General features: G+C 43.0%; 1 long non-coding RNA gene across 1 annotated transcript; it reads left to right on the top strand.

Annotated features, from left to right (window-relative positions):
- On the top strand, positions 18040–65828 carry LOC106504246. The gene is made up of 3 exons (XR_001299329.2): positions 18040–19176; positions 53344–53450; positions 65344–65828. It is a non-coding gene; the product is annotated as an uncharacterized LOC106504246 (long non-coding RNA).

The following is a 72089-nucleotide window of genomic DNA, read 5'->3' as shown; positions in this document are numbered from 1 at the left end:
TGATAAAGAAATGAAACAGCTCTTAAAATCATGCACTTAAGCATGTTCGGTAAGTTACATGGCTACATCTCCCAGAGACAAAAGAAAAGAAAAACCTAACCAGCAGAAAGGAAGAAAAGGCGTCACCACAGAGGCATTCATTCTCCCTAATCAGAATTTTCTGCTCTGGAAAGTCACTGGCCCAACCAAGTAAATGAAACAATCAAAAAACAAAACAAAACAAATAGGACAAAACTTCCTGACCGCAGCTCAAAACTCTTTTAAATGAGCTCTTTTTGATGCGTTAAGCCTCTGGTCCATCTCAAACAGCAGTATTTTGCCAGTTGAGGCTTATGTGACTCTGTCCCTCCCTCACCTGGGAGCAGTCCAGCCGTGAGCACACCATTCTGAGGACTACCTGTGTGCCTCATGCAGTAACTGGGGTTGAGGGCTGGACATCAGAGAAGTGAAGCTTAACTCCTCATAGTGTAACCGACCAGTGCCCTATGGGGCTCCTGGGCACAAAAGCCTTTCTGTGTCCCCCATTTCTTGTTTTTAGAAAATGGGCCACATCCAGCCTCCACAGCCTTCCCTGAGTTCCCAGGGACAGGTTTAGACAGTTGCTGATGAGGGAAGGAAGGGGATGCAAAGACAAGGGAGGAACAGTTAAGAAACAATAGTACAGCCTTGGGACAGGATCCTGGTCCCTTCTCAAGGGATACACATCACGATGGAAGCCTCTTATACAGCCTAGAGAAAAGTTATGTTCCTTATGCTTCTTTTAGAAAGGAATCCTTTAAAATGGAACAGCTTAGAGTCCTTCCTTGTCCTCCTCCTTGCCTTAACTGTACCCTAAACACAATCGCCCAAAAGCTAAAGATTAGACATCCTGGGCACAACCGGCTGTGGGTTAAAGACTATTAGCACATGACGGTTTTCAGGAGCTTTCCTAGTTTGTTCTAATCTCTGATCAATCTGCGCTTTCCACAAGCACTGTCATCCTAGGCAATAAGCCAGAAGACCACCGTCATGATCAGGCCGAGATCTCCTGATGCCAGGAGACTGATGACTAAGATTCCCCTCCTTAGAAGAATGCATACTTGCCCTCAACCCTGATTCTTATCCAGAATCCTGTTTTTCCCCCTTTTACTATAAAACTCCCCACAGTACTTCCCAATGGAGGGCACAGTCTTTAAGGCATTAGCCTGCTGTGGCCTCCTTTGCCTGGCAAAGCAATAAAAACTATCTTTTTCTCCTTCACCCAAAACTCAGTCTCTGAGTTTCTATTTGGCACCAGTGGACAGAGGCCGAGTTTCAGCAACAACAGAGAGTCTGTAATCTGGTTTGGAAGATGTGACATAATTAGGCCTGTAATCTGGCTTGGAAGATGTGACATAATTAAGGCACTAAGCCAGAGCAAACACAAGAAGGTGTGGAAGGGTGACGATGGTCAGTGCTATGAAGTCCGTCAGGGATGCTTTTGCTGCGGCTCAGGCTCCTCAGGACGCAGACGGAGGGGGAGATCAGGGCACAGGAAGACCTTGGGGCGTCTCGGGGGCACACCTGTAGGGGAATGGGAGGACTCAGCCTGGGCAGACAGAGACACTGGGCCCTCAGATGTTCCCACCCGTCACTGGGCGAGGGAGGTACAGGTGAGGAGCAAGGTGCCTTTTCCCAGGGCGTGCTGAAGGCTGGGGGGTCCCAGCAGCTGGAAACAGGTTCCTCAACCGTCACGGCACAGCATCCACAGGAGGGTGGCTCCAGGTCACGACAAGTCCCCTGCTCTAGGAAAGATCTCCCCCCCCCCCACCAGGAAAGGCCCCACTGGCCCCAGCTTCCTCACCTGCCTCCACCTGGCTGCAGCATCTAAGTCACTGACTCAAGCTTAAACATTCCAGTTTCTCCTGGGACTTGAAACTCAGCATTGATTCCAGAAGGAGCAGTTATGGAAGCTGAGACAGTGCCCTACAAAAGCTAAACATTTCTGCTGCTGAGATCCCTGGAGAGTCAGCCTTCCTGCCCCTGGAAGCCAGGGTTTCAGCTCTCCTTCAGTTCAGTGAGGCACCTAAGGACCTTCCCAAGAAATCCATGTCATGGCTTGATTCCAGAACTAGGTCTTCTGGTTGAAAAAAAAAAAAAAAAATTACCCCGATTAATAAATAAGGATTATAAAGAGGGCTGGAAGGATCTATTATGGTGTGACTTTTGTGTGTATAACATCCAAACTCTCAGGCTATGAAAGTGAGGTACAAATCTGCCTTATTTACTGTGGGATTCCCACTTAGAGCCTGGCGACTGGCATAGCATGAGCATGGAACAAACATTTGTTCAGTGAATGAATGAATGAATGAATGAATGAAAATACAGGACTTCCATGTAGGCTGGGATCATCAAACGGCTTCATGAAGGAGATAAAACTTAATCTCAGCTTTACATGGAAGGATTTAGCTGAACAGAAAAAGAGACCCTGCCAGGAAGAAAAGAGACATGAATGCACAGGCGAAGGAGGCCAGCTGCTTGGAGCAGAGGTTATGGATTACAGGATTAGGCCAGATTGTGCAGACTGTTGAAACCCAGGGGGGAGTGGGGTAAACTTAGTGCAGAGGGCAGTCAGAAGACACCGCTAGAGCCCGTGCAAAGGATAACTGGATTCCTCATCAGCTTCCTTCCTCTCTAGTGAAAACTCACACTGCGAGACAATCTCATGCCAAAACCTGTTAGAAATTTCCATCCACTGTTATTGCCAATGGAGCTGGGTTGAGAAAAATCTAACCAGAGCCAGACTGAAAAAAGCAATAAGACATGTTATACCTCCCTGGGATTCTACTTCCTGTCTCAGAGACTGAGCGTCTGTGGCTACCAAAAAAAAAAAATAATGAGCTGTAAGGCAGGCAGGGTAGGATGCCTCTGCGCACCCTGTCTCTCTGCCAAAAAACTCAGGGCAAGAGAGAAGAGAGGATTGCAGCGGTGCACTGCACCCTGGGAGGCAGGACCCCGTAAGTAAAATGTGATAGGCCGAGTCAGAGAAGAGAAGAATCTAGGGGGCAGTTCACAGGGACTGCAATCTACCCTGAGGGTGTGGTCCACCCTGCCAACTGCAGTGGTCCCCGAGTCCCCAGAGGTTCAAAGACAAATCAAGAGGGTGCAGGAAGGCCTCATTCCTGAGGACCTCAAGAGGCCCAGGAGATGAATTTCTCTGGGGACAAAGGCAGGGGGCTGAGCAGATCAATCTGCCTCCAGCTCTGGGTCTAAGAAGGGGAAGTACAGAGAGAGAGAGAGGGAGGAGAGCCAAGGACAATCAACAGCAATTAAAGGTCTGAGAGCAAACATCAAGTGTGAATAGACCTCTCTCTCTCTTGTTTGAAGTTCAGAAGAGGGGGGGAGGAGGGTGGAAACCGTGAGGTCTGTGAAATCACGCTTAGACACAGGAAAGAGGAAAAAAGCCCAGAATGGTCACAGAAAACGCCTACAACTGAAAAAGGATCCTATGCAGGATCCAGGAAAGAAATTAGGAAATGGTTTGGTTAAATTAAATCCTTAATACGACGAAGGCAAGAAGATGCATGGGATAATTTGTAAAAGTAATAAAGACCATAAAGAGAAAACAGCTTGAAAAGAAGGCAAAAGTATTCATTACATTAACACTTTCCTTGCACACATACACACACACACACACACACAATCACACAAAGAGGTAAAAATAAAAGCAAAAATTTTAAAAAGAGAAGGGATGTATTGCAATAGGGGGAGGTTTACAAACCCTTTGGGCAAGAAGGAATAGAGCAGGGGCCTGACAGTGTCTGAATTCTCTCTGCCCCGCTCCCTCGCCACAGTGGATGTGATTAATAGCCTTCATTTCTGTCCCCATGACAGGAGAAACAATACTATCTCATTTTAATATGCATTTCTTTGATTATTAGGGAAGTTGAGCATGTTTTCATGTTTATCAATATTTCCCTTCAGCCTGAACAGGGCTGTTGTGAGGAATGAGATGACAGAACAGAAAAAAAAAAAAAAAAATTGAGAACAAATGAAGGCTGCTGTGCTGCTCTACTCATGTTTAAAAAAAAAAATGAACAGTGGTTTATATTGAATACATATTTCAAATAAAATCTGAAGTTCATCAGGTTTCTATTAAAGAAGAGTAATACATATGTGTACAAAGGCCATTTTAGGTGATGGAATTGCACCCAAGAAAATAAGCCCTTGATGGTTACATATGATAAAGGCCTGTCATTTAGCTCTAAAGCAAACCCCCAAAAAGGGAGAAGAAGGGAAAAAAAGGTAAACCTACAAGAAATTTCCTGTAACAGGTCATCTTTCTAGACTGTCACTGGTTGATTTTTGTGGGACTGCGTCTTCTACAGAGAAAGAACGTGTGTCTGTTCACTTAGCTCTCATTATAAGGTATTGTCCTCGAGCTTTAACCCAAGAAAATCAGAGTAACTACTAAGAATTACTTGAACCTGTTTTCAGAGTTAGTTTTCTCATGTAGAGGGTTGGTCAACAGAAAAAAAAGGGAGGAGTTCTCTTGCGGAGCAGCGGGTTAGGGATCTGGCACTGCAGTGGCTTGGGTCGCTGCTGTGGCACAGATTCAATCCCTGGCCAAAAAATAAAAATAAAAAGAGAGCGGGAGGGATGGAGGGAGAGGGACAGGGAGGGAGGAAGGAAGGAAAGGGACGGGAAGCGAGAAAGAGACAAATGCCTTTTCAAGGTTAGCTTCTCAATAACACTAACCGCTGTCCCTCCTACTGTAAAGACACGACTCTAAAGAAACGCCATCTTCGAAAAAAATATTCTTGCAATTAGGCACTGTTTTTAGAGTACTCTCTTACATGTGTTTTCCCCAGTGAAACTATGCTTCATTGTAAAACAGCACACTACGTGTTATCAGCCCTGAATGTAACAGAGAGAGAAAGAGAGTGAGATTCTTCCCAAGGAACCTCTGACTTCCAAGGGGACAGAGCAGTTCCCCGGGCCCCCAGCACCCCAGGGGAAAGGGATAATTCCAACTGGACCAAAGGATCCACCTTGCGAGAGTGAGTCAAAGGCCATTAGCATTTCCAAAAACTCTGCCAAATGGTTCATTATAATCAGAAAGAAATGTTCTTTACTAATTAACAGAGGATGGAGCACCCTACCTCCCACTGGGAGAACCTGTATATATATGCAAACGAACACCCAACCAAATAGCTATAAACCCTAAGGTCTGCTTTTACTTTTTTCCATCCAGCTTCACTTCCTAACTCTCCACCCAAAAGTATAACAAAGCCAATGGCGCTAGAGATATTTTCACCTAGTTCCTCAAGGACCATTTATTTGATCCACAAAAGATACTCCAAAATATGCAAAGCAAATCTGATCACTGTTGAAATAGATCCTTTTTAAAAAGAATGTATTTTCCTGACGCAAAATAAGAGAAACAGGATATCTTACTCTGGTTCCCCAATTTTTTTGGGAGAAATCTTTTCTTGCTACCGATAGAACAATAAAGGCAGCCAAGGAGAATTCTTACACTTCTTCCTCTTAGCCTGGGGACCCTTTTCCACATGAAGGATCGGTTTCTGATTGATTGATTGATTGATTTTTGCTTTTTTTTTTTTTTTTTTAAGGCCGCACCCGCAGCACATGGCTAGGGTCTAATCGGAGCTACAGCTGCCAGCCTACACCACAACCACAGCAACACCAGATCTGAGCCGCGTCTGCGACCTACACCACAGTCACGGCAAAGGCAACGCCAGATCCTTAAATTTTTTTTTTTTTTTTTTTTTTTTTTTTTTTTTTTTTTTGCTCAGTTTCTGATTTAGAAGGCCCTAGATACAAAAACTCCCAAGGCCAAATATCCAAAAGCAAGGCTCAACATCAAACAAGTCTACAACAGTGACATGACTTTTCAGGGGATCTCCGGTGGGAATCCTTCAGTCATCTATGTACCATTTGAAGGAAAAAAGCCCATTAAAGGGGAGAGACTAAGAATGAGCAAACCATTGCTCATTTCCAGAAATCTTCCTGTTTTAAAAGCTTGAAAACAGGAAGTTCCCTTGGGGCCAAGTGGGTTAAGGATCCAGCATTGCCTCATCTGTAGCACAGGTCACAGCTGTGGTGCAGGTTCAATCCCTGGCCTGGGAACTTCCACATGCAATGGGCGCAGTCAAAAATAAACCTTTTTGGTTTGTTTTTGTTTTTGCTTTTTAGGGCCGAGCCTGAGGCACATGTAAGTTCTCAGGCTAGGGGTCGAATTGGAGCTGTAGCTGCCAACTTACACCACAGCCACAGCAATTCAGGATCCTTAACCCACTGAGTGAGGCCAGGGATCAAACCCTCATCTTCATGGATCCTAGTCAGCTTAGTCACCACTGAGCCATGATGGGAACTCCATTGTTTAAAAAAAAAAAAAAAAAAAAACTTGAAACAGTCAGAATTCAACTTGCCAGAATGATGTGAATTTATATTTACTTCAAAGCAACTCAGCTAACCCTGGCAGTATTTCCTGAGGAGTCTTTGCATGCTCTGCAGCTCCTCTGACAGAATAGGAACTTCTCAGGGGTCCAGGGACCAGTCTTTAAAACTGCTCCTCTTGGATAAAGGAAAAGATGGTACCCAGTTTTGTAAGTAAGGTTATTTGTCTCCCCTTCCCGGTACGCCCCCCACCCCCACTCCCACCCCTGCTATCCCACTCACATCTTAGGATAGGATTATTCATTTCTATCTGTTGTTTGTTCCTTGAGGGAAGGGACAGTGTCCTGGACCTCTTTTCCCCTCCTTGTTCCCCAGCATCCAGTGACCAAGGCTCTCTCCTTGACTAAACTCTAAGCAGGCTCCACTAAGTCCTTTTTCAACGAGACCTCGATCCTGGGCTTCAGTGTCCATCCATGCTGCACATGCATTGCTCAGTTTTAGCAAGAATCTTGCTGATTTCAGTTTGCAGAGAATCCCATCCTCAACATGTGATCAAATTTCTTAACCCCCATCACCACCCGAGTCATATCTGATCACTGTGGCCTGCTCTCAACTACAAACCTGTTCAGTTTGTTTAACCAGAAACCCCTGCTACCCTTGATGTTTCCTCTTAATAATTTCTATCCACTGACATTCCCCCCACCCCGCCCCGCTCCTTGGCCATAAATCCCCACTTTTCCTTGTTGATTCAGAATCAAGGCCAAATCTATGCGGAAGTCTCTTTTTCCTAATGGCAACAGTTCCTGAATAAAATCTGTTTTTACAGCATTAGCTACAGTCCAGTCCTGGTTTCCTTTGATAATAATAGCACAGTACCTGGAATACTGTTTTCATTCAATTGCTGCATTCACTGAATGATAGAAGACAAATAAGTGAAACTTCAGCCCTCACCACCATCAGAGGGCAGGGCTTAGAAGCAGAAATGAAGGGTCACTAAGCACTAGTGCAGAATTGCTATCTCCAGCAAAAATCTGATGGCCTTAGAGGGAAGGGAGAAAAAAAATCCCATCCCCTACTCATCTTAACTTCTCTGGCTGGGGCCATGTAAACTGGACTCACAAAAGGCAGATTAAAAAGAGAAAAACATACAAATTTATTTCAGCTTTATCTAATACAGTACAACTCATAAACAAATAAGCTCGAGTATATGTGTGTGTGTGTGTGTGTGTGTGTGTGTGTGTGTGTGTGTGTATGCCTATTCTCTATGCAGCATATGTAAGTTTCCTGGCTAGGGGTCAAATCTGAGCTACAGCTGCCAGCCTAGGCTACAGTCACAGCAACTCAGAATCCCAGGCACATCTTCGACCTACACTGCAGCTCATGGCAACACCAAAACCTTAATCCACTGAGTGGGGCCAGGGATTGAACCCACATCCTCGTGGATGCTAGTCAGATTCTTAACCCACTGAGCCACAACAGGAATGCCTTGAGTATTTTGGGTTTTTTAGTTTTTTGGTTGCACCCAAGGCATGCAGAAGTTCCCAGGCCAGGGACTAAACCCGTGCCACAGCAGTGACCAGAGCCACAGCAGTGACAATACCGGATCCTTAACCCACCAAGCCAACCATCAGAGAACTCCAAGCCCGAGTATATTTATACTAGATTTGATGAAGAGTGGCAAGTCACAGAAAAATGTAATGTCCTATGTGGATATGAGATAAAGGTATTAAAGGGGGGAAAACCTAGCAAGACCTGTTCACTCAGATACCTCTCAGCATCTCTCTGTGAAGCGTCTACGAAGGTAAGGATGGTCTTCTCCTCTTGGTATAAGGAGGGCACCTCTCCCAGGAGGACCTCATGACTTGCTTCCAGGAACAGAGAAGATGAGAGGCTCCACCCGCATCTGCTATCTCCCAAATTCCATCAGCCCCAAATGTTCAATATGTCAGACTGCGAGGTAGCATGTGTGGAACCCCGCTAGCCCTAAACCTAATAACAAGGAGATGGGAAGCAGGATGTGAAGAAATATCTGAGCTAAGAGCCTTGAGGAGTGGAGAGAAGAAGAAAAGGAAAAGGCGCAAGTGCAGCAGAGCAGACACCTCCCAGAAACTAAGAAAGACCATTAGGAGTTCCCATCGTGGCGCAGTGGTTAACGAATCCGACTAGGAACCATGAGGTTGCGGGTTCGGTCCCTGCCCTTGCTCAGTGGGTTAACGATCCGGCGTTGCCGAGAGCTGTGGTGTAGGTTGCAGACGCGGCTCGGATCCCGTGTTGCTGTGGCTCTGGCGTAGGCCGGTGGCTACAGTTCCGATTCGACCCCTAGCCTGGGAACCTCCATATGCCGCGGGAGCGGCCCAAGAAATAGCAACAACAAAAGACAAAAGACAAAAAAAAAAAAAAAAAAAAAAAGAAAGACCATTAGGCAGGTCTGCGGCCCGGCCTCGAGGGGAGGGTAGACATAAGCACCTGTGTGCTTTGCGGCCCACGAGCGGGATCTGATGACTCCAGAGGAGGGACAGGTACATGCCTCAGACATGGGGCTCCAGCAACTCAGTGGCACTAAAGAGGGGAGAGAGTCTCAAAATTGGGGCTTCAGAGTTCCCGCTGTGGCTCGGCAGGTTAAGAACCTGACTAGTATCCATGAGAACACAGGTTCGATCCCTGGCCTCTCTCAGTGGGTTAGGGATCTGGCGTTGCCGTGAGCTGTGGTGTAGGTCAGTCACAGACTCGGCTCGTATCTGGTGTTGCTCTGGCTGTTGTGTAGCCTGCAGCTGTAGTTCCGATTCGACCCCTAGCCTGGAAACTTCCATATGCTTTGGGTGCGGCCCCAAAAAAAGAAAAAAACGGGGGGCTTTATTGCGAAAATTAAATATTTCATTGTTTAATATATGTGCAATGTCATCATCTCTACAGGTTTGCTAAAAAATCTTTTATTATTTTTTTATCACTCAAATGAATTTATCGCATCACAATCCAATTTTATGGGCTTTCCATCCCACAACCCAAGCACATTCCCCCGCCCCCGACCCAAGGAGCTCATGAGATGTCACAGTAAAGTCACGGACTCTTGTGAGCAGCTCTGAAAACTGTCTCGTGATTTCCAGCTGCACATTGTATATTTGTAAGCACACGTGCAATTAAAGCCTGGCACTGTGTCCTTGTGTAATTAGCTCTGTGTGCATGTGCGTTTGTGTAAACGTCCGTAGAAGCATTTGTACGCAAGACGTGGCTAAGTCAAGGATCCCAAATGGTATCCTAATCTCAGAAACGAGACAGATTGAAACGATCTATAAAGGGAATAAGAAACAGAAAGGAAGTCGCGTCAAAAGAGGAAAAAGGCTAACATTTTACTGAAGAGGCACAAATGCTATAAATTGAAAATAGATGTACAGCTCCAGTTATAATTGTCTGCCATGTTGCTATGAGGTTTAAAAAATGACCAACTCCATAATGCCATTTAAATCAGTGTTTACCAACCTTGCATGGGTTTAGACATTCATCATTCATTCACACGTGAAAAGAAGTTTGGGTCAAGCTCAAGAAAAAATCTACTGAAGAACAGAAAGAGTTTCTAGTTTATAGACATAATTTGTGATATTTTCATCAACCTAAGCTACTAGAAAACAGTGCATTACATTAAGGAAAGAAGCAAAATCTCAGGGAAATGATTACCGATTTATCATTTCTGGTTAACAGAAAAAGTTCCCTTTTTGAAGAGAAGTACAGAAAACCTTTCATTTTGATTGACTTGGCCAATGTAAAAATGAAGAAGCAGAATGTGATGTTTTGAATCTCACAGACAAGTTTAGTATAAAATGTTACAAAGTGGAAGAGGTATGTAGATCTTAGCTGATTTCCCCCTGGAACCTGTTTTCTTGAAGGTTTAGGCATTTCACAAATCTCCCGCCTTTGTATAATGGTTTACCCTTTTTCAAAGGGCTTTTACATCTCTGATCCTCATTGATCCCCATAACAACTCTGCACAGTGGCTGAGTATTAAGTGTGAGCTACAGAGAGGTTGTGTGGTTTATTTGAGGTGTCACCATCTCTGACAGCCCCACTGCAAAGATGTAATTCCTATTCTACCAGTTATTACTGCCTCCCTAAAATAATACAAAGGGTATCTGCACATCCATTCCAAGAGCTGTAGAGACATCCATTGCACTGAGATTTCCTACCAGGCATTTCCTGCTGGGCAGGGGGCACAAAGGCTGCCCTCTTGGTGGTATGGGTTCGCTCTGACCATTTGGCACCCAGGCCACGATAACAATTTTCACATCATCTGTGATTCCACGCGTAAAGGAAAAGACCGTAGATGGAGGTCAGGAAAGCTGAGTTCTAGTCCTGGTTTTTATTACTGAGAATACTGCAGCCATCAGGGCTGACAGTGGGTGACACTATCACTAAGGCATCTTGCTAAGTATGCCACACAGACCATCTCTCGGTTCTCACAGCCACCCTCAGCAGGAGATAAGTTTACCTTCTACTTTATTGATAAGAAAACCCAGACCCACAGAAATGAAATTAGTCACCTAAGGAGATGAAGCTCATAGGCTGAGAAGCTAGGACCTGAACTAGGCAGTCAAATGACAGAACATGTGTTTTAGCCACTCACTGGTTGACTGATTCAGGCCATCTCTTAGTTTCCCTGGGTTCAGTTTGCTTGATTATTTAGTAAAAACGTTTCACTAAGCCCCTTCCAATCCCACATATTAAAAAATACAAATTAGAGAAGGAATGAAGCTGAAGTATAATTTCTCCCTGTTAATCAGTACGTAAACAGTGCTCTGAACCTAGCAGATGAAACTGAGGGGCTTCATACTGCCACCTGTTTCTACCATTGTGAACTTTGTGTATCATACTAGTTTATTTTCATTTACACTTTAGATATGTTCCCGGTATGTTACAGACGGAATTTTTTTTTTTTTGTTTTTTTGGTCTTTTTGCCTTTTCTAGGGCCACTCCTGAGGCATATGTAGGTTCCCAGGCTAGGGGTCCAATCGGAGCTGTAGCCACGGGCCTACGCCAGAGCCATGGCAACGTGGGATCCGAGCTGCATCTGCGACCTACCATAGCTCACGACAACGCGGGATCCTTAACCCACTGAGCAAGGCCAGGGATAGAACCCACAACCTCATGGTTCCCAGTCGGATTCATTAACCACTGTGCCATGACGGGAACTCCCAGACAGAATTTTAAATCTAAATGCTACGCTAAAATATTAAAATAAAAAGTAAAATAAAAAATTTTTAAATAATACATAAATGCTATGATAAATTTGCTGAATGATTAAACTCTTAAAAATTTTGATTGTGGCAAAGCAGTAAGGAACCCGACTAGTACCCACGAGGATGCAGGTTCAATCCCTGGCCTCGCTCAGTGAGTTAAGGATCTGGCGTTGCTGTGAACAGTGGTGTAGGTCACAGATGAGACTGGATCTGTGGTTGGCATTGCTGTGGATGTGGTGTAGGTTGGCAGATGCAGCTCCAATTAGATCCCTAACCTGGAAACTTCCATACACCACAGGAGCAGCCATAAAAAAGCAAAAAAAAAAAAAAAAAAAAATTCTATTGTGTAGAGTTCCATCGTGACTCAGTGCATTAAGGATCTGGCATTATCACAGCTGTGGCTCTGGTTACAGCTATGGCATAGGTCTGATCCCTGGCCTGGAACATCTGCATGTTTCAAGTACAGAAAAAAAAATTCAATTGTGAACCTTTGTGTTGTTCTTAATTTTATTTTATTATTTTTTAAACCACTTTATTGAGATATGATGCACACCTAAAAAGCTTTACAAGAGTTTCTGCTGTGGCACAGTAAGGATTGGGCATTGCTGAACCTGTGGTGCAGATCACGCTGCCGTTCAGATTCAGTCTCTGGCCCAGGAACTTCCATATGCCACAGGTACAGCCAAAAAAGGGGGAAAAAAAGCTGTACACATTTAATGTGCACAACTTGATGAGTCTGGAGATAAGCTCACACTCAAGAAACCATCATGACAATCTACATCGTAAACCTATCTATTACCTCTGAAGGTTTTTTCCTGACCTCTTATTTATCATTATTTTTATTACCATTATTGGTGATAAGAACACTTGACATAAGAGCTATCCTCTTCGCAAATTTTTAGGCATACAATACAGTACCAACTATATTGTGAATCATTTGCAAAATAAAGAATTATCCCTTGGAGTTCCCGTCGTGGCTCAGCAGTTAACGAATCTGACTAGCATCCATGAGGACACAGGTTTGATCCCTGGCCTTGCTCAGTGGATTAAGGATCCAGCATTGCCATGAGTTGTGGTGTAGGGTGCAGACATAGCTCAGATCTCAAGTTGCTATGGCTGAGTATAGGGCGGCAGCTGCAGCTCTGATTCAACCCCTAGCCTGGGAACTTCCATATGCCATGGGTGTGGCCCTTAAAAAAAAAAAAAGACCGAAAAAAGTTACCCTTTTAAAATTGCTGTTGTAAAACAGATTGTCTATGAAGTGCTTAATTAGAAGTGCTCCTGGGAGTTCCCACCATGGCACAATGTGTTAAGAACCCAACCGCAGCGCCTTAGGTTTCTGAGGAAATGCAGTTTCAATCCCCAGGCTAGCACAGTGGGTTAAACGATCTGGCATTGACACAGTAGCAGCACAGGTTACAACTGTGACTCAGATTCAGTCCCTGGCCGGGGAACTTCCACATGCCATGAGTGCAGCCATTAATTTTTTTTTAAAAAAGGGAAGGAAAAAAAAAAGTGTTCCTATAACTCAACAGGTCTTCACAAAGCTATTTGCTTTTGTGCCACAATCCTAAAAATGACTCCGAAGAGGTAGTTCAATCTGATCTTACAACAACTCCTTCTTTCTTTTTAAATAGACTCTTCATTGCCCTTGTTCTATGGAGGGAAGGCTCTGGTCTCTCTGATGGTTTTCATTAACACGTCAACAATTATTGTACTTCAGTGACATATTTTGTGGTGATAGGCCATCAAGAGATTAAGGAATCACTGCAATCGAACACAGTCCAATAAATAATCGGGACATTATGATTAATGGTTATATTTAATGAAAACCACCTGTTTGTTACATCAGCTTGCTTGCTTTCTTCATTTCGTTTCAGATTCCAATAAACTGTGAATGCCTTGAAGCATAGCTGAGCCAGGTGGAATAAACATAACTTTTTAGGAGATGGGCTGGTGGGAATGTAAATTGGTTCAGCCACTATGGAAAACAGTATGGAGGTTCCTTAAAAAATTAAAAATAGAGCTACCATATGATTCAGCAATCCCACAACTGGGCATATACCCAGAGAAAACTCTAACTCAAAAAGATTCATACACCTCAATGTTCACTGAAGCAGTATTTACAATAGCCAAGATATGGAAGCAGCCTAAGTATCTGTCAACCAATGAACAGATAAAGAAAATGTGGTGTGTGTGTGTATACATATATAAATATATATATACTACACGCAACAGAATACTACTTAGCCATAAAAAAAGAATAAAATACCATTTGCAACAACACAGATGGACCTAGAGATTATCATACTAAGTAAGTTAGACAAAGAAAATATAACACTTATATGTGGAATCTCAAAAATAATACAAATGAATCTATTTACAAAACAGAAAATCTCCCAGACACGGAAACCAAACTCATGTTACCAAAAGGGAAAGGGAAACTGGGGAAGGGATGAATTAGGAATATAAATTAACAGATACAAACTACCATACATAAACTAAACATTATATTTACTATATGACACAGGGAACAATCTTTAATATCTTATGATAACCTATAATGGAAAGTAATATGAAAATACATATATATATATAATTGAATCACTTTGCTATACACCTGAAACTCACAAAATATTACAAATCAACTATACTTTAATTAAAGAGAGAGTAAGATGGGGTAGGAGCTACTGTAGATGAAGGCTGTAGCAAATTGTAAGGAGAGGAGTTCCCAGTAGAACATTAGAACTAAATCTGACTAGGAACCACAGGGTTGTGGGCTCGATCCCTAGCCTCGTTCAGTGGGTTAAGGATCTGGCATTGCTGTGAGCTGTGGTGTTGGTTGCTGACAGGGCTCGGATCCTGCATTGCTGTGGCTGTGGCGTAGGCCCCTAGCCTGGGAACCTCCACATGCTGCAAGTGCGGCCCTATAAAGCAAAAAAAAAAAAAAATTGTAAGGGGTGTGGAGGATAAAAGAGGCATGGCTCAGAGTTCCTGCTGTGGTTCAGCAACTAGCAAACCCTATTAGCATCCATGAGGACTAGGGTTTGATCCCTGACCATGCTCAGTGGGTTAAAGACCCAGCGTTGCGGTGAACTGTGGTGTAGGGGGGCTAGGATCCCACCTTGTTGTGGCTCTGGCATAGGCCAGCAGCTACAGCTCCAACTGGACCCCTAGCCTGGGGACCTCCGTATGCCCAGGGTTCAGCCCTAAAAAGACAAAAAAAAAAAAAAAAAAGGAAGAGGTATGGTTCATTGAGATCGTGATTGTAATAATCTATAACACTGCCTTGGAGTCTACTTCTGGACACTCCAGTCTAACATGTACAATGCAGGTGTAGACACCTAGGGCAGCCACAGCCAGGCATCAGACATCCTAGTACCTCCAGAATGACCAGAGTACCATAGTGCCACATACAAAGCAAAAGCTCATAGCCTGGTAAATAAAGACAGTCTGGATGATAACTGAAAATTTCTTTACTTTTTGAGTTCAAAGGGAAGGATGTAATGAAGATGGGGTTCCCACAATGAGGCAGATGAGGCTTTAGACATCAAAATAGTATCTTTTATGAGTTCCCATTGTGGCTCAGAGGAAATGAACCTGACTAGTATCCATGAGGATGCAGGTTCTATCCCTGGCCTCACTCAGAGGGTTAAGGACCACAGCATTGCTGTGAGCTGTGGCATAGGCCGGCAGCTACAGCTTTCATTCAGTCCCTAGCCTGGAACTTCCATATCCTGCGGGTACGGCCCTAAAAAGACAAAAAAAAAAAAAAAAAAAAAAAGTATATTAGATTGTTTCTATTTTCTTTTTTGTTTGCTTTATAACCTTTTAAAATAGCCTCCTCCTTCCCTGGCATGTGGCCTGGGAAGCACAAGTGACTCTAATAAGCTTGATTTACTGGCTTTCTAACCCACAGCAGATTAAAAGAGCATCTAATGGAGGCAAGCAAAAGAACTACTGGTTCTCAGTTCTCTGACAAAAGCTAAAACGACCATAGAACGCCTCGCAGAAAGGAAGAGTCAGAAACACATAAAAAGCAAATTCAGTAATTCAACAAATCTTAGTATGCAGGGATAGAACCTCCTGTATCATATCCCAACCATATTTAATGAAGACCCCAGACATTTTTAATTATTTTCGGCATATTCAAGTAAAGAACACAGATGACCATGTATAATGGAACCTCACAAGAATGCAAAATTGCAAATTTGGGTATAACTTAATTAGTAATTGGCTCCAAGGGTAGAAGGAGAGGGATAAAGTGACCCCATGATCATTTGGGACATTTTCCCTGTGCATGGTCAGCAGTGTAGCATAATTTTCTTTTTTTTTTTTTTGGCTTTTTAGGGCCGCACCCGCAGCACATGGGGATTCCCAGGCTAGGGATCTAATTGGAGCTGGAGCTGCCGGCCTACGCCAGAGCCACAGCAACGCAGGATCCAAGCTGCGTCTGCAACCTATACCACAGCTCATGGCAACGCCAGATCCTTAACCCACTGAGCGAGACCAGGGATCGAACCCCCAACCTCATGGTTCCTAGTCGGATTTGTTTCCGCTGCACCACAACGGGAACTTCTAGCATAATTTTCTTATGTTGACATTTCAAGGGGTTACCTAACCCAGAAAATTCACTTTCATGAATCCTCCAATGATGCCAGACACATGAATTGTTACTGGTCTGTTTTCTGCCTCATTGGCACTTATTTCAAAAGAACTAATTTTTTTGCACTTATACCATACACTTCTGCAAGTTTCTTTTTATTCACAAATACTTTCTTAGTCAAAATGACAATCCTTAAGGCACAGATGTGTTTATTGCCTTTTTTTTTTTTTTTTTTTTTTTTTTTGGCTTTTTAGGGCCACACCTGCATATGGAGGGTCCCAGGCTAGGGGTCAAATAGGAACTACAGCTGCTGAACCTGCAACCTCAAGGTTCCAGATCAGATTCGTTTCTGCTGTGCCACAACTGGAATTCTTTTTTTTTTTTTTTTTTTTTTTAGGGCTGCACCTCATGGATACTAGTCAGGTTCATTACCACTGAGCCATGACGGGAATTCTATTGCCCATTTAAAGATGAAGCTATAAATGTTCAAGAAAGGCAAAGTAACCATAGACACTCAGCTGGTTAGAACTCATATATTTTAATACTAGTTATCACCCCTGTTAGAGGTCATGTTGAGTTCTAAGCCCATTTCCTGCGTGTATGGGGGAAGTTTCCCCACACCAAGGAAGAATTCTCTGACATCAACCAGGAGTCCTACACTTCAACAGTTGTGACCTAGATTCTGCAGGTTAAGGGTTCAAGGGTCGAAACCCCCACCCCTGTTGTCAAATAAGTCATGAATATTCTTCCCTTTTTTTTTTTTTTTTTTTTTTTTTTTTTTTTTTTGCTTTTTAGGGCCGCACCTGTGGCATATGGAAGTTCCCGGGCTAGGGGTGGAATAGGAGCTACAGCTGCCAGCCTTCACCACAGCCACAGCAATGCTGGATCCTTAACCCATTGAGCAAGGCCAGGGATGGAACCTCCATCCTCATGGATGCTAACCGATTCGTTTCCGCTGAGCCAAACAGGAACTCAATCCCCTCCCTTTTATCTCGACCCTCCAATACACAGGTGTCTCAACCCAAATCAGGTTGAGAAGTTGATTTGCAAACTAAGTTCCCGCTTCTCCACTGAATAAAGCTTGTGGGGTTCTAGCCTCAGTTCCATTATTGGCTATGCAAACCAGAGCAGAAAAAAACACCCCGACTGAGACAAGGGGTCTCATCCAGGCTAGGACCCTGGTAACGGTAGGAGGGCCAGACTCACGATACAGTCAACGTCCCATACTCCCAGGTGGGCAACCTATAACTGGAGAATAATTAAGTCACAGAGGTTCTCCCAAGGATGAGAGGTCTGAGCCCCACATTAGGCTCCTAAGCCTGGGTCCTGCACCACAAAGACGAGACCCCAGAGCATCTGGCTGGAAGGCCAGTGGGGCCTCCTTTTGAGACACCAGAGGCCTGTGGGAACTAGACTCCACTCTTAAAGAGCCCGCACAAAATCTCACACGCTCCGGGTCACAGGGCAGAAGAGTCACCTGAGAGCTGCCTGCGTCAGACCCACCTGCTGGTTTTGGAGTCTCCCGAGAGGCAGGCGGCAACTGCAGCTCATCCTGGGGATGCAGACACTGGCGGCAGCCTCCTCAAATGCAGGTGCCGGCAACCTACCATTGGGGAATCCTCACTCTAGCTTAACAGCTCCAGGTCCGAGCCCTGTTCCGGTCAAACAGCCTGTAGGTACCAGGACTGGGTAGCTTCATGCCAAGCAACAAACTGGACAGGACACAGTCTCAGCAGCAGTCAGGCAGCCCTAAGACCCGCTAACGCCAGGCCTGCCCACCAAAAGGGCCCAGGACCCAGCTCCACCCACCAGCGGCCAGGACTGGTCCCAGAATCCTCTGCGCCTGGCCCCGCCCCCAAGGAGCCTGCTCCAGCCTCGCACCTGCCTCGCACGCCAGGAGCCGACGCCAGACGGAATAAAACCACAGCCTGCTACCCAGCCTGCCCACCAGTACGTCAAATCCTGCCTCGCCAGCAGCGGGGCCTTGGTACTGCCCGCTAGCAGGCCACACACGTTCGAGACACCCCGGACCTGGTACCCAACCGTGTCAGGAATTGGCCGCCCCCACCCCCTCCGCCCAGGTATCCCACACCAGCCCTGGGACCGCTGGGCCCAGCAACTAGATTCCCGAACCTGGCTCTGCCCTCCAGTAAGCAGCTCTGACCCAGGGCCTGGCTTCCCCCAACAGCCCCGAGTCTCCTGGACCCTGACTCCACCCATGGGTGAGGCAGCACAGGCTCCGGGCCCCCTGAGATCCGCCCTCAGTGCTTTGTGACCTGCTCTGCCAACCAGCGGCTGCAGCCTCCACGCAAGACAGGGCCTGGCTACCAACCAAGCCTACCAGACGGCCCTCAGGATCCACACAGCCGTCTGAGGGGCCCCTAGAGCATACGCCTCCGGTGACAAGAGGGCGGTGCACTGCTGGGTCGTCTCCTACCAAAGGCCGCTTCTCCGAGATCCAGAAACAGAACCAACCTACCAGTTATATAAAAATACAAACAGCCATTTAGACAAAAACGAGGCGGCAGAGGAACACGTTCCAGACAAAAGAACAAGATAACACCCCAGAAGAACCTAGTGACGTGGAGGCAGGCAGTCTACCCGAGAATGGGTTCAGGGTGGTGGCGGTAAAGCTGACCCAAGAACTGGGGAGAAGAATGGATGCACAGTGCCAGCAATTAAAAGATACTAACAAAGAGAAAATACAAAGAACAAGCCAGGCTGAGTACAATATCTGAAATGAAAAATCCACCAGGAAACCCTGAAACACCCTGATAGGAGCAGTGGAAGCAAAGGTTCAGAATGCCTTTATGTTTATATTTAAACGTGTTAAAATTATCCTATACAAATGTGCTCAAAGGACATGGTACCCAGAAATGTGCCGCCTGGATATGTCCACTCATAGTCCACAAAACATGATGTGTCAAGAGTGTGGCTTCTCACCTACCAGCTGTGTGATCTTGGGTAAGTTACTTAACCCCTCTGAGCCTCACATTCCTTTACTGTTGAATGGGGATGGTAACCGTTGTAGTGAGCCTCTGTTATTTTGGCCTGAGCAGCCTCCATTCCTTTAGGGATTCACATCTTCCCCAAGTCATTTGTCTGCTCATAGTAATACTCAGTAAATGATCATTTTTATTATTACACCAGTAGCAGTAGAGGACATACCTAGGTCTCTGCAAAGGAAAGAAAATCTATAATATCATGCTAAATAGAGTCACTGACACATTTTCTCATAAATGCACCATGTAGATCCTGTCCTGGAGGGCCTGTGAGGGGAAATGCCTCTTACCTTGTCACATGGAACGTCCAGAGGCCCTGCAGCAAATGAATTCTGCTTTTCCTTTCCATGTGTCAGAGGTGTTCTTTTTGTCCTTTGTTTTCATCAAGCATTTCAGTAACCATTTGGGGTTCTCTCTAACTAGTAGCCCCTGTTGTGAGAGTGATTGTATCACACATAATGGCACGTCTGACTTGGGAGACTATGGGGATAATGTGGGTGGTGGTCACAGTTTAGCCAAAGTCTATATAAATTTCAATTACTACCTGCAGCTCTACCCTGCACAGACCCCTGTCCTGAGCGAGACGCCAACTGCTTTCCTTTGCCTTCAGCTGCGTAGGCACAACCTATAATCTTCCTCCATCTTTCTCCTGCCTTGTTTTTATTTTCATTCTTCTCTTTCCACAACTGCAGTATTCACAATTCAAAGGCTGCTTAGTGAAGCCTGTGACATTAACCATATGTGAGGACATCTTTTATCTTATGTGAACAGTATTGGTTCTTCCTCCTCCTGCTCATGCAAAAGTTACAGAACCAACAAGGACCTACTGTAGGTACAGGGAACTATCCTCAATATCTGTAATAACCTATAATGGAAAAGAATCTGAAAAACAATGTATATATACATATATATATTGAGAGTGTGTGCGTGTATATATATATATATATTTTAATCACTTTGCTGTACACATGGACCTAATACTACATTGTAAATCAACTACACTTCCATTTTAAAAAATGAACTTTAACAAAAATTTAAAGTCACAGAGTGGAAAACACAGGTATGAATTACACACCTGAGTCATTTTTAAGCCATCTACACCTAGGATTCAAGCATTTAAAAAAATCATTGGAGTTCCTGTCGTGGCGCAGTGGTTAACAAATCTGACTAGGAACCATGAGGTTGCGGGTTCGGTCCCTGCCCTTGCTCAGTGGGTTAACGTTCCGGCATTGCCGTGAGCTGTGGTGTAGGTTGCAGACGCAGCTCGGATCCAGCGTTGCTGTGGCTCTGGCATAGGCCAGTGGCTACAGCTCCGATTCGACCCCTAGCCTGGGAACCTCCATATGCCATGGGAGCGGCCCAAAGAAATAGCAAAAAGACAAAAAATTTTTAAAAAAATTTTTAAATTAAAAAATCATTAATACTCTTTTTTTTTTTTCAAAAGTGTATTAGCTGCTTTTTTATGTAGAAAGAGCTTTGGTAACCGTGGGCCTACACAAGTGCAATGGACAGAACAATTCAGGATGAACAGAAAAGGTCATTATAGGTTGTTTCTACTTTCCCAAAGAGATTTCACTTTCTCCAGTAGTGAAGTACTGCTGTCTTACTCTGTAGCAGCTAATTTCTGTGATGGTTCTGTTGCCATGGGTGGAAAAAAAAAAAAAAAAAGTGTTGCGATGTTTGTAGCAGAAGCCCTGTGTTTGGAGAGCCAGCTGGGGTCAAATCCTGTAGTTCTAGCTACCCTGTCCTCTTCTCCCAGGAGTCCCCTTTGGACAGCTTGGGGACATTTAAGTTTACCTGGCAGTCACTACTGGGTGAGAAAGGACATATTTTCCACCTGGGAGAAATCAAATCATAACTGCTAAAGGTGACTCTGAACACAGTTATCCTACAGATTTCCAGAAACTACATGCACAGCAGTTGGGCTGCAGGTGCATTTTTACGTTTTCAGTGCGCCATAAATTATTATTGAACAAAGAGCTCCTTGGTCATTCCAAAAATAATTTCTTGGAATTTCCTTGTGGCGCAGCAGGTTAAAGATCCAGTGTTGTCACTGTGGCAGCTCAGCCTGCTGCTGTGGCTAGAGTTTGATCCCTGGCCCAGGAACTTTCACATGCCATGGATGCGGCCAAAAGTAATCATTTCTTTTTCTCTTGGGCCAGATTTTTAAAGATAAAGAATATGGTCTCCAGGCAGGATGAGAATCCTTGCCTGCTATTTCCCGGGCCGGGGACCCTGGGCAAGTCACTTAATTCTGTACCTCAGTTTCCGTGTGTGTAAAACAGTGATATTAACACTGTTTAGCTCAGAAGCTTGTTGGGAACATATAAGCAAGATAAATATAGTGCCTGATATATAGCAACAGGTAAACATTTTCTAATGTATACTTTAAAAAAAAAAAACCTTGTAATTGGTCTTAATTAGGAGAATTAAGGTCTTGCAATTATTCTATATTATGGATTATAGCAACAAGATTATAAAGCCAGGGAATGGTCTAATGGTTAGGATTCAGCACTTTCATTGCTGTGACCTGGGTTCAATCCCTGGTCTGAGAACTGAGATGCCACATCAAGCTGCTGCATGCTACAGCCAAGAAAAGATTGCTAAGCTTTATTTAATGTGAGTGTTAGCTATTATTTTATTGTTAACATTATTCTCAGTTTGTTTCTATAAATTATCAATGTCTACCAGATCTCCCTTTCCCAAGTGGAGTCAGCATCCATGATCTTATTTGCTGTTTTGCCTAAAAATTTTCATTCTCCGTTTTCTTATGCTTTTGGGTTTTCATTTATGGCACACACCATCAAATCTTTTCAGAGAAAGCAGCGACAGTTAACTTACAGAATTCTAAGTATCATTCAAACTTTTTATTGTGAAGGGTTCCACACAGAGGAGTTCCCACTGTGTGAAGTGGGTTAAGAATCCTACTGCGGCCTCTCAGGTTGCTGCGGAGGTTGCAGGTTCATGTCTTCATGCACCTGTGTAAATTAGGGCATTTCTGTTTATGTATAACCACAATATTATCAGCTGAACAAACACAATTAATGTCATCTAATAGCCAGATCAAAATCAAATATCCTGATATGGCTCAAAATGGCATTTTATACTTCTATGTTCAAACCAAGATCCAAACGAGGCCCACACCTTCTATTAATTGTTGCATTTCTTCAGGCATAACAGTGTACTTAAGAGATATAACACTCTCAAAGTCTTTTTAATCAGTAACACAGACCTTAATTCTCCTTAAAGACCTATTATAAGTTTAAAAGGTGATTTTTTTCTCTTTTTATTAGTAAGCATTGAGAATGAATTCTTAATTGGATTATGCTCCTCAAGCACTAAAATAAAAAAGAAAAGGGGAGCAGCGGAGGGGAAGGAAAAAAACCAAAGGAAGGACATCTCACTTCTGTTTTCTCCTCATTGTTTTTGTAGCTTTTTAAAAAAATTATTATTTTATCTTTACTTTTTTGTCTTTTTAGGGCTACACCTGTGGCATATGGAGGTTCCCAGGCTAGGGGTCAAATCAGAGCTGTAACCACTGGGCTCTGCCACAGCAACTCCAGATCCTTAACCTGCTGATCAAGGCCAGGGATCAAACCTGTATCCTCATGGTTCCTAGTCAGATTGGTTTCCTCTGAACCAGCTTGGGAACTCCTGTTTTTGTAGCTTTTTATTCTACTATTTCTTCTCCTGGACACTATATTTTCTTATGTTTCTTTCTTTTTTTTTTTTTTTTTTTTTTTTTTTTGCCACAGCCATAGCACGCAGAAGTTCCCAAGCCAGGGATCAAACAGTGTCACCACAGCAACCCACCCACTGCAATTACAACACAGATCCTTTTTTTTTCTTCTTTTTTTATTATCAATGAATTTATTACATTTATAGTTGTACAGTGATCATCACAATCCAATTTTATAGGATTTCCATCCCACAACCCCAACATATCCCCCCACCCCCCGAACTGTCTCTTTTGGAAACTATGAATTTTTCAAAGTCTGTGAGTCAGATTCTGTTCTACAAAGTTCAGTCTGTCCATTTTTCAGATTCCACATGTCAGTGATAGCATTTTGATGTTGGTGTCTCATTGTCTGACTGACTTCCTTAGCATGATAATTTCTAGGTCCATCCATGTTGCTAAAAATGCTGGTATTTCATTCCTTTTAATGGCTGAGTAATATTCCATTGTGTATATGTACCACATCTTCTGGATCCACTCCTCTGTCGATGGACATTTAGGTTGTTTCCATGTCTTGGCTATTGCAAATAGTGCTGCAATGAACAATGAAGTACATGTGTCTTTGTGAGTCATGGTTTTCTCTGGCTAGATGCCCAGAAGTGAGATTGCTGGATCAAATGGGAGTTCTATTTTTAGTTTTCTGAAGAATCTCCATAATGTTTTCCACAGTGGTTGCACCACTTTACAGTCCCACCAACAGTGTAATAGCGTTCCTTTTTTTCGCACCCTCTCCAGCACTTATTGCTTATAGCCTTTTTTTTCTTTTCTCTTTTTGTCTTTTCTAGGGCCACACACCTCGACATATGGAGTTCCCACGCTAGGGGTCTAATCGGAGACGTAGCTGCCAGCCTACACCACAGCCATGGCAACTCAGGATCCGAGCCACCTCTGTGACCTACACCACAGCGTATGGCAATGCTGGATCCTTGACCCACTGAGCAAGGCCAGAGATCAAACCTGCAACCTCATCATTCCTAGTCGGATTCGTTAACCACTGAGCCACAACAGGAACTCCTGTTTATAGACTCTTTGATGATGGACATTCTGGCTGGTGTAAGGTGATACCTTATGGTAGTTTTGATTTGCATTTCTCTAATAATGAGTGATGTTGAACATCTTTTCATGTGTTTTGGGGCCATCTGTATGTCTTCTTTGGAGAATCGTCTTGTTTAGATCTTCTGCCCATTTTTTGATGGGGTTGTTGTTTTTTTGGTATTGAGCTGCAGAAGGTGTTTATAAATTTTGGTGATTAATCCCTAATCAGTCGATTCATTTGCAAAGATTTTCGCCCATTCTGTGAGTTGTCTTTTTGTTTTGTTTAGGGTTTCCTTTGCTGTGTAGAAACTTTTAAGTTTAATTAAGTCCCACTTGTTTATTTTTGTTTTTACTCTCATTACTCTAAGAGGTGGATCTGAGAAGATGTTGCTGTTGTTTATGTCAGAGAGTGTGTGGCCTATGTTTTCCTCTAAGAGTTTTATAGTATCTGGTTTTATATCTAGGTCTTTAATCCATTCGGAGTTTATTTTTGTGTATGGTGTTAGGGAGTGTTCTAATTTCATTCTTTTCCATGTGGCTGTCCAGTTTTCCCAGCACCACTTATTGAACAGGCTGTCGTTTCTCCATTGTATATCTTGCCTCCTTTGTCATAGATTAGTTGCCTGTAGGTGCATAAGTTTAATTCTGGGCCTTCTATCCTGTTCCACTGATCTATATTTCTGTCTTTGTGCCAGTACCATACGGTTTTGATGACTGCTGATTTGTAGTATAGTCTTAAGTCAGGGAGCCTAATTCCTCCAGCTCCATTTTTCTTGTTCAGGATGTCTTTGGCTATTCTGGGTCTTTTGTGCTTCTAAATAATCGTTAAAATATTTTGTTTAAGGAGTTCCCGTCGTGGCACAGTGGTTAACGAATCTGACTAGGAACCATGAGGTTGTGGGTTCATCCCTGCCTTGCTCAGTGGGTTAACAATCCGGCGTTGCCATGAGCTGTGGTGTAGGTCGCAGACGCGGCTCGGATCCTGCATTGCTGTGGCTCTGGCGTAGGCTGGCAGCTACAGCTCCGATTAGACCCCTAGCCTGGGAATCTCCATATGCCGCAGGAGCGCCCAAGAAATGGCAAAAATATATATATATATTTTGTTTAAGATCTGTGAAAAATGTCTGTGGTAATTTGATAGGGATTGCATTGAATCTGTAGATGGCCTTAGGTAGTATAGTCATTTTGATAATATTGACTCTTCCAATCCAAGAGCATGATATGTCTTTCCATCTATTTGTGTCATCTTTGACTTCTTTCATCAGTGTCTTATAGTTTTCAGAGTACAGGTCTTTTGTCTCTTTAGGTAGGTTTACTCCAAGGTATTTTATTATTTTGGATGCAGTGGTAAACAAATTGCTTCCCTAATTTCTCTTTCTGATCTTTCGTTGTTAGTATATAGAAAGGCCGTCGATTTCTGTGTATTGATTTTGTATCCTGCGACTTTGCCAAATTCATGGATGAGCTCTAACAGTTTTCTGGTAGAGTTTTTAGGATTCTCTAGGTATAGTATCATGTCATCTGCAAATAGGGATAGTTTTACTTCTTCCTTTCCAATTTGGATTCCTTTTATCTCTTTTACTTCTCTGATTGCTGTGGCTAGGACTTCCAAAGCTATGTTGAAGAGTAATGGCGAGAGCAGACATCCTTGTCTTGTTCCTGATCTCAACAGGAATTCTTTCAGCTTTTCACCATTGAGAATGATGTTAGCTATGGGTTTGTCATATGTGGCCTTTATTATGTTGAGGTAGGTTCCCTCTATGCCCATTTTCTGAAGGTTTTTATCAGAAATGGGTGTTGGATTTTGTCAAAGGCTTTTTCTGTAACAACACCAGATCTTTAACCTACAGCACCACCAGGAACTCTCCATTTTCCATTTTTATATTAGGAGTGATCAAGCAGTGGAAATACATTATCAAGGATAAAATATAAAACCCTACCACCCACCTAAGTAAAATATCAGGAATCATTTTACTAGACCATCTTCATTTTACTTCCTGAGAAGTTAGTCAACCACAGTATTGTCTATCCTCTCTGTCCTCGTTGTCACCCTAGATCATAGCAGACCCCAGGAAAGACACAGGAAACAAAGTCCTAACTTCTGGGCAAAGATGGAAGAACTGAACCTTTGCATTTACTCTCATCTCCCCTAAAAGCACACTAAAATAACAGTAAAAGGATTTTTTAATCCAATAAAGGTAGTATTTTATTAGTATAAATTGGCAAAATTAAACATTAATGCTTTAAGTCTACTTTATAATGAAATTTGAGTGCACATACACAGAACCCCAACATATCTCTATGAACCGTGGTTTGAAAACCTCAGGCTGAGCTCTGTGGTGTCCAGGAAGATGGTGGACAAAGTAGCAAGAACTGGTAGCGGAGAAATCACCAGCTCCAGATGCCAGTCCCAGCCCTGCCCCTCGGTGGCTGCGTTGCCGTGGCTGTGGCATAGGCCGGCACCTGCAGCTCCAATTCGACCTCTAGCCTGGGAACTTCCATAAGCCATGGGTATGGCCCTAAAAAGAAAAAAAAAAAAAAATGAAATCCTAATCTCAGATCTTCCTGAACCAACAGAGGTGACCCACTCTACCCAAAGGGTATAAATAAATAAAGCAACCCATAAAAACAGAGAGAATAGGAGAGAAAACAAAGAATAAAGACTGTGGAAGCTGGAAGGCAGATTGTTAAGCAACAAATAATTTAGCATGCTCACAAAACTAAATCTAAACTGACAGTAAACAAAGCCAAGAAACACTAGATTTATAGCAGAGAAACACCAAAAGGCTTGGGAACTGGTGGCATAGATGCTGCTGGAAGTGAAGCTGAAATGGGGGCAGAGGTGAGGCGGGGAAGGAGAATGAAAGAGGGACTGTTAGAAGTCAGTCTGAGGAGCAATCCCACCTTCATTTCCCTTCCAGCTACAGACAAGCTACTGCCTCATCCTCACAACAATTTCATTTCTGGAGGGGGAATGGCGAAGGGCTTGGGACTGGGGGCACCAAGAAATGATTGAAAGGTTAAGAACCTGACTAGTATCCATAAGGATGAGGGTTCAATCCCTGGCCCATTCAGTGGTTAAGCATTGCCATGAGCTGTGGTGTAGGTCGTAGATACAGCTCAGATCCCTTGTTGCTGTAGCTGTGGTGTAGGCTGGCAGCTGTAGGTCTAACTAGACCTTTAGCCTGGGAACTTGGGTGCACCCTAAAAAGAAAAAAAAAAAAAAAAAGGAAAATGGAGGAGGTCATTAGCACATGTAGACTAGAAACTAGGTGGACCACCACCCTTCTCTCTCTTCAGCTTGCAGAACATTGACAACCAGGCCCCTCCTTTAAGTGGGATTTGACAGACTTTGCTACAGAATTTGACCAGCCCAAGAGTAAAGACCAATGTGGAGGTTTTCCATAAACAGCCAGCTTACTGGGAAGTGTAGGTACCACACACAGCTTTTTAGCCATCCATGCTTAGAGCTGACACTCAAATATCAACAGATATCCAAGGAAACCCTCTAATTATGAAAGAGACTCTGCAGGAGTTCCTGCTGTGGCGCAGTGGGTTAGTGATCTGGCTTATCTCCGTGGCATTGCCAGCTTGATCCTCAGCCCGGCGCAGTAGGTTAAGGATCCAGCATTGCTGCAGCTGTGCATAGGTCACAGATGTTGCCTGGATTCAGTCCCTGGCCCAGGAAGCTCCATATGCCACAGCTGTGGCCAGAAATGAAAAAAGGAAGGAAGGAGGAAAGGGACTCTTCAAAGTTAGAGGGAACAGCCCACAGGACCACCCTCACTTCTAACAGCAGTTGAAAATTTGAAGGTCCCCAAGACCACCCTTAGGTTTTTTTGTTTTGTTTTGTTTTTCTTTTTTTCCCTTTTAGGGCCACACCAGCCACATATGAAGTTCCCAGGGGCTTGAATAAGAGCTATAGCTGCCAGCTTGCACCACAACCACAGCAACGCCTCTGTGACCTACACCCACAGCTCATGTCAACACCAGATCTTTAACCCACTGAGAAAGGTTGGGGATCAAACCCATGTCCTCATGGTTACTAGTTGGGTTCCTTACTGCTGAGCCACAACAGGAGCTCCCATTAGGTTTTTTATTATTATTATTATTTACTAGAAGGACTCGTAGAACCTACTGAAGCTGTCATACTCACAGTTATGGTTTACTACAGCTAAAGATTAAAATCAGCCAAGAGAAGATGTGCATAGGGCAGAGTCCAGAGTTTTCTCACTGTCTCTCCCCCTGGTGTCCAGGGATGATGGGTGGCAGTGGAGAGAGTATTGCCACCTGGGGAAGCTCACCCTGTTGTCCAGAGTTTGGACATGACCAAAACCACGCCTTCTAAATCATGCAGTTGGTATGGCTCATAGCCCTCAGGCAAACAGCAGTCCTATCAGCAGCATGGCATTCCAAGAGCTCAGAGAGTACCTCTTGGAAGCTTAAGGCAAAGACCAGAACATTTTTAGGGCAAAATTAAATTCTTTACTATTCTTCCTTAGTTGGGAACCAAAGCTTTCTTAACAGCAAAACAATGAGTACCTATGATAAGTGGCCCTGCACAGAACCCTGTCCATTCTATTGTGGAATACTTCGGGGCACTGTCCCCCGTCCCTCTCCCCACCTATTAGAGTGTTTTTTCAACATCACCGAAGACACATTTAGGGTATTTAAGGGTTTCAAGATTATTTTTATGTCCTTCAGTAATACAAGCAGTTTCAATTAGCATATGATAGTAAGCTAGTGATCTCTCAAATGCGAATTTTATGGTCCAAATCAAGTGGTCACTGCTGGGTGTCATTCCTTGGCTTTTACTATCACCCTCAATCTGCCCTTCACACAGGACTGTCGTATAGAAAATTTGTCTGTGCCAACACTTGAGCATCTAATAGAGCATTAATTAAAATAATGACCTTTTTGACCACCAGATATTCTAGATTGTTTCAAATTAATAGCCTGTGTGGTCCTGGATAGTCTCGTTGGTTTCCACTGAACAAGTCAAATCCTATTGGCTGAAGGGCAGATTTACATGCCTTTTGTTTTATAATACCAGATGGGAGAAGTGTGATTCATCAGACACAGTATCTATCCCCATAATACACTCAGGTAAAGGAGACACGAACATTCTACATGAACTCTTTTCAATCATTCCAAACATCATCCAAATTTTCTCTTTGATCCATCAACACCTGCACTCCCATATCCTCCCAATCTCAGTGTAGCCTGTTAGGACTTTACCAACTGATTTGGGAATCAGAGAACATTGTGCTCCCATGTCAAGGAAGCCTAGGAAATTCCCTTCTCCACCCTCTGACCATTCCATCCTCTCATGCATGTGGCTTTGAGTCTTCAGAGATCCAGGCCAATATAACCCAGACCCCTACCAATCCTTATTTTGATTATCAGCCCAGGCGTTTGGAGATCAGATATCTGTCATCTTGTCTTCTGGCTTTTTAAATTGTTCAACACTAGAACATATAGAACAGACTTGTTTAGAACCCTTCAGGGTTGGGGAACCTGCAGTGGTTTTTATCCACCCACCCAGGTTCCAGGAGTGCTGCATTAAGACCTTTGTTTTGACTCTCAATGTCCACATCATTCATCGCTTTTCTTTTCTGTCTTTCTTTTTTTTTTATTTTTTTTATTTTTTATTTTTTTTTTTTGTCTTTTCTAAGGCCATACCCATGGCATATGGAGGTTCCCAGGCTAGGGGTCTAATTGGAACTGTAGCCACCAGCCCATACCATAGCAACACCATATCCTTAACCCACTGAGCAAGGCCAGGGATCGAACCAACAACCTCATGGTTCCTAGTCAGATTTGCTAACCACTGAGCCACAATGGGAACTCCTCATCCCTTTACTTAAGCACTGTTTAAGGAATTCTATCCTTCTGAGATGAGTTCTTTAACTCTCACTTCTCTTTCCCCATTTTTCTCATGAATCACTTTAACCTTCTCCACTCTGTTATTTCAGCATAACTTTCCCCTTTGGTAATGGCCCAGGAGCCGGTAGCTGTTGCTCACAGACCAAGCTTGGCCCATGTCAGGATCTTCCCCAGCATTCTCCTTTACTTTCATTTGAGCTGTTTCAGGTAGTAATAACCAAGGGGTTGTATCATTAGCTTGTTTCTTGTTATTTTGCATTTCCATATAGATCCAGTGAGCCAGCTCCTTGGAGCTGGATTCATTTTTTCTAAATTTCATTGTTAACTTTTACCTCCAGTGACTGATAGCAGCAGAGTTTGCAGCTCCACACCATGGGCGATGCTATAGCCATCCAGGTACTCTCTCAACCTTCCTCTTCCCAAATCATAGCTTCCAGTGAGTTCTGTGAGTCCTTTTAGTGAATTATCAAACCTGAGGATGGTCTTAGGAACCTGGAATTATAATTGGTATCAGAAGCAAAGGTGGTCTTGTGCCCTTTAACTTCACAGACACCAAAGCAACAAACAAAAAATAGCAACTTGGACTCAAAGATTTTGAAACCAAATTCATGGTTGCCAAAGATTAAATACAGGGCAGAGGGATAAATTAGGTGATTGAGATTGACGTGTATACACTACTATATATAGAATGGATGGGTAAGAGGGGCCTACTGTATAGCACAAGGTAATCTACTCAATACTGTTTGATAGCCTATATGAAAAAAGAATCTGGAGTTCACGTCATGGCACAGTGGAAACAAATCTTACTAGGAACCATGAGGTTGCGGGTTCAATCCCTGGCCTCGTTCAGTGGGTTAAGGGTCCGGCGTTGCCATGAGCTGTGGTATAGGCCACAGACGCAGCTCTGATCCTGCGTTGCTGTGGCTGTGGTGTAGGCTGGCAGCTGCAGCTCTGATTCAACCCCTAGCCTGGGAACCTCCATATGCCATGGATGTGACCCTAAAAAGCAAAAAAAAAAAAAAAAAAAAAAAAAGAGAAAGAGAGAGAAAAGAATCTGAAAAGGAGTGGGTATATGTATAACTGATGTACTTTGCTGTGTACCTGAGACCTACATGGCTTTCTAAGTCAACTATATGCCAATAATTTTTTTTTCAAAAAAGAAAGCAAAGGGGAAAAAAAGAAAATAGCAACTTGGAAAAAGAAGCCATGTAGGGAGAAAAAAAATTTTTTTAAAGAAAAACAAAAAAAATTATCAGAGAGATAAGATAATGTACCATGAAATAAGAATGGCATATTCTAAAAAGATGAAATATCAGGGAAAAAAAAGTTTTTTTGGAATTATAAATATGTTGTGAGAAACTAAAAAGTCAATGGAAGAGCTGAAAACTAACATTAAGGAAATCCCTCAGAGAGATGAGCAAAAGCTATAGAAGGGGGGATAGAAGAGAAAGAGGTAGATTCCTAAACAACTACACAATTAATTGTTTGCTAAAAGTATGCTAAAGAAAATGTCTTATGATAAGTAAACATTTACTTGAGCATTTTAAAGGAGAATTTTAGAACAAATGGAACCCAAAAATAGAAAAATAACGAGTTCTCTTGTGGCAAAGAGGGTTAAGCTTCTGGGCATTGTCACTGCAATGGCTTGGGTCACTTCGCTGCTGTGGCACAGGTTCAATCCTTGGCCCCAAAACTTCCACATGCCATGGGCAAGGACAAAAAAAAAAAAAAGAAAGAAAAATGAACAAATAAGGGATAAAATCCAATAATAGAAGGATTGGGTAAATTGTGAAGTACTCTGTGACCATTGAAAATTATTATGGAGTTCCCATTGTGGCTCAGCACTAATGAACCCAACTAATATCCATAGGGACCCTGGTTTGATCCCTGGCCTTGCTCAAAGGGTTAAAGATCTGGCATTGTTGTGAGCTGCAGTATAGGTCACAGATGGGGCTCAGGTTGCTGTGGCTGTGGTGTGGGCTGGCACCTACACTGTAACTCTACCCCTAGCCTGGGAACTTCAGTATGCTGTGAGCGTGGCCCTAAAAAAAAAAAAAAGTTATTAGGATCATTAAAAATTGCCATGAAAATATAAGAAACTATATTTACTTAAAACTTTAAGCAACAGGAGTTCTCACCATGGCACAGTGAGTTAAGAATCCAACTGCAGCGGCTCAGGTATGGGTTTGATCCCTGGCCCACAGTGAGTTAAAGGATCAGACATTGCTGCAGCTGCGGCTCAGATTCAGTCCCTGGCCCAGAAACTTCCATATGCCGAGGATGTGGCCATAAAAAATAAAAATAAATAAAATTTAAGTACAAAAAATTCTATTTATAAGGTAGTATGTTAAATATTATTTTATTATTATAAAATATATTTTATCTATGGCTATGCACATTTAGGCATTTTTTAAAAACAAAGGATCTACAACAAAGAACTAAAAAAAGAGTTTATCTTAAGGCAGTAGAAATGTAAGTGATTTTTTTTTCCTCTATTTTCCAAATTTTGCATGATAAACCCCTTACTTTTTTATTAATTGAATTTATTTTTATTAGGGTATAGTTGATTTAAACTGTTGCGTCAATTTCTGCTATACAGCATGCATTTGTAAATAGGAATAAAAAAGTGTTTGTTTAAAAGATGTGGTACATGGGAGACCTTGTTCATTTTCTCAGTTGTCACCTCCTGGAGCAAATGCTCCATGTTCTGGTCAAGCCCCTGCCTCTCAGCTCTTCTGACCACCCTTCTCACATCTCCTAACTTCACATCCTATCCACTTCATCTCATCTCCTTCAACATCTGACTTTCTTCCTCTAATCCATATAAAGCTCTTTAAAGAGACCCTGACATAGATGCAAAATTCTTTTGGATTTTATTCATGCTCCACAAATAATAGAAATGAAATAAATACTTATTGAAGAAATAAATGTTAGAGAAGAGGGAGATAGGGTTGTGGGAGGATGAGGGAGGTGCAGAAAGGCTTCAGAGGGTCGGGAAGACCTGAGCTGGGCCTTCAAGGATGGCTAAAATGTGGGTAGCCCCAAGGGGGAGCAGCGAGGCACACCAGGAAGTGTGAAGAGCAGGGGAGAAGAGCTGGACCTGGCCACTTAAGCTCAAGAGACACACAACAAACTCGCGGGGTGGGAGTGCAAGTTGTGGGTTGGAAAATAGTTGAATGGGTTAGAGACATTGAGGCTGGATGAAGAAAAGTGAGTGTCAAGCCCAGCGTGTATTCCATCGTTCTCAAACTGTGGCAGATTTGTACACAGCTTGCTGGTGGACCTCAGAAGATCTGGGGTAGGACCTGTGATGTTACAGTCCCAGTGTGTTCCCAGGTAATGTTGGATGCACATTAGAACCACCATAGAAGCTTTTCAAGAAGCCAAAGCCAGGAGTTCCCATCGTGGTGCAGCAGAAACGAGGAACCATGAGGCTGAGGGCTCAATCCTTAGCCTTGCTCAGTGGGTTAAGGATCCGGCGTTGCCGTGAGCTGTGGTGTAGGTCACAGACGTGGCTCAGGTCTGGCATTGCTATGGCTGTGGCATAGGCTGGCAGCAACAGCTCCAATTAGACCCCTAGCCTGGGAACTTCCATATGCCGAGGATGCGGCCCTAAAAAAGACAAAAGACAAAAAAAAAAAAAAAAAAGCTAAAGCCAGGGATAAACAGAGCCTACCGTATAGTACAGGGAACTATATTCAATATCCTATAATAATCCATCATGGTAAAGAATATGAAAAAGTACATACAGAGATACTTACAGTGAGTCCTATACTATATTAGTCACTATAGACCAAAAAGTAAGGCGGGGTTAAGAGTGGTGGTGTAGCGTGCCATATATATGTCTGAGTCACTTTGCTTTACACCAGAAATTAATACATTATAAATCAACTATACTTCAATAAAATACATTTTTTTTAAAAAGCCAAAGCTAGGGCCCTGCCCCTCAGAGATTCTAATGTAATTTATCTGAAGTGGAACCTGAGCACTGTTGGGGTTTTTTCTTTCTTTTTTTTTAAAGTGTTATTGAAGTATAGTTGATTTATGTGGGTTTTTTTTCCCCCTAATAACCCAGGTGATTAAAATACGCAACCAGGGTTTTTAATCTTTCTAATTACTAGTGTAAGCAATAAGGAGCCTTTCAAGTTTCTGAAGGAGGGGATGTTAACATATTGTTTATTAGTTATACAAATAATAAATAATCAGAGTTCCTGCTGTGGTGCAGTGGGTTAATGATCCAGCTTGTCTCTGTGGAGGCACCAGTCCAATCCCCAGCCTGGCACAGTGGGTTAAGGATCCAGCGTTGCTTCAGCTGTGACGTAGGTCGTAGCTCCAGCTGGGATTCGATCCCTGGCCCAGGGACTTCCATGTGCTGTGGGAGAGGCTGAAAAAGAAAAGTAATGTGACAAATAATAAATAATCAATGTCAAAAAATGAGAAATTACCAAGAAAAAATCTCAACTTTGCAAAATCCCCAAACTAAGAATAACTGCTCTTAATGATTTAGAGTAAAACCTCCCAACCTTTCCCATGCAAACATAAACATAAAGATATGTATTTACAAAGATGGCATCACATTTCCTAATTGCTTTTTTTTTTTTTTTTTTGTCTTTTTAGGGCTGCGCTCATGGCATATGGAGCTTCCCAGGATAGGGGTTGAATTGGAGCTGTAGCTCTGGCCTACACCACAGCCACAGCAACACCAGATCCACGTTGCAACCTGCACCACAGCTCACGGCAACACCGGATCCTTAACCCACTGAGTGAGGCCAGGGATCAAACCCACATCCTCATGGATTAACCATTTAGCCACAATGGGAACTCCTGCTTTTTTTATTTAACAGTACACTGTGGGAATTTCCACTATGGTGCACTGGGATTGGCAGCATCTCTGCAGTGCCAAGAGGCAACTTCGATCCACACCCCTACACAGTGGGTTAAAAGATCCTGTGTTGCTGCAGCTGCAGCTTAGGTAGCAACTGTGGCTCAATCTGATCCCTGACCCATGTGGAACTCCATATGCTATAAGACAGCCAAAACAAACAAACAAACAACAACACTGAACAACTTTCACAGCAATAAATGTAAGGAAAAATTTATGACGGCTGCACAGTCCTCTCTCATAGAGATGTGCTATAGTTTGTTTAACCAATCCGTAGAGAATGTTCTAAGATAGTTGAGGGTGGGTCCTACCATATGGGGTCAGAGACAAAGCACTGGACTCTGGTGCTACTCTTGGCTTTCCCACTTTCTGAATCAACTTAGACGAATCACAGTCTATGCAAAACATTGAAAAGTCCTCAAATAGCATATTATTGGTAAAAACCCAATTTGAATAGAGAAACCATAGGACTTGTTGACTGGTTAAATGTGGGAGTTACAGAAAAAAAGTTATTTTAAATATGTAAGTTTATAGTAAACAAAGAAATAACTTTTTTTTTTTTTTTTAGAAAAGCCCAAGACAAGAATTAACTTACTTTCAAAATCAGAAAGGGTCAAGATAGTGATATATATTCTTTCGTTCTCTGAAACATAGCAGTACTTCCTTGAAGCACTAGCTGATGTCACACCTCATCTATGAAGCCGGCTGTGATTTTTACCCTGTGATTTCCTGTTACACTTACAGTCTAACACATGGCTTAGCCCTTAATCATAGAGTCCTTTATCCTTCCTCAGTTATTTGTCCTGGCTCTACAACTAGGCCTGAAACTCCTTGTGTACAGAGATGGCCCCCTCACCACCACTCCTAATACTTTTTGGGCTATGTTGCCTAACACAGTGCATGATTCACAATAAGTATCTATTAGGAATATTTGTTGATCTTCAGTTTTGCAATTTGGTAATCTGGCCAGCAGACCACTCTAGTTACTGGTGCATATTTTCTGTCCCCACAGACAAATCTCTAGGAATCCTTAAATTTACAAATATGTCGAAGATAGCCACTTCAATTTAGACAGTCTCTAAATAATCTAGCATTTGAGGTTTTCCCCCCTTCTACTGGCTCTAGAAATCTAAGCTCCCCTCCCCCCATTTTTCATCAAATGACAGCTGCAATGACTTCCAGAGTTCAGGTCAGTGCACAAATCATACTACCATGGAAATCTGCAGTTCAGTGTATTTGGTGAGCTCATTACCCAATAAAACTTGAGGTCAGAGATTAAAGTCTACTTCCCAGTAGACAAAAATTGCTTTGACAATATGCAGCCAACAGTTTGTTCAATACAGTGCTCACATATGGCAAACTTTGCTTCTGAGGTAGTCAAAACATTTTCATCTTTATTAACATTTCATTATAAAAGCAACAAAAATAGCAATTCTGGTTTGTTTGGGGTTTTTTTGCCTAGAAATTTTACAGAGGAAGGGAATGGTTTTTCTTTCTTATAGTTTATGTTAACTAACTTAGAACTCCTAAATATGAACTCTGTCAACTTGCTCAGACTGTCTAATCTCAACAACAGCAATTTTTCCAATAGAACTCTGCTCAGAAAGAAAAAAGTTGCAATCCCTTTCTCCTTCCTTTCTTTCTCTCTCTCCCTCTCCCTCCCTCCTTCCTTCCTTCTTTTTTTTTCCTTCCTTCTCTTCCTTTCAGTAAATATTTCATGCCCCCTCTGTGCCCCCCTGAACCAGGCATTGCAGAAATAGAAATAAACATAATGCAGTCAATATCTCTAGTCATGGAGACAGATGTAAACCAGAGATTGTAAACCAGCAGCTTTCAGATCTATTATAACCCACAAATGAATTTTCTTTGGCCCACATCATGTCTTTTTTAAATTGAATTATTTCCCTACATTTTAAAGCCAGGACATTTCCCATAAAAAGTCATAGTTCTAGGATATATGGAAAATTGGAAAATCCAGTAGCACTGAGCCCATTGCTCCTTCAAAAGAACAGCTAGAACTAGCAGATCCAAGTGGGAACTGCCCTGGATGACACGTAGCGTTCTTTCCAGCCCTCACACAATCTCCCTCATTCAGCACTGTTTGCAATTGCTATGTTAAACAGACACAGAAATAAGAAATGCAAGTTACCAATAGCAGCAAATGCTATAAAGGGAAAATACAGAGCTTTATGAGAGAATATAAGGGGGGAACTAATTTAGATTGAGGGTCAAGCATGATCTCTTTAAGAACATCACGTTCTTAACTTGGCTCAATATTGACATTCACCTCTTATGAAGTATTTATCCAAATAATAGTAGTACCATTTATTGAGAGTCTACTGGTGGTAGGTACCTTATTTAATTCTCACAGAAACAAGTCTGCATCGTCCTCATTTTGCTAATGAAACACCTATAATACATGAGGTTCAAGAAAGTCACACAAATTAGCCCAAATAAATAGGATCAAGAGTGGAAAACCTGAAGTCAGAACCAAATCCTGATTAATTCCAAATTATATGTTCATTCCAGTAAAAAGAGCTGTTTCAAATAAGTCCCAGTTCCAACTCCAAGAGTCAGTCTTCTGTGCTCTTCCTAAAGCACATGACCAAGAGTATTTAATGTGGAGCACCCTTGATTTTTCTTTACAGTGAGTCTGAGTTTGTTCTCAGATTACACCTCCACTTATGCATGAGTGGGGCTGAGTCACCATTTGAGACCAGCTGGTTCTGCAGCTGAAGCCCAGAATCTCTAGCCAGATCTTGGGACCTGTGGGGCTTTGGATGATCCTAACTTGAGCCAGGTCTGTCCAGCCGCTGCCTCCACGTTGTCAGTCCTTGCCTGCCATGTTGGTGTGGATTTCCTACCCTGCCAATCATCTGGAATGTCCCATCTCCATACCCAGAGAACTTAAATTTGTTCCATCCTTATCACTTAACATGTTGTTTGATCATCTCACCAAACTCTGTTTTGATCTTTTAGGCTTTCCTCTCAAACCTCTAGGTCAGTTTGATGTTGCTGCATCCATTCTTTTTTATTATTGTGAGAGATTTTTGATCACTAAAATTCCTTGTCATGGCACCTATTCCAGATTCTCCTCCAGTTTCTTCAGGACCCCAATTTTTTTTTCTTTTTTTTTGGTCTTTTCTAGGGCCGCACCCACAGTATAGGAGTCGGAGCTGTAGTCACTGGCCTGTGCCAGAGCCACGGCAACTCAGGATCCAAGCTGTGTCTTCACCTACACTTCAGCTGATGGCAACACCAGATCCTAACCCACTGAGCAAGGCCAGGGATCGAACCCACAACCTCATGGTTCCTAGTTGGATTCTTTAACTCCTCCAGGACCCCACTTAAACAGATTCAGCAAGTAATTTCCCAAGGCATCACTGTATATCATCTGTCAACAAAAAACAATGTACAACCTAAAAGTTGAAAGTTCTGTTTTATTCAGCAGACATTCTGGGGACTTTAAGCCTAAAACACAGTGTCTCAGATGACACTGACTGTTCTGAAGAGGCGAGGGGGGAGTCAAGATATATAGGAGTTTTGAAGACCAGGTAGTCAGAACATCAAAGATTACTGTTAATTAAAGAAAACCAGGTATCTCAAGTTACGGGATTTAACACTTTTCTATGTATGGGAAGATGCTAGAGTCTGGCTCACTGAAAGCATTCCTTTGATATGCACCACCGCTATCTGGGACCAGCATCTTATGCTTTCTCATCCTGAGTCTCATCAGGGTGCACCATCAAGGAGCAGCTACAGCAGGCACCCTGTTTCCATCCTGAGTTTCCTCAGGGCTCACTGTCCAGGCAGCAGTAATGCGATGGCTTGATGGCTACAGCATCCTTTGTTTACCACTGTGGCAGGCAACATTTTAGTTCACACATCCAAGGACATAAGGCCAAAATCTAGATATTCTAGGTTTTCTTGTTGTTGTTGTTGTTTGGTGGGGGGGGTGTGTTTCGGTTTGTGGGGGGTGTTTTGTTTGTTTGTTTTTGTCTTTTTAGGGCCGCACCCACGGCATATGGAGGTTCCCAGCCTAGGGGTCCAATTGGAGCTGTAGCTGCCAGCCTACACCACAGCCACAGCAACACCAGATCCAGGCATCGTCTGTGACCTATACTGCAGCTCACGGCAAAGCAGGATCCTTAACACACTGAGCAAGGCCAGGAAGCGAACCCATATCCCCATGGATACTAGTCAGGTTCCTTGCCACTAATTCCTAGATATTCTAGTTTTGGGGGTTTTCTTTTTTCTTTTCAAGTTTTTATTTTTTCTCTTATAGTTGATTTACATTGTTCTGTCAATTTCTGCACAGCAAAGTGACCCAGTCATACACACACATTCTTTTTCTCACATTACCCTCATGTTCGATCACAAGTGACTAGATATAGTTCCCTGTGCTACAGAGCAGGATCTCTTGCTTATCCATTCCAAATGGAATAGTTTGCATCCACTAAGCCCAAACTCCCTATCTATCCCACTCCCTCTTCCTCTGCCTTAGCAACCACAAGTTAGATATTCTAGTTTATTTTTTGGGGGGGGGTGTCTTTTTGTCTTTTCTAGGGCCGTATCCATGGCATGTGGAGGTTCCCAGGCTAGGGGTCTAATTGGAGCTATAGCTACTGACCTACACCACAACTCACAGCAACGCCAGATCCTTGACCCACTGAGCGAGGCCAGGGATTGAACCCGCAACCTCATGGTTCCTAGTAGGATTTGTTTCCGCTGTGCCATGGGCGGGAACTCCAGATATTCTAGTTTTTTAAGAAAGTAAAGGGAGTTTGGCGGCTCAGTGGGTTAAGGATCCAGTGTTGTTGCTGCTATGGCATGGGTTCAATCCCTAACCCAGGAATTTCTGCATGCTGCAGGCACAGCTAAAAAAATTTAAAAATTAAACTAAATTTTGAAAATTTTTAAAAAGAAAGTAGAGTATGAGTATTCATGGCATGATGTGTGCCTTAGCTTCATAATATTATGGTCCTCGCTACCAAGACAAGTACTTTTAGGCCTTATTTTCCTCATTAATAAATTTGCTTTGCTAGTCAACTTGCAAGACTGAGCCAGTGTAAGAAATCCTTCCCCTTCAACCTCATAGGAATGCAATATTAATTTTTTTTTTAATGTTAAGCCAGAATGAACTTGAAATCAAGAATTGAAACTCTTAAAAGTGGAGCAAAATTTAGGATGGTAATTGGGGGCTGAAGTAAAAATTCTCACAGGGGAATCAGAGTTGAATATAGGCCTTAACAGGTGGAGTTTGTGACATTAACACCTATGTGAGGACAGTGTATAGGATGCTAGGTCAAGCCAGGACTCACACAGGGCTGGCCCTTGTGAAATGGAGCCTAGAAAAACTTGGCCCACCCATCTGAGGAAGCAGCAAGGAAACTTGCTACCATGAATGGAAAAACAGTCACTGGAGAGAAATCCAAAACCCAGAGCTTTGCCTCGTGCAGAAATGAGGTTGGAATTCACACTCTTTGCATCATACTGGGACCTGAAGGTTGAAAAGTTAACATATAAACTGGTTTGACACTGTAGAACTCACAGGACCCCAGTCTGGGGGGAAAGTAAAGCCATTCTGTAGGAACACTCCAAAAACCTAACATGCAAGAGATTTTCATAGAAAAGAGAACACCCCTGCTGAAGATAACTTTACAATAAAAATCAGAAATCAGAGTTCCCATCGTGGTGCAGTGGAAACAAATCTGACTAGGAACCACGAGGTTGCCAGTTTGATACCTGGCCCCGCTCAGTGGGTTAAGGATTTGGCATTGCCATGAGCTGTGGTGTAAGTCGCAGACGCGGCTCAGATTCTGGGAACCTCCATATGCCATGAGTGTGGCCCTAAAAAGCAAAAAATAAAATAAAAATAATATTAAAAATAAAAGTGAGTTTAAAGTAAGTATGTTTAAAATGTTTGGAGAGATAATATAGGAGAAGAAAAATCTCTTCCCCTACCCTTATAGGTTCTCCAGTTGGGGCTCTTTAAATTGAGTGGACAAAAGACAGATTCACAAGAGGAAGGTATACAGTTTTGTTTTATTTGTTTGCTTGTTTGTTTGCTTTTCAGGGCCACACGTACGGCATATGGAAGTTCCCAGTCTAGGGGTCGAATCAGAACTACAGCTGCTAGCCTATGCCACAGGCACAGCAACCCGGGATCTGAACTTCGTCTGTGACCTATACCACAGCTCATGGCAACGCCGGATCCTTAACCCACCAAGTGAGGCCAGGGATCAAACCCACAACCTCATCGATGCTAGTTGGGTCCATAACCCTCTGAGCCACCACAGAAACTCCCCAGATTTATGTAATACAAGTTCTAGGTGACATGGAAGACTTCATAAGGAAATGGAAATGCAAAGGAGTGGTTAATCCTAAGCCTTTTTATACTAAGTTTGATGAAAAGTGGAAATTTGTAGAAAAATCGATAGGCGCTAAAGGTAGACAACTGGGGAAACAGCATGGCTTGATGTGCATGTTCCTCTCCCAGTCCCTCCCCTCAAGATGCGGACGGTCCTTTCCCTGGGATTGGGGAAGAGTCCCTCCCATGAGGGTCTCACACCCACTTCAAGGGAGATGGAGGAGGTCAGAGAATTTTTCCTGCATCTTCTGTTTCTCAAGTTTCTTTAGTTTAAAATATTCCATATGCCAAGGCGCGTATTATAGAGGAGGGCGTCCTGTACTTTGTCACTGGCGATCAGCACAGAACAAGGAAATGGGACGACTTGACCTTCACATACCCTCTTTCACCACCTGCATTACAGTCACCCAGCCCTGCCTTCCATCCACAGGTTCCACATCCACGGATTCCACCAACCACAGATCAACTTAGAACAAGATCAGTGCAAGCTTGGTGGAATACGTTGAGGACTTAGAGGGCCAACTGTACGAGGCCTTTTCAAATAAAGGACTTTTGAATTCACAGATTTTAGTATCCGAAGGGGTTCCTAGAACCCATCCTACCACTAATATGGAGGGCTATCTTCGTAGTGGGCACCAAACTTTTTTTTTCTTTAAGGGATAATTGATTAACAATGCTGTGCCGATTTCTATTGTATAGCAAAGTGACCCAGTCATACATATATATATACATTCCTTTTTTTTTTTTTTTTTTTTATTTGTCTTTTTGCCATTTCTAGGGCCGCTCCCGTGGCATATGGAGGTTTCCAGGCTAGGGGCCAAATCGGAGCTGCTTCTGCGACCTACACCACAGCTGACGGCAACACCAGATCCTTAATCCACTGAGCAAGGCCAGGGATCGAACCTGCAACCTCATGGTTCCTAGTCGAATTCATTAACCACTGTGCCACGACGGGAACTCCTACATTCCCTTTCTTGTATTATCTTCCATCATAGTCTGTCCCAAGAGACTGGATATAGTTCCCTGTGCTATATATACAGTAGGACCTCATTGCTTATCCATTCTAAATGTAATAGTCTGGGAGTTCCTACTGTGGCTCAGTGTGTTACAAACCCAACTAGTATCCATGAGGATGCAGGTTTGATCCCTGGCCTCGCTCAGTGGGTTAAGGATTTAAGGATCTGGCATTGCCGTTAACTGTGGTGTAGGTCCCAGATGCGGCTCAGATCCCACGTTGCTGTGGTTGTAGCATAGGCCAGCAACTGCAGCTCTGATTTGACCCCTAGTCTGGGAATTTCTGTATGCCACAGGTGCAGCCATAAAAAAAAAAAAAAGTTTTAATAAAAAAATGTAATAAATGTAAAGTTTGCAACTACCAACTTCAAACTCCCAGATCATCCCCTTCCATTCCCCCCTCCCCCTTGGCAATCACAAGCCTCCTCTCTCTGTCTGTGAGTCTTTTTCTGTTTCGTAGATAGATTCATTTGTGCCATATTTTAGATCCCACATATAAGTAATATCATGTGGTATTTTTCTTTCTGACTTTCTTCACTTGGTATGAGAATTTCTAGTTGCATCCATGTTGCTGCAAATGGCATGTTTTCTGAGGCACCGCCATACTGTTTTCCATAATGGTTGTACTATTTACATTCCCACCAACAGTGTAGGAGGATTCCCTTTTCTCCACACCCTCTCCAACATTTGCTCTTTGTAGACTTATTAATGAAGGCCATTCTGATATGAGGTGGTAACTCATGTATTTCTCCAGTAATTAGCGATGTTGAGCGTTTTTCATAGTGGGCACCAATATTAATTTACAATCTCAGACAATTGATAAATATAACTTTCTGTATTTCCTATACTTTATCAGTCCTCATTCCATTAATCTAACAGACAATATTAACTTTTCAGGATTTCCCATCTCCTTCCCTGTCATGTCAAAATGACAGGGAACTTTCTGCCAAAATACTAGAGGAGTAAATCATTCTTCAGATCATTTGATACAGATTTTACAACATCCCATTTGCTCTAAAAACACTTGTTGATCTGCTTATTTAGGAAAAACACATAGGGTTTTATCTGTTCTTGAAATGATTAGAATAACAAAGATATCTATAACAAAGCTTTAAAACACAAAGAGAAAAAATCAGAATTGAGGGGAAAATAGAAGAAGATAAAATGGTTCTAAGAATTAAGAATAGCCTTTTGTTCTAAGCACCCAAGTAGCCTAGGCAAGGAGGAAATTTGAGAGAGTCTATATAGTTCATCCATCAGAAAAGTAAAAACATACTATTCCTTCATGGAAGGAATGTTTTACTTATCAACTAAGTTGAGTCTCTTGGGGACAAAAATATTTAAATAATGAAAGACCAAAAGCTTAAAGGTGACAGAATGAGAAAAAAGAGAGATACCAAGTTAAAACAGTGTGATAAAGTTCCTCAAGACTCATGAAGAGTAGAAAGAAAATATGATGTGTTGTTTGGTTTTTCAAAGCAATTTTGAGAAGCATTGGAAAAATTTGTGTGTGGTAGTTTAGTCATTTTACTCCCACTTACAACTATTATAGAAATTGGAAACTTTAAGAACAGATATATATTTAAGGATGAATAACACTGCCATTTAGTAAATTACTACTGCTATTAATCCAAATCAATTGAAATTGCTCCTTAAAAGTCTGAGCTAACCTAAGTCATATCAGAAATAATATGGAAGCATTAACAAAATCAAAAGGCAAATTGTGTCGGTAGGTAAAATCAAACAAGCAATTTTCAAGGCTCAGAAATGAGTTACTGACCTATCATAAACCCTGTTCAAGAAGCAAATGATGGAGGGAATTAATGGCTGAACCAGAACTAGCATCAAGCTCTGCCAAGCTAACTCCTAAGGATGATGAAGTGCCTTTTTTTAAAAAAGAGAGGGAAATCAAGAATTGCATTCAAAACTGCCCTCCCATTATCATTTTGTAAGAAAACGGAAATGCCTATTTACTGAATAAAATATACCCAAGAATACCTGTCACTTCAATGACAGAAAAACAATGATAATGATAATTAAATTGTATGCATGTGAATTTCAGAGAAACACATTTAATCAGCCTTAATGTTGTTCTAACATTACCCGGGCAGCAGGTTTAAACGCTAAGCTCTCCTGGAGTCACATCAGTTGCTCAGGGCTGCAGGATGACTCAAGTGCATTGTTACTATGATGAATAACGAGCATCCTGATGACCTAAAAGAGTTAATATAACTCCCTTCCCCCAAATTTATTACTAGGGAGCTCTCTGAGATATTATTTGGTCCTGGAGAGAAAAAGGCCCATTTGTTCCTAAGGTTTTTTACTCAGAAAGCCCAGCAAAGATCCCTTCTTTCTATGCTTGACCCCTCCTGCCTACCCTAAAAAACCATATTTTGTAAACCAAATTTTCAAACTGTAAGACTGGCTTTTCTCATGAGGCAAAAGAAAAAACCTCTGTGATTAATGCTTTAGCTAAAAGCATAGAATGTAAAATGGGAAGGTTATTTATGGTTCTTCTCTTTAGGAGCTAATAGAGTCAGACATGAGCCTAAAAGGTTGGAAATCCTACAGTGGGATTTTTTTTTCCAACAGATAAAAGTGGCTTCTGGAAACAGCATAAATACTCTCTGCAGTAATCCATAAGCACTAATAATTTTGCTATAAGTGCTCAGTCAAAGGGAGATGAACATGTTAAATGTTATTAAAAAATGGACAGCATATTATCTTGAAAGCCCCAGTGAAATACTAACCTAAGTGACAAACGTTGCTTTCAGTGCCATGTTTTAAGATGGACGGTGGTTGGAGGGATTTACCAGGCCACTTTTCCATAGCGTCAAATCACATTCAGTAGCTCAAAATGTAATATGGATTGAATTTTCAATTTCTAGTTATATATTCCCCAAGGCTGTTAAATTTCTTTTTTCCCAAACTTTTGTTCTTCTTCAGTTTTTCTAAACTGCTAATTCTCTTTTAAAGACCTGCTTTGCTAATTATCTAGGGTAGGCAAGTGAGCATGAAACTTGATTTCACTACCTTCAACATCATTAAAATTTAATTTGGCAAAGAATAGTTTTGTTTTAATAGGGTACTTCCAGAGAAAAGCTTTTTTCATTTTTGTTCCCTTTTTTAAAATTAGGGAGTTCTCTTTGTGGTGCAGCAGGTTAAAGATCTAGCACTGTCACTGCAATGGCTTGGGTTGCTGCTGTGGCATGGCTTTTATCCCTGGCCCAGGAACTTCCATGTGCCATGGGTGTTAAAAATAAATAAATAAATAAATAAATAAATAAATAAAAACAAATAATGAAAGTCAGAAACACCAGGAGTTCCCATTGTGGCTCAGTGGGCTGAGAACCCAACATTGTCTCTGTGAGGATGCAGGTTCCATCCCTGGCCTCACACAGTAGGTAAAGGATCCAGCATTGCCACAAGCTACAGTGTAGGTCACAGATGCAGCTCATATTTGGTGTTGCCATGGCCGTGGTGTAGGCTTGCAGCTACAGCTCTGATTCAGCCTCTAGCCCAGGAACTTCCAGATGCCACAGATGCAGCCATAAAAAAAAAAAAAAATCAGGAACACCCAAAGTTTCCTTTTATTTTTTTTCTTTTTTGGCTGCCCCATGGCATATGGAGTTCCCTGGCCAGGGATCAGATCCAAGCCACAGCTTCAACCTGTGCCACACTGTGGCAATGCCAGATCCTTAATCCACTGTGCTGGGGATCAAATCTGAGTCCCAGCACTCCAGAGGTGCTTCCAATCCTGTTGCACCACAGCAGGAACTCTAGTTTCCTCTTCTTAGTGGTGTTCTTTAAACAACAACAACAAAACAAAAATTTGTATTTAATGAGTTGCTGGGAACAAAAAAGGAAGTAGTAATTTGGAAAATAAAAGGCCTGGGGTGAAATGCTAAGACAAATGCTTACAAACTCAACTCTTTACAATAAAAGCAAAACAAAGCAAACAGTTGCTTATGGGTTTTAATTTGGGGCAATTAAAACATTCACATGCACAGAAACAGTATTGTTAGGTAGTGATTCCATGGGTGATTGTGGTCAAAGTAGCCAATGAATCACAGCACCCTGAAGGGACAGGCAGTCCCAGAAGAATCTTTCCTCCATGAGGGTGAAAATAGTCTAGACATGGGCCCATGTCAGAGGAGTGCTCCAGATCAGGCTTCCTAAAGATGTTCAGAGTGTTGTACAAACAGTTGTATTGACCTGAAAGTGTTTCATGAATCCCCAGTGTTCAGTTTCTTAACAGGAAAAAAGAAAAATCTGAAGCAAATAAAGCATAGATCGATAGATCATAGATCTAACAATCAGTCCATTCCTAACAGGCAACAGACATCACACTCAAATGGGATCATCAGATGTTGTTAAATGAAGGAACTCTTTCTAAAGGTGCTGAATTTGTTTGCTAGGGCTGCTATTACAAAGTACCACAGACAGAGTGGCTTAAACAACAGAATTTTATTGTGACCCAGTTCTGAAGGATGAAAGTCCAAAATCAAGGTGTCAGCAGGGTTGACTTTTTCTGAGGACTGTGAGGGGAGGGTCTGTTCCAGGCCTCTCTCATTGACTTGTCTATGGCCCTCTTCTCCCTGTGTCTTACATCTTCTTCCTCAGCATGTCTGTCTCTAGGTCCAAATTTCTCCTTTTGAGAAGGACATCTGTGGGAGTTCCTGTCATGGTGCAGCGGAAGCAAATCCAGCTAAGAACCATGAGGTTGCGGGTTTGATTCCTGGCCTCGCTCAGTAGGTTAAGGATCTGGTGTTGCCGTAAGCTGTGGTGTAGGTTGAAGACGCGGCTCGGATCTGGTGTTGCTGTGGCTGTGGTGTAGGCGGCAGCTGTAGCTCTGGTTCCACCCCTAGCGTGGGAACCTCATATGCCAAGAGTACCGCCCTAAAAAGCAAAAAAAAAAAAGAGAAAAAAAGAAGAAGGACACCTGTCACATCGGATCAGGGCCTGCCCTGATGGCCTTACTCTCACTCAGTTCTCTCCATAAAGACCCCGTCTCCAAATAAGATCCTTTCCGAGGTAGTGGGGTTAGGACTTGAGCATATGAATTGGGAGGGGGATATCACTGAGCCCATACAGCTTCGGACAGTTATCTAGGCACTAATCACAGCAGAGAGCTGTTTCACCCCTAGGCCTGAGGAGATGATCAGAACCCAGAGAGAGAGGAGCTATGTGGAAACAACTGTCCTGCGGGAACCAGGGTTTTCAGTAATAGGACTCAGCCAACAAGCAGCAACCGGCAGGGATGGAGCTTCAGAGCGGAAGGAATGAATGTGCTGACCTCACCCACCTCCCACCCTTACTTTTCCTCCTGCCAGTTCCTCCCATGGACCAAACCAGCTGGAAACCAGAGAATGAGGCAGTGGACCACTCCAGACCAGCCAGCCTCCCGGGGCCCTCCGCAGGGTACAGAAAGTTAAAGAATGAACCTGAAGTGATAAGCAGAAGCCATCCAATAGATTGTCTATTAAAATTCATAAAGTCAGCTAGGGAATATGCAAGAGTTCCATGTATTTTTCACTACATATTTGATTTATTTATTTTTCTTTTTCAGCTGCACTTGGGACATGTGGAAGTTCCTGGGCCAGGAATCCAAGTGAGACCTGCAACCTACACCACAGCTGCCGCAACACACTGGGTGGGGGATGGAACCAGAATCTCCACAGAGACAAGCTGGGTCATTAACTCATTGCATCATAGAGGGAACTCCCTCCTATATGTTTGAAATAACTCATAGTAAAATTTTTAAAAGAAACATACAGTATATTGTGATGGGAAGAAAAAAACTACACGTAGTATAATCACTACCCATGTTCTGAAGGATATACTCAAAAATTCAACCATGTTTTTATCTCCCAGTTGGGGGTTAGGGAGAGTTTTGATTTTTACTTTCTTTTATAAGTAATGTATGTCACACCAAATTATGGTGTGACCAGGTTTTTTACAGGGATGGAAAGCAGCAGAAAGATAACACTGCTGCAACTATAAGAGATGTAGGTAGAAGAAGCATCTCTTGGAGTAAACAGAGAAAGATGTGGGAGTTCCCTAGTGGCCTGGTAGTTAGGGTTCAGCACTTTTACCTCTGCGACCAGGGTTCAATCCCTGGTCTGGGAACTGAGATCCCACATTAAGCCACTGCACACCACAGCCGAAAAAAAAAAAAAAATAGAGGAAGACTTTTGGAAAAAGGCTTAGGGTACAGAAGGGTTTGCTTATGGTGAAGCAGTTCCAGAGATCAGAGTACAACAGTTGGAAGATGAATGGGGAAAAGAGAATGTATCATAATACGGAACTCAAACCAGAGGAGAAGAGGATACAAAGGGCGTGCATTTTGGGCAGTGGCCAAACATTCTGGGGGTTATATATGAGGCAGTGAAGAATTAACTACCTTCCATGTTCTAAATGGAACTCTGATGAAAGTTATTTTTAAACCCCAGGTGTCAGAAGCCTGACCACACTAGCCATCACCAGTCTTTGCTGAGGGCTCTCTCTGGAATGTGTGTGAAAATCTCTCACGGAGTCTTCCAAAAAAAAAAAGAAAAAAGAAAACTTTCCCAGGGAGCACCAGAACACTCAGGCCTCCTTTGATGGGGTATGAACATAGCTGAGATCAGTTCTCAGAGTCACCATCGTAAGATTTTCTATATGACTTCTGAGATGTCGTAGTAGGATCTCTGTTTTTATATTGCTGAACAGATGTCAAGTTTTAAGTTCAATATGAAGGTTACAGCATAAATTCCATATGCCTTTGTAAGTTCTGTGACATGGTAAATAAAGTAAAAAAACAGCATCTACACATATGCTATAAAAGTCTCATATCAGTTTTCATCAGTAGACTAATACTAACGTACCAAGCATGTGCAAACATGTAATATTAGAGCTTTCCAACTCAAAAAAATACTCAGCTTTTTCTCAGACTAACAATGATTGTATTCCTCAGAGAGCCATGAATATGTAAAGTTTGAAGTTTTTATGTCCAACTGCTCTTAAAGTTATTTGAGGGCAGAAAAAGGTCAGCAGAATTTTTAAAAATCATTTTACACAAAAACAGCTGCATTGGTTTACTCTAACATCCCCCAGCTATGAAAAAGAAAGAAACCTGCCTTGCTTAAACCTGAACAGCATGACAATACTTAAGAAAGAGAGCAAGAACATTTTTATATTGCAGTGCCAGCTCACCTTTGATCATTTCTGGTTATCTTTTAAAACTGTTTTCACTCTAAAGATTTTGGCTTCTCATGATAAATAAAACTGATTTGAGAAAATAGCTTTTTTTCTGAAATATGGGTTGTCCCAGGTAAGAGAAAATAGACGCTCAAAATATCATGATTTAATTTTATATTTACCTTTCCTGCCAGTCTAAATATGTATACACAAAAACTAGGAGTAAAATTTAAAGAAAGAGGCTGAAAAGAGTTCCCATTGTGGTGTAGCAGAAAGAATCCGACTAGGGGAGTTCCCATCGTGACTCAGTGGTTAAGGAATCTGACTAAGAACCATGAGGTTAAGGGTTCGATCCCTGTGGGTTAAGGATCCGGCGTTGCCATGAGCTGTGGTGTATGTTGCAGACATGGCTCGGATCCCACGTAGGCTGGCGGCTACATCTCCAATTAGACCCCTAGCCTGGGAACTTCTATGTGCCACAGGAGCAGCCCTAGAAAAAGCAAAAAGACAAAAAAAAAAAAAAAAGAGAGAGAATCCAACTAGGAACCATGAGGTTTTGGGTTCGATTCCTGGCCTCACTCAGTGGGTTAAGGATCGGTGTTGCCGTGAGCTGTGGTGTAGGTCACAGATGTGGCTCTGATCCTTCGTTGCTGTGGCTGTGATGTAGGCCAGGAACTTCCATATGCTGCGAATGCAGCCCTAAAAAGCAAGAAAAAGAAGAAAGAAAATGGCTGAAAGACCATTTCTAAAACCTAATTAAAGTTCAAACTATTCTCACACATTTTAAAATTAACCTTTCATTCGTCACCAAAATAGTTATCTTGGCTTTGGGTACGAGCCTCCTTCTAAAGCTCTCAGGCCTGTAGAGAAGTTTAGCTGTGCATTGTCATTACATTCTCATAAACAAAATGGCCCAAAATATGGTATACTTGTTCATTACCAGTGATGGATTTCTCGGATAATATGCAGATTTCCACTGGATATAAGGAAACCCATATATTGACATAGGTAGATATTCAATATATTATATTGTGGGGGGAGGGCATTGGAATGATGTCCTTGAAATTATTTGCCAATAAAATTTAAGGAGGAACACTTAAAATGGTGAAAATAGTAAATTTTATGTTATGCATATTTTACCACAATAGAAGTTTTCCCAGGAAGTTCCCTTGTGGCACAGTAGATTAAGAATCTGGCATTGCTGCAACTGTGGTGCATGTCACAACCATGGCATGGGTTGGATCCCTGGCCCTGGAACTCCACATGCCCAGGATTCAGCCAAAAAAAATTTTTTTTTCCCAAAAACAACACGTTATACAAACACTATATATATAGTAACCTTTGTAAGAGATTACTTTTCAACCAGATATATATACATAGTCAATCATACTTTAACAAAGCTGGGGGGAAAATGCAAGGGGAAACTACCAGAAAAATATGAGACAAATGTTTATGTACGTTGAAGAAGTTCTGGTATTGCCTTGAATAAATCATGCAATTGCATCAAACACTTTGATTATGGTATGGCAGATCTGTATATCTCATGCTCAGTAAAAGCAAACCTGAAACGGCTAGTCAGTGTAAGAAATCAGGCCCCCATCAGATTTCCTATTAAAGAAGTGTGATTACAGTCACTTGAAAAAAAGTAATACTTCCTCATTTTTAATTTCCAGAGTTGAGATGTATCTATCATCCTAGGATTACACAATGTTAAGAAAGGAAAAACATTTTTACAAATAAAGAATACTGATCCCAGGTGAGACTAAAGCGTGTGCCCCAAATCACCTGTGCTGCTCCAGACGGGGGGCTCAGTCATTTTGCCAACAAACATGTGTTTAGTGCCTAATGTGTGCCAGGTGTTGTGGCTGTTGGGACTATGAGGATGACCAGGGCAGGGGGACTCTGGCCTCGGGGAAGTGCATGTCAAGCTCCGTGGTATCCAGGTAACAGACCTAAATGGATGATTGTGGCGTTCCCATCATGGCTCAGCAGAAACGAATGCGACTGGCATCCATGAGGATGCAGGTTCAATCCCTGGCCTTGCTTGGTGGATCTGGTGTTATCCTGAGGTGTGGTGTAGGTCACAGATACGGCTCGGATCCCATATTACTGTGGCTGTGGCATAGGCTAGTGGCTGTAGCTCTGATTGGACTTCTAGCCTGGGAACCTCCATATGCCGTGGGTGTGGCCCTAAAAAAAAAAAAAGATAGACTAAATGGATGAGCATGGAGTAATATGATGATTGCAGTTACACAAGTGTGCACTCACTTCTCTGGCAGTACTGTCCCAAGGATTCTTGATGAGAAGAGTAGAAAAGAATTCATAAGAGGTTACTGTTCAACCAGATTTCCATTCACTAGGTGAACCAGGAATAAAAAGGCGGTGTCAAGCAGTAAGAAGTTTAGCTTCACTGCTGCACTCAGGATGAGGGCATCTGAGATGGGTGGGAAGAAAGAATAGAAAAAACATGCAGCTCGGAGGGAAGGCAGGACTCCAGATGTCTAATGACCTTGTGCTAAAATCTGTGTATTTTATTCTGGAAGCCAGGAAGGCAAGACATTCGAGCCAGAGATAGGACTTATGTTTTAGAAAGATCCACAGTGGGCCGGAGGATGGATTATAAAGGAAGAAATTGGAGCCTTCGAGGCCCATCACAAGACTCTGGCAGTGGTCAAGTCACTACTTTTATTTTCCTTTTCCGGCTGAGACCTTGGGGCCATGACTTCTCACCCTCCTATATGAAGCTGAGATGTCAAACGGGACAACTTAGTGTTGCCGTTCAGTCTTGACCAGTCATTGGCTTCTCTTGAAGCTTACGCACCATTCCATCCTTGTGCAGGAGAGAACATTCCTTTCACTTACCTTCAAACACATCAAAGTGTCCTGTCTCAATCCTGAACTTTCCTAGCGTGTGTTCAATAGCGTACAAAGGGGAACGAAGAGTACATGGGTTTGTATCTGAAAGTATAGATCTGGAAGGCATCTGTGAAGTATGAAGCCATAGATAGAATCAAATTGCCCAGGGAAACATAAACAAGAAGAAAAGAAGCTTAAAGGGTGGACAGAGGATATGAGACCAACAAAAGAGACTAATGATGCCAAGATATCTGGGGGTTTTTTTGTTGGTTTTTTGTTTTTGTTTTTGTTTGTCTTTTCTAGGGCCACTTCCACAGCATATGGAGGTTCCCAGGCTAGAGGTCTAGTTGGAGCTGTAGCCTCTTGCCTACGCCACAGCCACAGCAACTCAGGATCCGAGCTGCATCTGTAACCTACACCACAACTCATGGCAATGCCCGATCCTTAACCCACTGAGTGACGCCAGGGATCGAACCCACAACCTCATGGTTCCTAGTCAGATTCATTAACCACTGAGCCACAACAGGAACTCCATGCCAAGATATCTGATGCTCACCTGGTATGATCCACAAGAGTAGCCACAGGTATAAAATTTCCCAAAGCTGTACCAACAGACAGGTTACTCATATGTAATCCGACATTCAGCTGCCTCACTGACCCCAAATGCTTCAGTCATCTAGGGTCAATCTGCACTTCAGGGTTAAAATTAGCCTGTGTTCTTTGGCCACAGAATGAGGCTTGTGCTGCATGGGGCGGGGGGCGGGGAGCCAATGGAAGTACCCTTACCCTTAGTCTAGAGGGTACTTTGACAGTAGCTATTAAGATTTTAAATATATCTGGAGTTCCTGTTATGGCTCAGTGGGTAAGAAACTGGGCTAGTATCCATGAGGATGAGGGTTCCATCCCTGGCCTTGCTCAGTGGGTTAAGGATCCAGCGTTGCCATGAGCTGTGGTGAAGGTCAAAGACACGGCTTACATCTGGCATTGCTGTGGCTGTGGTGTAGGCCAGCAGCTGTAGCTCTGATTTGACCCCTAGCCTGGGAACTTCCATATGCTGTGGGTGCGGCCTTAAAAACAACAACAAAAAAACTCTGAGCCATGATGGGAACTCCAGATGCTACTTTTTTTTTAAAGATATGTTGTTCATTTGTTCTGGATCTTATATTAACAGATAATACCAGAAGATTTCAGCATAGCAGATAAAATACAGCAAATTCTAACCAGCAAAGGTTTTTGTGACAAGTGAGCCCATTCCAAGAACATAGATGACTTCATCAGGTAATTACATTTCTCTTTTCCTACATGTTTACATTTCTCTACTGTGACACTTTCAGATTAGAGATGTAAAGGCTAATAAGCAGTAAAGGTGCTACCTGGGAGCTATCGCACAGCGCCTCCAAGGCACGAAACGGTATTTGGTGTAGAAGATGGAGGCTCATTGGCTGCAACAGAATGAACATTTTCTTTACAAACAGTGGTAAAGAACAGTGTGAGCCTGGGAAAACCTCTGCAACAATGTCTGTTGTGGTGTGTGTGCTCTTCCCCACCAGAACCTCCCCCAACTCCCATTCGTAGTTTAAGAGTAGTCTCAAGAATTTGTGTCCGGATTTCCCATTGTGGCTCAGCAGGTTAACAAACCCAGCCAGTATCCATGAGGATGCAGGTTCCATCCCTGGCCTCGCCCAGTGGCTTAAGGATCTGGCATAAGCTGTAGGGTAGGCCAGCCACTACAGCTCCAATTTGACCACTAGCCTGGGAACTTCCACATGCTGTGGGTATAGCCCTAAAAAAGAGTTTGACTCTTCAAAGTAGCCTGTAAGGTAGAAGACGCATAATACATGTACATGCAACTTCTTTTCTCATTCATTCTTTGTTGAAAATAGCTTAAGTATACATTCACTTAAGTATACATTCACTTAACAAACATATCTGGTTATCATTCTATCTGGTTTAAGTAGTATAATAACTCGTTTTGTGGTCTGAGGCAAGTTCTACATACCTGAAGTAAAGAAGGGTATCATAATTAGAAGTGATGGTACTTCTGACACACAGAGAACTCTACCCAATATTCCGTAATAATCTATGTAGGAAGAGAATCTGAAAGAGAATGGACGTATATAACTGAATCACTTTGTTGTATAGCAAACATTATCACAAATTTGTAAATCAACTATACTTCAGTAAAACTTTTTTAGAAAGAAAGAAAATACACTGGAAACTATATCTAGTCACTTATGATGGCACATGATAATGTGAGAAAAAAGAATGTATGTATGTATGTGTGACTGGGTTACCTTGCTGTACAGCAGAAAATTGACAGAACACTGTAAACCAGCTATAATGGAAAAAAATTAAAATCATTTTTAGGAGTTCCCATCGTGGTGCAGTGGTTAACAAATCCAACTAGGAACCACAAGTTTGCCGGTTCAATCCCTGGCCTTGCTCAGTGGGTTAAGGATCTGGCATTGCCATGAGCTGTGGTGTAGGTCACAGACTCATCTTGGATCCCGAGTTGCTGTGGCTGTGGCGTAGGCCAGAGGCTACAGCTCCAACTAGACTTCTAGCCTGGGAACCTCCATATGCCACAGGAGAGGCCCTCAGAAGGTAAAAAGACAAAAAAAAAATCGTTTCTTAAAAAGCTCCCCAAAATAAATAAAAAGATAGAAAATGTCAGAGTTCCCATTGTGGCTCAGCAGTAATGAACCTGACTAGTATCCACATGAGGATGCAGGTTTGATCCCTGGCCTCGATCAATGGGTTAAGGATCTGGCTTTGCTGTGAGCTGTGGTGTAGGTCGAAGATGAGACTCAGATCCTGCATTGCTGTGGTGTGGGCCGGCAGCTGCAGCTCCAATTTGACCCTTAGTCTGGAAACTTCCATATGCCACAGGTGCAGGCCTAAAAAGACAAAAAAAAAAAAAAAATTAAAAAAGAAAATGTCAGTAAAAATCTGTTTCTAATTAGGCAAAAAAAGAAGAAATACTGTGCAGCCAAAATCTAAAAAACAAAACTCAATATGCAGAAATATTAAAAGATATACCCGACATATCATTAAGTGAAAAATGATGATACGCAGATTATATTAAATATGCTACCATTTGTGTGAGGAAAAATAATGTATAAACTCACATCTTTACAAAAAATGCTTGATGAAATTCCTTGTGGTACAGCAGGTTAAGGATCCAGAATTGTCACTGCTGTGGCTCAGGTCACTGCTCTGGTGCAGCAGGTTCCATCCCTGGACTTCCACATGTCACAAATGTGGTCAAAAAAAAAAAAGCTTGAGATATCTCATAAAGGATACTCAAGAAGTTGGTAACAGGAGTTCCCGTCGTGGCACAGTGGTTAACGAATCCAACTGGAAACCATGAGGTTTCAGGTTTGATTCCTGGCCTTGCTCAATGGGTTAAGGATCCTGCGTTGCCGTGAGCTGTGGTGTAGGTTGCAGACGTGGCTCAGGTCCTGAGTTGCTGTGGCTCTGGAGTAGGCCGGTGGCTACAGCTCCGATTAGATCTCTAGCCTGGGAACCTCCATATGCCATGGGAAGCAGCCCTAGAAAAGGCAAAAAGACCAAAAAAAAAAGAAAAGAAAGAAAAAGAAATTTATAAAAAAAAAAAAAATGAAGTTGATAACAATGGAGGCCTGAATAGCTAGGAAACTGAGGTGAGAAGGTTGCTTATTTTTTTACTGTATACCTTTTTTTGCTTTCTGAATTTTATAGCATGGATATGTAATATCTGTTCAAAAAATAAATAATAAGGTATCTCCATACTGATCTCCATAGTGGTTGTACCAGCTTACATTCCCATCAACAGTGCATAGGGTTCCCTTTTCTCCACACCCCCTCCAGCATTTGTTACTCGTGGGCTTATTAATGGTTGCCAAGGAGGAGGGGGAGGGAGTGGGGTGGTTGGGGAGCTTGGGATTAATAGATACAAACTATTGCCTTTGGAATGGATTAGCAGTGAGATCCTGCTATGTAGCACCGGGAACTATGTCTAGACACTTATGATGGAGCATGATAATGTGAGAAAATAGAATGTGTACATGTATGTGTAACTGGGTCACCATGCTGTACAGTAGAAAAAAAAATTGTATTGGAGAAATAACTATTAAATAAATAAATGAATAATAAGCAATTACATAAGATTTTTTTTTAGCTGTGCCCCATGGCATATGGAAGTTGCCAGGCATGGGATCAAACCCGTGCCACAGCAGCACTGCTGCAGTGACAACAGCAGATCCTTAACCCACTGAGTCACCAGGGAACACTAAGAATTTATTTTTAAGCAAGAAAACATTTACAAGAGCTCCTGTTGTGACTCAAGACCCGACATTGTCTCTGTGAGGATTCGGGTTGGATCTCTGGCCTTGCTCAATGGGTTAAGGATCTGGTGTTGCCACAAGCTGCAGCATAGGTCACAGATACAGCTCGGATCCTGTGTTGCTGTGGCTGAGGTGTAGGCCAGCAGCTGCAGCTCTGATTCAACCCCTGGCCTGGGAACCTTCATATGCCATAGGTGCAGCTGTAAAAAAAAAAAAAATTTACAAATGAGATGAAGAAAAATGTTTTGATTAAAATGTCTCACTGTCCTGTCCTATAGAGAGGGAGAAATCTCGTAATAACTCCAGGGATTCTTAGGGGACAGCAGGGATTAACATCTCTCCCTGTCACATCCTATTCTGGAATCTTGATTTTGCTGGGTTCTGAGGCTCAAATCTTGAGTATTGCCTTCTACATATGCTACACATCACTGTGAATGGTAGCAGCAGTCACTGGCTCTACTTCAGGCTGTTTTTTCCTTTAAAGCTCCCTGCCCTCATCTTAGAGCTCTTTACAAAGCCCTCTTTAACAGTAACACAGGAGTTCCCATCATGGCTCAGTGGTTAACGAATCTGACTAGCACCCATGAGGATGCAGATTTGATCCCTGGCCTCGCTCAGTGGGTTAAGGATCTGGTGTTGCTGTGAGCTGTGGTCTAGGTTGAAGATGTGGTTGGGATCCTGTGTTGCTGTGGCTGTGGTACAGGCCAGCAGCTACAGCTCGGATTCGACCCCTAGCCTGGGAATCTCCATATGCCGTGGGTGCAGTCCTAAAATTTTAAAAAGACAAAAACAAACAAACAAACAAACAAACAAAAAACCCAGTAACACAAATGCAGAGGTATTTTCTATTTCCAATTAGCGCACAATCAAAAACTTTGGTGAATCAGGAGTTCTCGTCGTGGCGCAATGGAAATGACTCCAACTAGGAACCATGAGGTTACAGGTTTGATCCCTGGCCTCACTCAGTGGGTTAAGGATTGGGTATTGCCATGAGCTGTGGTGTAGGTCACAGACGCCGCTTGGGTCTGGTGCTGCTGTGGCTGTAGTGTAGGCCGGCAGCTACAGCTCTGATTAGACCTCTAGCCTGGGAATCTCCATATGCCACAGGCAAAAAGACAAAATAAAAAACAAAAAAACTTTGGTGTATGAGTCCCAGCTGTCTCTATCCCAGCAGTCAGCCACAACCACCAAGTCATCCAAAGCTCTGAAACTACAGGTCACCTCTATCAGCATCCTGTTCTTGTCCTTCACTACCCTTTCCTAGAGACCTGTCACTACTGAGCCTCTCTGAGGTGTGGCCAAGTCACAAATCGAAGTCCTTGACTCTTGTCCTAATCCAATATCCACAGTTTCTGACAGTATGCGGCCTCCTCCAGGGCCTCCATTATTGTCTAGCTGCCTGCCCTGCAGTACAGGCCCAGCCTGCAGGGGATCTTCTCCCAGCAGAGGCACCAGGATAAGAACATTGGATCAATCAAAGCATGCCTGCCAAGGACCGTTCAAGAATTCTGTGGCCGTAGAGTCCACGCTCCTTTCCATGGTCCTCTCTCACTAGCTATTCCTTCACCTCTGGAATTCCTCAGCCTGGATCTCGCTCGGAAACAACACAATCCTACCTACACAATGCTTTCTTCCGCCCAAAACTTCCCTTCTTGAACTATAGCTTCAAGGACCATCTCATGTAGTTTCAATCAGTTCTCTGACTTTGGAGTCTTGTTCAAAAGCCAAAATATCCCATGCAGGTTAATTTACTAAATAGTTGGTTAAGCATGGTACTCCCAGCAAAGATGTACTCCTGGCTTAGTTCTAGAGCCAGGACTGAATCCAACATGCATCTGGTACTGCACCAGAGTTCAAAACCACTCTAGTCAGGATCCCAAAATACAACTGAGAAGTCAGTCACCTGGACATCCGCCAGTCCTCCAGCCTGCAGGGTTTACTCCATAGGTTTACTTGGTACTGTGATACTTGAACTCAAATGATTCAAATACAGTCCCATGTTTGGTAGGACATCTAGGATGTCGTCTCCAAATTCTCTGGGGATTCTTAAGAAAAACCTATTTCTTCTCAAGTCTTATTCTAATGTCCTACTTCTGCTAAATTCTCATGCCATCCTGTACAGCTCTTTCCACCTCAAAATCATGGTTTCAAAGCATCCTACCCTTTCGCCTTTAATTTTTGTCCTTCAAACTTACTAATTCTAGATCCCCTGCTCTGGCTATTTTTGACCTTATGGGGCTCTTTAATCTATTGGCCTGTTTTTTCACTTCCATCACTGCCCTCATGGTCTCACCTCCTTCCTTATTCATCTTAGGTCCCGTAATCCAGCACAACTCCCCTGAAAATATTCTTAACCCCCTTGCCCCTTTCTTCTTTGCATGTGCCTGGAAAAACCCCAACCCTGACTAGACCCCTACATATATATCCCATGACTGCATGTGAGTAGCCTCCATGATGGCAGAAAGTCACACAACCACTGATTGTTGTCACATTAATTTATGACCACAACCCCAGGTACAGAATTAATACTGCCAGAGGATCCTCCTATACAGCCTAGCAAATTCCCTTACACATTCTTGGGAAGGACTACTTTAGACTTTCTCCTCTGTGCTGACACCTCCAACACCCTTGCTTCACTCCCTCTCAGCTGATGGTTTTACTTTATGCTTCACTGAAAACATTAGTGTAATTATATAAGAATGTTCAAGAGTTCCCTGGTGGCACAACAGGTTAAAGATCTGTCGTCGTCACTGCCATAGGTCTCTGCTATGGTATGGGTTCAGTCCCTAGCCCAGGAACTTCTGCATGCTATATTCACAAACTTTGTGCAGCTGGAACTAACATAGCATTATAGGTCAATCATACTTCAATTTAAAAAAAGGAGCGGGGGAGAATTCCCGTTGTAGCTAGCGGGTTCAGGACCTGATGTTGTTTCCATGGGGATGCGGGTTCAGTCCCAGGCCTCATTCAGTTGGTTAAGGATCCAGCGTTGCTGTAAGCTGCAGTGTGGGTCACAGATGTGGATCGGATCCAGTGTTGTCATGGCTGTGGCATAGGCCTCAGCTGCAGTTCCTGGTTAATCCCTAGCCCAGGAACTTTCATATGTGGCAGGCGAATCCATAAAAAAGAATATTCAGGGAGTTCCCTTCGTGGCGAATCCGACTAGGAACCATGAGATTGAAGGTTCGATCCCTGGCCTTGCTCAGTGGGTTAACGATCCGGCATCGCCGTGAGCTGTGGTGTAGGTTGCAGATGCAGCTCGGATCCCACATTGCTGAGGCTGTGGTGTAGGCTGGCGGCTACAGCTCCAATTCGACCCCTAGCCTGGGAACCTCCATATGCTGTGAGAGCCCAAGAAATGGCAAAAAGACCAAAAAAAAAAAAAAAAAAGACCAAAAAAAAAAAAGAAGACAAAAAAAAAAAAAAAAAAAAGGAGTTCCTGTGGTTCCAGTGGTTAACGAATCCGACTAGGAACCATGAGGTTGCCGGTTCGGTCCCTGCCCTTGCTCAGTGGGTCGACGATCCGGCGTTGCCGTGAGCTGTGGTGTAGGTTGCGGACGCGGCTCGGATCCCATGTTGCTGTGGCTCTGGTGTAGGCCAGTGGCTACAGCTCCAATTCGGCCCCTAGCCTGGGAACCTCCATGTGCCGCGGGAGCGGCCCAAGAAATAGCAACAACAACAACAAAAGACAAAAGACAAAAAAAAAAAAAAAAAAAAAAAAAGAATATTCACATGGAGTTCCGTTGTGGTGCAGCGGGAATGAATCCCTGGTCTTGCTCAGCAGGCTGGGGATCTGGCATTGCTGTGAGCTGTGGTATAGGTCACAGACGTGGCTCAAATCCGAATCCCGTGTTGCTATGGCTGTGGTGTAGGCTGGCACCTGTAGCTCCAATTGGACCCCTATCCTGGGAACTTCCATATGCCATGGGTGTGGCCCTAAAAAAGCAAAAAAAAAAAAAAGGAGTATTCACAAATAATTTCAGGCATATTATAGAATCAAGAAAATTACTACATTACTGTTGTTTGGCATCAAGATTTTCAGCATAGGAGTTCCCTTCGTGGCGCAATGGTTAACGAATCCGACTAGAAACCATGAGGTTGCATGTTCAATCCCTGGCCTTTCTCAGTGGGTTAAGGATCTGGCGTTGCCCTGAGCTGTGGTGTAGGTCACAGACATGGCTTGGATCCCTTGTTGATATGACTCTGGCATAGGCCGGCGGCTACAGCTCCGATTAGACCTCTAGCCTGGGAACCTCCATATGCCTCAGCTGCAGCCCTAGAAAAGACAAAAAAAGACAAAAAAAAAAAAAGATTTCTAGCATAAGAGAAAAAAAGAAACATAAAAGAAGAAATAAATATCCTCAATGTGTTATATTTTAACTGGAAATGTTAACATGACCTTGATTTTTAAATTTATTTTGAAGTGTAGCAGACTATACCACCCCAAAATATGCCACTGTGATATGAGCATTATTTTGAGCTGAAAGCAATTGAGAAGAAGCAGATACAAGAAAAGCTCCCTACCCTCCCTATAAAGTAGAACATAACTTTACAAAGGAGGCCCTCCTCTCTTCTCCACCAAAAAGGACAAGCTTTATCGTGGAGACAACTTTAGACCCTCATGAAGGAAGAAAGCACCGACTTAAATCTGCATGACAAATTATATCCTTCTTTACCGTGCTTTTCCTTGAACCCTCCCCATAACTGGTCTCCCCCGTTTCTTTCCTTTTGTCTTTAGCTGAAGATGGCCTTTAAGCTAGAGTTCTAAGCCACCTCTGAGTGTTACTTATCGTTCCCTGGATATTTCCCATGTATGCATTAGTTTCACATGTTAATAACTTCTGTTTGTTTTCTTTCTTTTTTTTTTTTTCCTTTCTTTTTTGTCTTTTCTAGGGCCACACCCATGGCATATGGAGGTTCCCAGGCTAGGGGTCTAATCAGAGCTGTAGCCGCCGGCCTACACCTGAGCCACAGCAACACAGGATCCGAGCCACGTCTGTGACCTACACCACAGCTCAGGGCAACGCCAGATCCTTAACCACTGAGCAAGGCCAGGAACCAAACCCGCAACCTCATGGTTCCTAGTCGGATTCGTTAACCACTGCGCCATGACAGGAAATCCATGTTTTCTCTTTTTAATCTTCCTGTGATGACAGGGGTCTCAGCCAAGATACGAAGGGTAGAAGGAAAAATATTTTTTCCTCCTCCAAACTATCTATCTTTTAGCTCTAACCACTCAAAAGACCTAGAAGCAACGTTAAATCAGTGTCAGTGAGCATGCCTAGTACCCAGATTTTGTGTTCTACATATCAAACCTCACTAAATGGAAGCCAAGCTCCTTGGAGAAATAGCCAACTCCAAGTCCGAGGTAGAGAATGCATTGTGAGGCTGGGATAAGTGCTCCCATATGCTGCGTGCCTGATAAAGCAATTCAAGACTTTTCCTGGCTAAAAAAAAACAGCAGCATGTGTGTAGTTTATTGTATGTCAATTATACCTCAGTAAAGTTGTTTTTTTAAATTGGGAAGAAGGAGCAGGAAGAGAACTATATAAATCAATAGTTCTTAAAGTATAATCTGAAAATCTTGGAGGACCCCACTATCCTCTCAGGGGATCTGCAAGGTCAAAACTCTTTTCATAATATTACCAAAATGTGATTTGCCTGTTTTCTACTACTTGTATTTACACTGATGGTACAAAAGCAAAGGTGGGCAAAAACGCTGGTCACTTAGCACCAACCTGTACTGGTAGTCTTTGTATTACACACTCACAGTAAAAACAAAAACCAAAAAAAAGATAGACAATGGGTAAAAATAAAGCCGCCTTTTTTTTTTTTTTTGGCCAGCCTAAAAAAACCAGATCCTAGGCACAATTGCAACCTACACCATATACAGTTGCTGTGATAACCATGAAATCCTTTAACCCACTGTGCCAGACCCGAGATCAAACCTACATCCTGGTACTACAGAGCCACCTCTGATCCCTTGCACCACAACGGGAACCCCTAAAGCCCTAAAGCCTCTTTTATTTAAAATCATTAATTGTATTAATTCTCAGCCCTATTTATATTTCTCTTTAATGTTCTGCGTGATGAAATGGAAATAAAATAAAACACTTTTGCTTCATACCCAAGTAGGATGGTTGCCCCAAGGGAAAGCACTTGTGTGGTTGTTTGAGGCTGAGCTGAACTAGCAGCTTTTTCATGGAACACCATTTTTACTTGAAAGAACTGATAGACATACTATGATTATTTTGACTTGAGTATTTGGCACATTTTTGCAAACATAAATGAAGTGAGCCTGTCACTTCAAGGAAAACAACTGACAGTGTTGGTTGCCAGTGATAAAATTTGAGCTTTTAAGTGAAAATTAGAATTTTGGAAAACTTCTAGCAGCCACTGTGAGCTTAACAGTTTCCAAATACTTAAGGGTTTTCTGGTGATAGTTACTATTCTTTTAATATTGTTTAAGGAGAGAGTTCCTTGGTGGCTCCGCAGGTTAAGGATCCAGCATTGTCACTGTAGTGCCTGGGGTCACTGCTGTGGCGAAGGTTCAGTCCCTGGCCTGGGAACTTCCATGTGCCAGGGGTGTGGCAAAAAATAAAATATAATTTAAAAATTAGGAGTTCCCATTGTGGCTCAGCAGAAATGAACCAACTAGTATCCATAAGGCTGCGGGTTCAATCCCTGGCCTCACTCTGTGGGTTAAGGATCTGGTGTTGCCTCAGGCTGCAGTGTAGGTCAAAGACGTGGCTCAGATCAGTCATTGCTATGGCTGTGGCACAGGCCAACAGCTGCAGCTCCAATTTGACCCCACCTGAGAACTTCCATATGCTGCAGGTGCAGCCCTAAAAAAAGAAAATAATTTAATTAATGAATTAATTAAATAGGGCTTTAAAATACTCATCCATTTTCCAACTGCTTTAACCAAAACAATGTGTTAAAACAGTTTGAATGCAAAAGCAAATAAGAGAACCTAGTCCTCTCTTAATAGTCCCCTCTAATGCCCAGAGAGTAAAGAGATTTACAAAAAATTTAAAACTTCTCACTAAATATTTTGCAAAATACATCTATTTTCATAAAATAGATGATTTTCTTAAAACTTATTTTTATTAACATATATGGGGGTTATTATTGTTGTTGTTGTTGTTTGGCCATGCTTGCAGCTTGCAGAATTTCCTGGGCCATGGATCAAACCTGAGGGAGTTCCCGTCGTGGCGCAGTGGTTAACGAATCCAACTAGGAACCATGAGGTTGCGGGTTCGGTCCCTGCCCTTGCTCGGTGGGTTAACGATCCGGCGTTGCCGTGAGCTGTGGTGTAGGTTGCAGACGCGGCTCGGATCCCGCGTTGCTGTGGCTCTGGCGTAGGCTGGTGGCTACAGCTTCGATTCGACCCCTAGCCTGGGAACCTCCATATGCCGCGGGAGCAGCCCAAAGAAATGGCAAAAAGACAAAAAAAAAAAAAAAAAACCTGAGCCATAGCAGTGACAACACCAAGTCCTTAACCCTAGGCCACCAGGTAACTCCTATTATTGTTATTTTTTAATGAATTAATGAATATATTTTTTAGGTTTCTCTATTTTAACTTCTAACATAGTAAACGTAGATAAACAGAACCCCAAAGTAAAAGTTCAGTAAAATTGGGGGGGGCAGCACCCTCAGCATATGGAAGTTCTGGGGCCAGGGATCACACTCATTCCACACCAGTGACCCAAGTAGCTGCAGGAACAACGCCAGATCCTTAACTCTTTGAACCACAAGGGAACTTCAAAAGTTCAGTAATGTTTAAGAGTAAAAAGGGATCTGGGGACCAGAAAGTCGGAGAAGTGCTAGTTTAGTTGAACAAAGAAAATCTCTGTAGATACTAGCCTAACTGTATCAACAATCATCCTAAACATAAATTGTCTGAATATACCAATTAAAAGACAGAAATTGGGGAGTTCCCATTGTGGCTCAGCCGAAACAAATCTGACTAGCATCCATGAGGACACAGGTTTGATCCCTGGCCTCGCTCAGTGGGGTAAGGATCTGGCGTTGCCACGGGCTGTGCTGTAGGTCAGCAGCTACAGCTCCAATGAGACCCCTAGCCTGGGAACCTCCATATGCCATGGGCGCGGCCCTGAAAAGCAAATAAATAAATAAATAAATCCAGTATTAAAAGAAAGGAAGGGAGGGAAGGAGGAAGTAAAGAAGGGAGAGAGGGAAGTTCCCATCGTGGCGCAGTGGTTAACGAATCCAACTAGGAACCATGAGGTTGCGGGTTCGGTCCCTGCCCTTGCTCAGTGGGTTAAGGATCCAGCGTTGCCGTGAGCTGTGGTGTAGGTCGCAGACGCGGTTCGGATCCCTCGTTGCTGTGGCTCTGGCGTAGGCCTGAGGCTACAGCTGCGATTCGACCCCTAGCCTGGGAACCTCCATATGCCACGGGAGCGGCCCAAGAAATAGCAAAAAGACAAAAAGGGGGAAAAAAAAGGAGAGAGGGAGGGAGGAAGAGAGAAAATCACTTTAGAATATACCTGCTTTTTGTTCAGGAAAAATCCATGAGTGGCCTTTATTTCCAGTGTAACTATGTAATGAACAGGCAACTTCTACTGTGCGAGAGAAGGTAAGAGGACCTTTTCTGGCCTGAAAAAGGCTGTCCCTCAGAGCTTGGCATACAGAGATGGTCACTGTGTGGAAATCTGCATGGGGACCAAGATGTATCCTGGGAGGAAAGTGATCCAGCCCTGACCCCTTCCCTGTGAGAGTAAAGGTCCTTGCAACCAACCGCTCTGATGGTGTGAGAACTGGTGGGAACAAACACCATCAGTGGCTTCAGAGGGGAGCTCACCATGATTGCGAATTCTACACAGGTGACCCCCGTCCCATAGCAGCACCTGAAGGGCCACAGGAGGAAGAGCTCCCACTGACTGTGGGCCTGAAGATGCATCCAGGTACTTTGTACCTCTGTGGATCCAGCTATTGGAGGTTCAGTCCTGGGAGTAATGACTGGAATGAATGTGAACAGAAGAGCTATTCCTTAGGAGCCACATGTGGGCCTCTGCAGAGATCTGGACCAGCAGGGGCATCCTTCCAGCAGTGGGACAGGGCCTGGACTGAACCACTCCTGGGCAGAAAGGTCACAGACTCGTGACTGAAGGAGCAGCCATCCCCACCCAGAGCCCATGGATGAGATGAGATGATTCAGTTCGCTAGCTCTTTCTCTTCCTGGTGTTTAAAAACAGAACTTATCTCTTTGGACTGAATAAACCTACTGGAGATCGAGCTGTGGCTCAGTGGATTAAGAACCCAATATAGTGTCCATGAGAATGCGGGTACAATCCCTGGCCTCACTCAGTGGATAAGGATCTGGCATTGCCACAAGCTGCAGGTAGGTTGCAGATGCGGCTGGAATTTGGTGTTGCTGTGCCTGTGGCATAGGCCTGCAGCTGTAGCTGTGATTTAACCCCTGGCCTGGGACCTTCCATAAGGTGTGGCCTTAAAAAGAAAAATAAATGAATAAACCCGTATTATTCTTGGATGATTGGTGGGGAGGGGATAGCTTCAGAGGAGAGACTCTAGATGTCATGCCAGTCTAAGGCCTCAGTTGATTAATAAAAAGGATTTTGAAAAAAAAAAAAGGTGTCTGTATTATCATAGCATGCTAGCAAACCAGTTACAGTTTTGCTGGATCCTGTGCTAGGCACCATGAACAAGACACAATCCCTGGCCTCAAAGAGCTTACAGCTGCAGAAGGAAACAAGGGAGCAGGCATTTATGTCCTACAGAGAGAAGTTCCACATTAGGAATAAGTACAAAATGCTATGGGAACAGATAGAGGATTCTGTTCCAATCTTCAGAATTCAACCACATCTCACAGGGACTATGGGAATGGATTCCCAAGCTGCATTCATCAGGACATTTATTGCCAACTGGTGAAACAAACAACCTCTAAATGTCAGTGATCTAACACAATAAATATTTATGTTTTGTTTGTTCAGCTCAGGCAGATTTCTTGGTGTTCTCCTCCAAATGTGTCTCAGGGACCCAGGCAGCTTCCATGCTATCACCTCACCAATTTACAGCCTCAAGGCTACCTTGGCATCCTCCAGCAGGCATATAGGGCACAGGTCAGGATGTGGGGCAGTGGTGTGTCAGGGAAAGACACATGGGACTCTCAACAACTTGAGCCCAAAACTAACACACCTAACTTTCATTTACATTCCATTAGCCAGGGTCAGTCACATGGGCTCACATAGATGCAAAAGAAATGGGTCATGTAGGTTTGCTAGGCTGCAGGAAGAAAAGACATAGCATGGGTGGGCACATAGCATTGTCTCCGCCACACAGCAGAAGGGGTTTCTAGACTAAAGGATAAGAAAGGTGAACAGAGAAGGTGAGGAGAGAGAGACGTAGAGTCTTTCAGATAGAGGGCCCTGCGCACAAGGAACCCCAGAGGTGACAGATCTTGGTGTAAAATGGCTGGGACGAAAATTGTCAGGGGAAGTTGTGATAAGCCATGAAGCCGAAAGGCTAAGCAGGGCCTTATAAAGAGTCAGTGCACCATGTACATTAAAGTGGACTTTTATCCCGAGAGTGATGGAAAGACCGAAGTGTTTTAAGTAAGAGAGTGATGTGACTCTATGTGTGCTTCTGGAAGCTCATCCTGGCTGCAGCATAGGGAACGGACTGGGAGGAGATCAGACCAAAAGCAGGAAAGTCCGGAAACTGTTACAGTATTCTGGAAGACAAACTCTGATTCAGGGTTGTTGCAGTGGGTATGAAGAAGAGCAGATGAATTTTAGACAGACTTGGAGTAGTGGACTTCCCGCTCACAACAGAACTACTCGGCGTTGCTTCTACAGACCTGGAGTAGTAACTGAGCAGATTTGATGATTGTTTGACTAAGGAGTGGGGAATTGAGGGGTGAGAAAGAGGGCAGAGATGTGGCTTTCATTGAGACAGTTTTTAAAAAGAAAACAAAAAGAGCTATTTTAAGAGGAAATATAATATGCTCGTGGAACAGCCAAGGGAAGCCAGAAGGTATTTGAAAACTAGGCCTAAAGACAGATCTTAACTGGAGATGAAAGATGTGATAGTCATCAATACAGAGATGGTGCTTGAAACTATAACCATGGATTATCCAGGGGGAGTGTGAAGAGCCAGAATAGAAGCAGTGATGCAGTGTTAAGTGTTTAACAATCAGCTTTCCAGCAAAAGAGGCCCTGATTTGAAGCATTTGCTAATGTCTATGGTATAAATACTCCCACCACAGTCAATTTCAAACTACCAACTTGTCATCACTGAACGTGGGGTTGTGAAGAGGTGCCCTCAGTTGGTTCTACAGAGCTGCTATGAGCCAGCTCCAGCACTCTACTGCAGAGGAGACAGCCTGCATACAACCCTAACATGAATATGTAAGGTTTGGGCAGAACGAAAGAAATAGCAAAAGAAAAAACGCAGCCTAGGTCCACAGAAAGAATGTGAAGGAGGAAATTGTTGACAACTTACACCCCCCCCAAAATCAAACACAATAAACACTGAAATGTGTCCATGGGATTTAGCATTAAGGAAGTCATTAGTGTCCTCGGTAAGATCCGTTTTAATGGAGGCAGGTGACAGTGGACCTAGAGTCAATGTGAAATCAAGCGTTGGAAGCCACAACTGTAAATAATTCTTAGACACCAAGAATAGTCAGGCTGGATTTTATCTTCCAAAAGAAATTAGAGTTGGACCAATCATTCAAAGCTGTAATGGTGGGAGTACCTGTTGTGGCTCAGCAGTAAGGAACCTGACTAGTATCCATGAGGATGAGGGTTCAATCCCTGGCCTTGCCCAGTGGGTTAAGGATCCAGCATTGCAGTGAGCTGTGGTGTAGGTCACAGACACAGCTCAGATCCTGCAGTGAGCTACAGCTCCAATTTGCCCCCTAGCCTGGGAACTTCCATATGCCAAGGGTGTGGCCCTAAAAAACAAAAAACAAACAAACAAAAAAACACTGTAACCGCACTGTCCCTCCTCCCACTCCATTCTCCACACAAGATAAATGCCTAGATTTACATACCTCTGTGCCTCTCACAATGAACCTCAAGTGAAGTGGTAGCATTTCCCCACGAAACATGGAAAAATGTATAGGGTATATTCTAGATTGTGCTGTTGTCAACGTGGTTAGGTACAATTCCCAGAATTTCCTTCCCTGTGTGTTCCAAGTTGGAACTGCCCGTAAGAGGAACTTGAGTGAAATTGGAGGCAGAAGTGAAGCAGAAGCCATTATCTTCAGGAGGTCTGTAGTCAGATATAGTGAAGGACAGACTCAGAGGCGTTTGGCAGACCCCAGCTAGTCATCATTCTCCTTCACTCTGCATCCAGATCATCTTCCCAACTGTTGGCCCTCAAACCAATAGCAGCTGCAGATAAACCACCAGATGTGGATGCAGACCCACAGAGGAAGAGTCTTTCAAAGACCTGTCCATGAGCCCTCCCTCTGTGATCTGCCTTCCAGACTTGGACAGTGCGGTCTCTCAAATTTCTCTGCAACTCCAGCTCGTCTACCCATTCTGGCTGCTGCAGGCAAAGGGTTGAAAGGTTGAACGACTCTTCTTTTGATCCTTCAAGTCCCTCCCGGACTTCCACTTCCTTTGTTTCTCTTACATTTGTATAATGTCTCTAATTCCTAATCTCTTTCCCCCCACAATGCTTTTTTTTTTTTTTTCACCACACCCACAGCAGGCAGAAGTTCCCAAGCCAGAGACTGAACCTGCACCACAGCAGTGACCCCAACCACTACAGTGAAAATGCCAGATCCTTAACCTGCTGTGCCACAAGGAACCCCACCCCACAATGCTCTCGATGGCTCTGCTTCTTTGTTTGAATTCTCGTTGACATAGTTATTGGTACTGGGAGTGAAGTGCAGACAGGACCAAACCTCCAGTATGTAGCTTTGGCTTGGGGACAGGGAAATGGGTAGAGGCTGGAAAAGCATCAAGAAAACTTAGCAGAGCCTGGAAAAATGGTGAAAAGAATCATCAGTGGAGGTGGGAAAAGTGGTAAAAAGATGTTATTGCAGAAAGAAACATTGTGGATGCAGTTCTATCTAATGGAATCTACTAAATCTGATGCCTAGAAAGCCTACAGTTTTTTTTAATGGACTTGTATCAGCTCAGACTAAAAGAGGCTGAGATTGTCCAAACTGCAAGTAGACCTCTTGTCCCCCTTTCTATGGGTAGGAAGCAAGATGAGAAAACCACTCAGCTACAAACAAAGGCCATTTTCTTATGGAAAAAAGGATATCTCTGAAAGTCAGGATCCCCAAGGGTATAACTAAGCCTCAAAGAGCAGTGAACTAAAAAGCTGCTACACAGAGCAGAACCAGGCCTAATCAAGGAACATTCCCTGTCCCCAGAGTAGGGGGATTTGGCTACAAGCACCCAGTTGGACTTCAGAATTTCAGTGAACCAATGACTGCTATGTACACAGATAAATAAAATGTAGTATATACACACAATGAAATATTATTCAGCCTTAAAAAGGAGGAAACTTCTAATACATGCTTCATCATGGATGAACCTAGAAAACATTATGCTAAGTGAAATACAGCTAGGACAAATCCTGTATGATTCCACATATATGAGGTACTTAACAGTAGTAGTCAAATACATAGAGACAGAAAGCAGAATGGTGATGGTAAGGGGGTGTGGAGAGGGGAGGAACAGGGAATCGTTTAATATGTGCAGAGTTTTAGTTTTGCAAGGTGAAAAGAGGTCTGGAGATGGGTGGTAGTGACACTTGTACAACAGTGTGATTGTACTTAATACTGCTGAACTGTACACCTAAAAATGGTTAAATGGGGAAGTTGCTGCTATGGGGCAGTGGGTTAACGATCTGGCTTGTCCCTGTGGGTTCACTGGTTTCATCCCCAGCCGGGCACATTGGGTTAAGGATCGGGCGTTGCTGCAGCTGTGGCATAGGTCACAGTTCTGGCCTGCTAGTGGCGTAAAACAACAAGATTTATTATTTTTCATGATTCTGTTGGCTGTGTGTTTCTCCTGCTGATTTTGCCTGGCTTAGTGGCGTAAAACAACAAGATTTATTATTTTTCATGATTCTGTTGGCTGTGTGTTTCTCCTGCTGATTTTGTCTGGTTCATTCCTATAGTGGTATTCAGCTCCCGGATGTGCCGGGGGCTGGGCCCCTCTCTTTTCTCACAATCTTTCATCCCACTCTTCTTTGTGCCATGGTATTCCAAGAGGCAAAGGTGGAACTTTTGCATAGGTTTTTTTGCAAACTTTTTTGCAAAGTTTCTCCAGTCCTTAATTCCAAAACCTGTATAACATCACCTCCACCATATCCAATTGGTCAAAGAAAGTCACAAGGCCAGCCTAGGCTTCAGTGAGTAGAGGAGGAATTCTGCTCCCTGATGGGAGTAGCAAAGTCACATTGCAAAGGGCTGTGTATTCTGCAATGGGATAAACTTCGGCCATTAAAACGATTTTTTTGGTTCCGTATTACCTTATTTTCATAGCTCAAAGGTAAGAATTTTTAGTCATGTGCTTCTGATTCCTAAAGCATGAATGGAAGCAAAGTTCAAATAGAGCTATGCTGAAATAGCTATAATATTTTTAATCAATTCTAAAATTGCTTTTTTTATAAGATTGTTACAAATATCAAGACATATTCATCCTTCCCTTACACAGACACACACCAGGAATAGTTGTCTTTCACCCCCGGTCATTCAACTCCTAGTTCTTTTTGTTTGTTTTGTTTTGGCCTCATCCGAGGCATGTGGAAGTTCCCAGGCTAGAGGTTGAACCCCTGCCACAGTGGTGACCTGAGCCACTGCAGTAACAACGTGGGATTCTTAACCCTCTGCACCCCAAGAGACCTCCTCCTAGTTCTTTTTAATGTGAAAACTCTCCTTCAGCTCTCTAGTTAGCTGTGGCAGCACTTTCATCAGTATTGGAGCTCGGCAGTTACCTGAGTTTCCTACTTATTTTGGCCAGTTGCCACCTAGACTATTAAGTCCTCTGAGACAAGCTGTCAAATGCAACACTCCTGGAACTGCCTATTGTATTTTTTTCCCACACCTGAGAAGAGCAATATAGGGCAAAGCAATCTCACCTGAATCTTGGTGGGGAGGCCAGGGGTCAGGGAAACCAGGTAAGTAGACTCTGACATGCAGCTTCTGGTAAAGTCTACCTGTTTTTAAAGAACTCCTTTTTTTTTTTGGCTACCCTTTGGCATATGGAGTATATGGAGTTCCTCAGCCCAGGATCGAACTGCTTCCCAGTGATCCCAAGACACCAAGATCCCATTGCACCACAATGGGAACTCCCAGAGCTACTTCCCTCCCCCATCAACAAGAGGCCTTCACATATTTCTTACTGAGGCAAAGCACTATGCAGAATCACCAACACAAAGAGGAAAAAAAAAGCAAAAACCTGAATTTATTCAGAGAACTATTCCTCAATTTATTTTTCCTTGATTGGCAAAAGAAATGCAAACTACTATCTATTTTTAACCATTAGTTTAAAAACTTGTGGAATTCCCTTGTGGTGCATCGGGTTAAGGATCCTTCGTTGTCACTACAGCGGCTTGGGTCGCTGCTGGGGCTTGGGTTTGA

Source organism: Sus scrofa, chromosome 10, assembly GCF_000003025.6.
Source record: "Sus scrofa isolate TJ Tabasco breed Duroc chromosome 10, Sscrofa11.1, whole genome shotgun sequence".
NCBI lineage: Eukaryota > Metazoa > Chordata > Mammalia > Artiodactyla > Suidae > Sus > Sus scrofa.
Note: the sequence above shows the minus strand (reverse complement) of the source record. Positions and strands in the feature narration are given on the sequence as shown.